The 71,245-nt window shown below is 49.8% G+C and overlaps 1 protein-coding gene across 1 annotated transcript; it reads right to left on the bottom strand.

The window, feature by feature from the left end:
* Positions 1 to 30,832: 30,832 nt before the first annotated feature.
* LOC128949824 (olfactory receptor 14C36-like) lies at positions 30,833 to 49,285 on the bottom strand. The gene is made up of 4 exons (XM_054294685.1): positions 48,718 to 49,285; positions 43,920 to 43,974; positions 32,407 to 32,466; positions 30,833 to 30,893 (listed from the first exon to the last, which is right to left on the bottom strand). Exons 1-4 carry the CDS (start codon positions 49,283 to 49,285, stop codon positions 30,833 to 30,835), a joined length of 744 nt encoding a protein of 247 aa, XP_054150660.1.
* Positions 49,286 to 71,245: the final 21,960 nt, after the last annotated feature.

Here is a 71,245-nt window from a genome sequence, read left to right on the forward strand (position 1 = left end):
GCTTACTCAAAATGCCACTTCACGCCACACACAAAAATCAAAATGGCTACTTCTCGGCCCACTGTATAGAAAACTCAAAATGGGCGCTTCTCGGCCCGCCTCACAACAAACTCAAAATGGCCACTTCTAGGCCCGCCTCACAACAGACTCAAAATGGCCACTTCTCGGCCCGCCTCACAACAAACTCAAAATGGCCGCTTCTCGGCCCACCTCACAGCAAACGCAAAATGGCTGCTTCTCGGCCCACCACACAGAAAACTCAAAAATTCCTAAGGAATGGTCGAAGGACTTTTGGCCTGCCCTCACCTCCGAACCTCATTCCTTAGGGGCCCCGACTCTTAACATACAAACAAAAAAAAAGAAAAAAATTCTCCCTAACGTGAGCCGGTTCTAACCTCCCCCTCAGCCCTAGTGACTGAAAGGGCCCTTCCACAGCCGGTGGCCCACCTCCCCCCAGTGGGTCACCGTCCCTGTGAAGTATTTTTCAGCCACCCCTACAACCCCCTTTAGCTGGGATCCTAGCTCAGGGTGAGCCTACTTCCCCTCTATGACCCCCTTTCCACTGGGGTCCTAGTTCAAGGGGACCCTACTCCCCTTGGATTGGGCACCCTCCCCTTCCCCGGCCTCAGAAAAGGGGCACTCCCCTACACGGTGGCCACTTTATTCAGTGGTCTCCGTATTGGAGTATTTTCTCCCATTCCCAAGGTCCTAGTTCCTCAGAGAGTAGACTCCCCCGGTCTATCCCTGAGGAACAGCCCTCCAGGTGGTTTGAGCTAGTGGTCGGAGCTCTACCCCTCACTGGGCAAGTCCGCCCATCTAACTCCCCTCGGGTACCCCTATGACCTCCCAATGGGATCCTAGTTCAGGGTACCGAGTGTGTCCTCCTCTATGATCCCCCAATGGGATCCTAGTTCGAGGGGTACAACTCGGGCCAATGGCTCAAACCACCCCTAGGAGCCTCCAATCACTGGAGGAACGGGAGCCTGAGCGGGTAAGGGCGGCTATAGGTGGGTACTCCCCGTCTCCCCTACTCCTGGGGGTCCATAGGGGTACACACACTCCACAACAACACTCGCTTCCCTCCGTTACTGGGAGGACTGAACTCGCTTTGGGGGTCTGAACTCACAGCCCCCGTCTCATTCACTCACACGCACTTCGCACCCCCTATTGCCTTCAACCCCACTCATGTCGCCCTGAGGCAACGTGAGCCCCGCTCCCTCTCGGAGGGCTCTCACCTTTTGGGTCGCTGTGTTCCTTGCAGCCTCGGGTATAGGCGCAAACCCTTCTGCAGTCCGACGTAGTCCAGTGTCTGGCAGCAAAAAAGGTGGCTGGACGCGTCTCCCAGGTCCTGGGCTACCCCGGACTGTTTCGAGGCGTGGCCTATCCCGGACGAGTCCCCAAAAAAGATGTTACGGTGTGGGATCTCAGTCTCTCAGAACTGGGGCGCAGGGTGAACCAGACTGCCCCTGGGGGTCTCGGGAGTCCTGGAATGTTGCCAGAAATGTCTGGTGGCTGGACTTTGATCCCACAGGGGAGATGACATCAGTATGAAGACGGGAGGATTTCACTGGGGTGAATGGTGAAGGGATAAGTTAATTGGAGTGTGAGATACAGGGTTTAAGATCCTTGATCCCTGTACAGGGGGGTCTAGAGAGGCAAGATGGAGGCATTGGGGCGTGCCCTTCTCCTTCTTCTTCTTCCTCTAGGCCTCCATCTTCTGTGGTGGAGTTGGCACTCCGGGATTGGACCTTACTAGGGGAACACTGGTTAATATGGGTAGAGGGTATTGGAGAAAAATGATAAATATTGTATACGTAACTCCGGGTATAAAGATAGACAACCGCCCCAGGGGCTCTCAGTGTGTGCCCATGGCTGACTGCTGAGCAGAACTCTGTCAGGCCAAGAGAAAATCTTTTAGATAAGCAATTAATAAACACCGAGACCGAGAACAATTCTGAAGCTTCCTCTCGTCCTTTCGAACCCCGGGGGCCCAAGGCCATCTTTGGGCTTTTCCCAGACCATCCAGACAGCACCAAAATCCAACAACTGGCGTCCGCTGTGCGGGCTATCTCCCACCAAACCTTTCGGGGGGGGGAAAGCCCTGAAGAGCTGAAGAGCCAAGAGAACAGCACTGATAACTCCAGAGGAGAGAAGCCTGAAGAAAGAAAGAAGAAAAAGAAAAAACCGGCCGGGAGAAGCTGCAAAAATCAGCAGTCACTGAGAAATCCCATCTCTCAGCTTCTGCTGAAGACAGCTCGTAGCAGAGCGGCCTGGACTGGGACCAGAAAGGCGCCTCTGATCCATCTCTTGTAATCTGCTGGACGGAGAACAGGAGCCTCCAGACCACTCTGACGACAGATTCGGTAAGAAGGCCAAAATAAAATCATGGGGGCCTCACTCTCCCAAGAACAATGGGAAATCTTATCCACCTTACAAAGTGTAGCAGAATTATATACAGAAGGGATCCCAAAGAAAGAATTAAAACAGCTGTTATTATGGGTAGGCTTAATTATCCACTTGTGGAGACATGTTTGCTGTTCGAAGTGGGGTTTTGGCAAGAAATTAATAGGCATTTATATATTTTAGCAACAAAAAAAGATGAGACAGCTTTAAAGCTACTCTCGCCGGCAAGAATCATGTTACAAGGTATTTCAGTGCAGTCTAAAAGACTGGAAAAGCAGCGAGAAGCTGCGGTACCCTCAGAGAAGGGGGCGGAGCGGCAAAGCTCCGGGAAAAAAATTGCTCTGGCTTTAAAAATCCAGGGGGAAAGGGCTCTCGAAAAAAGAGAGCGGGAAAAAATATTAAAACCCCCGATCAAAAAATGCAACAAACCCCAAGGGCGTCCTGAAACTCCAGAGAGTGTGGAGGAGTCAGGAGCAGAAGGGGGGGAGCAGGAAGATAAGGGATCGGGGGGGGGGCCTGTTCGCGGTGAAAGCGGCGACGCGGCGGCGGCGGCAAGCGCGGGCAGCGCGGGTGAAGATGAGGAGACGTGCACGGAGGGCGAAACTCGCAAAAACCGGGGTATAGACTCACACGCGGGCGCGGGGGCCGAATGCGAACGCTCAGAAGGGCAATCAGAGGACAAGACATTGGAGAAGATGTTCGAGAAATTACTCCATCAACAGGACGAAAATGTCAACAAAGTTCTTGCGGCAATGCAGAAAAGGAACAGACCCCAAGGAGGACAGTGCTACGGATGTGGGGAATCTGGGCACATGAAAAGGAATTGCCCACGGACACATATACCAACGCCAGCCCAGAGAGCGGAAAGACCAATTTGCGCACGGTGCGGAAGAGGAAGACACTCTGTGAAAGAATGTTATTCCCGGACAGATGTGGAAGGAAATCCGTTTCCGCATCCGGGAAACGGGAAATTTAGCGCGGGAAATCCCCGGCGCGCTCCGACACAAGTACTGGCGGTGTCACAAGAATAGACAGGGCAGTCATCAGTGAGCGACAAGCAGATGCCCTCAGCAAAACCCTCAGTTGATTCCACAGTGACCCAGACCTCCTCCCACCAGGGGCACAGTGTGCATTGGCAGCTTCAAAACTAGTATGCTTTCTAGATGAAAGTCATGCGGAGATACCAACAGGTATCCGCGGGGACTCATACAAGAAACAAGATTTTTTTATAATTGGACAAGATAAGTGCAGTATTCTTGGGCTCATTGTCTATCCAACAGTTGTCTCAGCAGACAAAAATACAGAGTTAACAGTTTTGGCAAGAGCGCTTCGTCCACCATTGACTGTACCGGAAAATACTGTGGTTGCAAGAGCCTTTGCATTGCCACCACACGCAGTTGGAGAGGTCATGTCAATCTTCGACGAAGAAGGTCTCCCTATGAAAGAGCATGTTGAAGTACATACAACATGGGTGAAGCACATAGGTCGAGACCGACCCACACTCACGTGCCAATTGACATGTGGGGACAGGACAATATCGATCAGAGGTATGCTCGACACAGGGGCGGATGTAACAGTAATATCGTACATCTTTTGGCCACGCAATTGGAGCTTGGTCGCGCCATTGGGCTCTCTCTCAGGCATCGGGGAGCATCTCTGTGTCTGCAAAGTGAGAATTCCGTCGTTGTCACGGGACCAGGAGATAAGACGGCGATCATTCGTCCTTTTGTCGTTCAAAAGCCGATCACAGTCTGGGGTCAGGACCTTTTGGCACAATGGGGCGCGAAGATCGAAATGGATTTTTAATAGGGGTCACTGCAGCACTCGCCACACTGAAGCTGACATGGAAAACAGATGATCCAGTTTGGGTGGATCAGTGGCCCCTTGAGCGGAAAAAATTGAGTGCTTTGAAAGACCTGGTCCAAGAACAATTGCAGAAGGGACACATCAAGCCAACAGACAGCCCTTGGAATTCTCCGGTGTTTGTCATCAAGAAAAAGCTGTCGGGCAAGTGGAGGTTGTTACACGACCTCAGGAAGATCAACGAAGTCATAGAAGACATGGGGCCACTTCAGTTGGGACTTCCATCTGTCTCGATGATTCCCAGAGATTGGCAGCTTGTGGTCATTGACCTCATGGATTGCTTTTTCAGTATCCCACTCCATCCAGATGATGCTCCGAGATTTGCCTTTTCAGTCCCGAGTATCAACAGGGAAACGCCTCTGCAGCGGTACCATTGGGTCTGTCTTCCACAAGGCCTGAAAAATTCTCCAACGATCTGTCAATGGTACGTGGCGCGAGCTTTGGCACCAGCACGAAAGAAATTTCCGAAGGCGAAGATCATTCATTACATGGATGATTTGCTCATCGCAGCATCAACATGACAGGAGCTGCAAGAAGCTCGTGACTGTGTGATCGCAGAGGTGCAAAAGGCAGTTCTGGAAATCAGCATTTCAAAGATTCAAGAGGTTGCACCTTGGAAATATCTAGGGTGGAAAATCTCAGAGAAAACAATAAAGCCTCAAAAGGTGGAGATCAGCACAAAGGTCAACAATTTGCATGACTTGCAAAAGCTTTTGGGAGAAATCAACTGCATGAGACCAGTCTTGGGAATCACAAATAGTGACATTCCAGCACTGCTTGATCTCTTGAGAGGAGACACAGACATTCGTTCTCCCAGGACACTCACACCAGAAGCAAGAAAAGAGTTGGAGAAAATCTCGGACGCGATACAGAAAAGGCAGGCACATCGATTTGTTCCATCGTTGCCTTTTCAGTTGGCAGTGCTGGGGAAGAAAACGCAGTTCCATGGTTTGATCTTCCAATGGGATGAATCGCAAAAGGACTCTTTGATAATCATAGAGTGGATTTTCCTACCGCACAGGCCCGCGAAAACGATTCTCACAGATCTGGAGATGGCAGCACAAATCATCATAAAGGCGAGAACAAGGCTGCTGACAATGGCAGGAAGAGAATTCTCAGTCATCAGGTTACCTCTGAAACGAGACTACTTCGATTGGGCAATGCAACAATCGAAAGACCTATTAATCACATTGTTAGCGTTCCCAGGAGCTTGCACAATCCACTTTCCCCAACACAGAATACTGCAATCGCAAATATGCTATAGAGCAAAACCACAGATAAGTGAAGAACCTTTGGACGGGATCACCGTGTTCACGGATGGCTCGGGGAAGCCACACAAGTCAGTGATCACGTGGAGAGACTCAACGACAGGGGATTGGGAATCAGACGTGAGGATGGTTCAGGGCTCTCCACAAATTGTGGAGTTGGCAGCCGTTGTCCGAGCATTTCAGTTGTTCAAACAGCCTCTCAATCTGGTGACAGATTGCGCATATGTTGCGGGTGTGGTCAAGAGATTGGAGGGTTCGCTCTTGAAAGAAGTCAGTAATGAGGTTTTATACTCATACCTGACAAGCTTGAAAACACTGCTAGAGAGCAGGGAAAGAGAGTATTTTATCACACACATTAGAGTGCACACAACACTTCCAGGGTTTTTAGCGGAAGGGAATGCTCGGGCGGACAGGTTGACAATGCCCATTTTGCAAACACTGCCGGATATTTTTGAGCAGGCAAGGTTAAGTCATGCGTTCTTTCATCAGAATGCGCAAGCACTGATGGAGTCCTTTCGTCTCACAAAGAGTCAGGCGAGGGAGATCATTAGTGCTTGTCCAGACTGTCAGCTTGTGCAGCCACCTTCTTCTACCAGGGCCATCAATCCGCGGGGGCTGCAAAGTCTTCAGTTGTGGCAAGCTGATGTCACAAAATACCCATCTTTTGGGAAGCTCAAAAATGTTCATGTTTCTGTAGATACATTCTCAGGTGCAGTCTTTGCTTCAGCACATGCTGGGGAAACAGCAGACCATGCTTGCCGACACTTTCTGCAGGCATTTGCAGCATTAGGTGTGCCTAAGGAGATAAAAACAGATAATGGTCCAACATACACAGGCAGGGTGCTTGACAGATTCCTGAAAAGGTGGGGTGTCAGACACACGTTTGGTATTCCGCATTCACCCACAGGTCAGGCAATCATTGAGAGAACACATCACACCCTAAAATCCCTTCTGGACAGACAGAGAAGGGGTGAGCCAGAGTCAACACCTCACATGAAATTAAATAAGGCATTGTATGTGCTGAATTTCCTAAATAGCTCATCCTCGGAACCTGATCCACCGATCGTGAGAAATTTTCTAAACAACACACAGGCAAAGCTAAGGGAAAATCCTTTAGTTTTAATCAGGAACCCAGAGACCGGACAAATAGAGGGTCCTTTCAAACTAATCTCTTGGGGAAAGGGTTTCGCTTGTATCTCCACAGATCGAGGTCTGAAGTGGGTGTCGGTGCGGCATGTGAAGCCATTCCGAACACGAGAGCACGAGAACGCTGATCCAAGAAGCAAAGAGACGAGTACTCAGACAGAAGTCGAGACTCAGACTGCGAAAAACGACCCAGAAGAGAAATAAAAAAGAAACTAAGGACCTTGGGGGGTTTTTCACACAGAAGCGAAGTAATGGGTTTCATGATGCTTATGTGCATCGTTCTTTCATTCATTGCAGTAAGCAGTGGGGGAGATTTACCTGTTAGTCAACCAAGGCAAAATTTATGGGAGGCTTTAGCTCGGGCAGCGAATTTAGATAGTATCTGCCTGACACATTCAAGACCAGGTAAACCGTTTTCAGCATGCATGGTTGGATTGCCAGTGGACCAATGGCCAGTTCCAGGGCACTCTGCAATTAACATTTCGCAGGTCATTAAAAATCCTATAAAAGAGTGGTGTGCTTGGACACACCTGCTTCCTGTGGCTTCTACAGAACCTCAGGAATTGGAGATTTTTGGGTCCATGACAATGAGACTCTGCATGCAGTTTGAGGCTCCAAAAGACACAAAGGCGAAAACTATTGATTTAACTCCCACTCATGAATTTTATAAGAATGCCTCAGCTTGGTGTAAATATACAAAGAGAACTACCAAAGGATCGATCCAAGTTCCGGTGCAATTGCCGCGGGGTCTGTTCTTAATTTGCGGGGACAGAATTTGGCACGGCATTCCTGCTAATGCCACGGGAGGTCCATGTAGCATTGGGGAAATTTCAATGCTATCGCCTGATTTGAACATGTTAAGAGAGGAAAGGCACAGAGAAAAAAGATCAATACAGCAATATGCGGCAGATTGCAATGATGAAATGTTTTCTTGGGACAAGAAAACGAGTATTGCTACAGCAATCTTCTCACCTCAGACAGCATCGGGGGTGGCCTTGACTCAGATCGACCGCATGGGTTGTTGGTTGAGCAAACATGCGCGGTCTGTGTCTGTCACATTGGATGACATGTTAAAAGACGTCAGTAGTGTGAGACAGGCGACTCTTCAAAATAGAGCAGCAATCGATTATCTATTGCTCGCTCATGGACATGGGTGTGAAGAGTTCGAGGGGATGTGCTGCATGAATCTCTCAGATCATTCAAAGTCAATTCATGAAAATATCAAAAATATAAAGGACAGCATAAATAAGCTTGGCGAGATCACAGGATCATGGATCGATCAACTGGCAGAATTCTTTGACATCTCTCCCATTTGGAGAGGAATCTTAAAAATAGGGTTTTATGTTTTAATAGTTCTCCTAGTCCTCATACTTGTTGTCCCATGCATATTTGCATGTTTAAAACATGCAATGAATCGGATGGCGAAAAAGATCTTTTTGGTGCAAACAGAAGGGGGAGATGTGGGATCTCAGTCTCTCAGAACTGGGGCGCAGGGTGAACCAGACTGCCCCTGGGGGGCTCGGGAGTCCTGGAATGTTGCCAGAAATGTCTGGTGGCTGGACTTTGATCCCACATGGGAGATGACATCAGTATGAGGACGGGAGGATTTCACTGGGGTGAATGGTGAAGGGACAAGTTAATTGGAGTGTGAGATACAGGGTTTAAGATCCCTGTACAGGGGGGTCTAGAGAGGCAAGATGGAGGCATTGGGGCGTGCCCTTCTCCTTCTTCTTCTTCCTCTAGGCCTCCATCTTCTGTGGTGGAGTTGGCACTCCGGGATTGGACCTTACTAGGGGAACACTGGTTAATATGGGTAGAGGGTATTGGAGAAAAATGATAAATATTGTATACGTAACTCCGGGTATAAAGATAGATGACCGCCCCAGGGGCTCTCAGTGTGTGCCCATGGCTGACTGCTGAGCAGAACTCTGTCAGGCCAAGAGAAAATCTTTTAGATAAGCAATTAATAAACACCGAGACCGAGAACAATTCTGAAGCTTCCTCTCGTCCTTTCGAACCCCGGGGGCCCAAGGCCATCTTTGGGCTTTTCCCAGACCATCCAGACAGCACCAAAATCCAACATTACGGATATGAACGAGGCCAAACTTTCTCCAGAGAAAGAGGTTCTCGTTTATTAAAATAGCTACAAGGAACGGAGTGCCCAGGATAAGCCCAGGCACCCACACAGCGAGCCAAAAACGAAAACAGTGCGCTCACCCCAAGTGCACTGGGTTCTCCCAAACAACAAGTACCCCAAAAGAAGAAGAACCCCAACCCAAACAAACTCCCCACATTTATAGTCCCCCTCGAGTCCAGGATTGGTGCACTTTGGATCCTCATGATGATTGGTCCATTTCCAGGCTTCTCATTGGTCTTTACCGCCGTTCATTCTGGACCAATCGTTTCTGCAGGGCTTCAAATGATTGGTCAGATGGTTCATCCAATCTCTCTTCGACCTTGCCTTGCCCCATCAGACCCCTGTTTCACCAAACCCTGGACCCTTCTAGCATATTCTTATAAGCCCCCCCCCCTTTAACATAATACAAATAATATAACATAATTAATACAATATAATTGAACTATATCCTATTTTAACTTAACTTTTACCTATAACATCATGAAACCAAGACACCATTGTGACGCTGCAGGGCTGCATGGAATCAAAGCTTCAGGGTGACACAGAGGGGCCTCCTGTCATCAATGATCCATTGTGACACTGTGGAGCCAAAGGAGATCATTGTAACACTACAAACCTCCAAGGTCCAAAGGTCCATTGTGACATTGCAGGCCTCATGGAACAGAGGAGCCACATGACATTGTGGGGCCTGGGGAACCACGGAGACCATTGTGACACTGCAAGGCCTCATAGAATAAGTGGGAACATTGTGACACTGCAAGGCCTCATCGAACCAAGGTGTCATTATGACACTATAGGGCAGCATAAAACTAAGGGAACATGGAACAGGTCTGGCTGGTTTCGTCTCCTGGGCCCCCTTACTGGTCCAGCTGACCATGGCATATTGAGGGTTTCTTCTCATCTGCTGCTGAAACACTGGGTCTCTGTGCTTCCCTTGCTATGGAAAAGAACTATCCTTCTCCTCCAGGTGCCATGGCCAGAATTGGGATTTGATCTCCAACATTGCCTTTTGTGAGAGACTGGAAGAGATTGTTGGCACAAAACATGGCATGTATGGGGGATGAAAGGGCAGGTCCAGCCTTGCTCTGCCCTGGAACCCCAATCCCCCCAGAGCCTCTATCCCAGCCCAGCAGTCTGCCAGTCCCTGGCACAGCACAGGCAATGCTCCACAGCCACCTCTGCAGCCCCAGCCCAGCTCCTGAGGGACCAAATGAGCCCAAATCCCATGTGAGGAAAGGGCCCAGGGAGAGTGGGGGGTATTGAAGGCTGACCACAAGGCAAGCATACATCTTGACCCTACCTCCTCTTGGAATTTCCACCTGAGCACTGCTGGAATCCAGGAGTTGGTAGTTGTGTGTGTGCCTCTCTGTATCTTTTTTGCCTTTATCGCTTTCTGTGTCTTCTTCTGTTTCTGTGCTCCGACAAATTTTGATTAACATTAAATTGAACAGGCTTAGACTTTGTGAAGTTTAATGGGCCAAGTCAATGCTTTGAGAAGTGTTTATTGTTGATTGAATGTCTGTCATAGTTTGAAAAGAGAAGAATTTTAAAAAGTAATACAAAACTTCTTGTGTTACTGACAATCTGTTAAACTACTGAGACACTGAACACGCCTCTGTGAAACACGAATGTTAAAGATGAAAAAAGCCAGGAACCTCCTCTTTCTTTTCCAGTCAGCAGAGAAGCAGCAGGCCCTGGCTTTGGCCCCCATCTCAACCAAACCAAACCAAACCAAACCAAACCAAGCAACCCTCCCGTGGGCTGAGCCCCTTCCCCCCTCCCCAGGCTGCCCCTTCCCATTGGCCCCATTCTAACCAAACCAAACCCCAACAACTCCCAAACAGGAAAACAAAAGAGGCTACAAATCCCCAACCAGAACAAAGCTAGCCACATCTATTAAAATCTTACCATCAAGTCCCCTTCCCCCAACAGAACTAAAACCAGAAACCCCTGCAACCGAAACCCATAAAAAATAAGCCTACAACTAAAATTAAACACAAAAACCACTAAAATGAACCATAAAACCAATCCTAAAACAACCCAATCACAACTCCCACCACAAGTTACTGGCAAGTCAGGTGTTGATCCTTTCAGTACTTCAATCCGCCCTCAAGTAAAAGAAAAAAACAAAATATAAGCATATAAAGCAAAATATAAAGCCATCAAAGTCATTAAAGAAGAAATTAAATCCCAAATAAAAAAAAAGAAAAAATATCTTAATATTAAAACTAAAATCCTCTTAAAAACTATAAAGAAAAAACTGTTTTTTATTAAAAAACATAAAACTATTAAAAATATTAAAATTAATGTTAAACAAAAACCTTCATACTAAAATAAACAAATGTTAAAATAACTGTAATTTCATAAAACTTTAAACAGGAAAAAAGAAGTAATCCAGTATCCCCAAGAGAAGATCTGTATTTCAAGAGATCAAAATTATTTTAACAGAGAATTATAAAAATTTTTACCTTTAAAGAACTCATCTTAAAAACAATACCCCATAAGTTGACATGGTTCACCCACAAGCTGTAAAAATGCTTGTAGCAATAAATACAACTTCACAATAGCAAAGTTCCCCAGACAACTGTTATCCATGACAAAATTAATACCCACAAAAAAACTATTTTTAATGTTGTAAAAAAATCTCCATACCTTAAAAAGAAAAACTTCTCTCCCAAAGTAAATTAAAAAAAGACTATTCTAAAAATAGTAAAGTAACTAGAAATTTTTAGTTTCTTTACATTGTCAGTAAAAAGTTGTAAAGAAAAAAATATGTTCTAAAGAGTTTATTTTATTTCTTACTACCTTTTTTCTTTTATTTACTTTTAAAAAAATTTTTAATACTCTACTAAAATCTTACGCCTATTTTACTGTTTTCGCAATACTATCTCACAACAAAATAAATACGTAAATAATCAACTGTCATTAAAACCCAGTACACTCATCAATACATTAATTGAGAAATATTAAGATTAGAAAAATCTTAAAAAAATAAACCAAAACCACGACAATGTCATAATAAACCTTTTCCAAAATTTCTCTGATTTTCTAAAGATGCCAGTAAAGGCGGTTTTGTTGTTTTGAGCGCCTGAGAATCTCTTGTTGGTATTTTTCCAGGGAGTGCAACTCAGAGTACACAAACAATTGTAATTCCTTTTAAATGTCTCCTTGAGAGAGTTGTTTGTTGAATGGGGGTCAGGGCTTGTCTGTCCCACTTGGCACAGCCCAGGCAGGGCTTTCCCAGCCACATTCCACACTCCATTTCCCAGCTGGAGCCGCTGCTGCCTCTGAGTTGTGCTGCCCCAGCCCCAGGGACGCTCTCCTTGTCTGCCCATTCCCCCACGGGATCTGGGCAGGGATGGCCTCAGTGGGGGCTGCTGACATCCTCAGCAACTTGGAGGCTGCTGCTGAATTTTCCTGCTCCAGAGACTTGTTCAGCCTTCAGCTCTTCAGTGCAGGAATTCAGTGTCCCAGGGCTCATTGACATTCAGAACACCTTAACAAGCCAATCCTCTGGGGATAATTTAATTTCAATTTTCAAATCTTTTGTGGTTAAGTAGATCTCAGTAGTGTATTCAAAGTGAATACATGATATTTAAAAAGACAGCGAGAAGAGGTTTTTTTAGTTCCTATTTAATTTTCCTGTTAATTTATTGATATGTGCAATCTCCAATTGACACTGAATCCAAGTACATCCTCATGCAGTTTGAATGGATATGAAATTCAAGACCCTTCATGGCTGACAATCAATCAGACTCTGTCCCTACCCCCACCCCACCATTTCCCCCATCCAAGCCCTGGCACTCAGAGCAGCCTTGTGCAAATCTGAGCTCCCTCCAGCCGAGGCTGCACCTGCAGCTTTCAGCTCCTTGGCTCCAACTCCCACCTGCTTTCCTTGGAGAAGGAGCTGCCCAAGACACAGAGGGATGTTCATTTATTGCCAGCCAGCAAAGCCAAGAGAAGGCACAGCTCCATCAAATGCAAAAGTCATTCCTCTGCTGGGTATTAAATCCACTTTCCACAGCAGACAGTCTCAGAGCAATGGAAAACACCTTCTGTGCCCAGCACAGGTCCCAAGGTCCCCCAAACCCTCCCTGCCCCGATTCTGCCCAGGTTTGCTCTTTGCACACGCGAGTCACACACTGAAGTCAGGAGCTCCCTCCATGCCCAGTGGGAGGAGAAGAGAGAAAGGGGATGAAAAGCTCTCCTGTGCAGAGCCAAGGTCCAAGTGCAGCCCCTGCAGTGGGAACCACAACTCATCAGGTTTGTGTCCTTTGGGCTCAGGGACTGGTGACACTCAGAGGCACAGAAAGGTTTCTTGCCAAGAAACACAAGATGAACATTTGAGCAGTTTCATAACGATCACAGCTCTTCCCTCAGCTCTCTGGAATGTCCCAGCAGCATCTGACAAGTCCATCATCCCCCAGGGATTCCTGTACACTAACAGTTTTAGACAAAGACATAAGAAAAGGTTATTCTGTGATAGATATAAAGACAATTAAAATTATGATTAATTATATATTTATTTTAACTTCAGAATGATTGGGCAACTTCCTGCAGCTCAAAGCCTGAAACAGGTCAGTTGGGTGGCCCTTGAATGACCACAGATCACCTGGAGGAGGAAGTCTGAGAGCAGTAGGAAGTACAAAGATCCACCTGCTCTAAATGAAGAGATGTCCTTTGACATGGCCATTTCAACAAGAGAGCTGCAAACATTGAAGGAATAGGGAGAGAAATAATAAATAGAATATTGGTGACACCAGTAGACGGCAAGATCAGGATTTCTTCTCCTGCCATCAGTACACTTCCAGGAAATTCCTGTCCCTTGTGGGAAAATTTTGCCATTTCTTAAAAGTACTCAAATGACCCAGATAATAACGATTGGCTTGGATATTGGGAAACTTACAGGTATCAAAACTGCCCCTTTCCAGGCAGACATCAATTGTGTGCCCATGAACAGGCAGTGCCACTTGGGCCCTAATGTGCCCAGCTGGGATTGGAACTCTCAGAGAGCACCTGAGGGAGAGCAGACCACCTTGCAAGCCGCAGGTTCCTGACAGACCCGCAGGGCCCCTGTCCCATCAACATCGGCTCTGCTCCAGTCTGAAACAGGGCCCAGCATGGTTCTGGGATCATCAGAGAGCTGAGGTGTGTGCTGGAATTCAATGCCTTCCCTATCCCACAGCAGCTCTGCATTTCCCTCCTGCAGCCTTGGTCTCCAGCCAGGCCAGGCTAGCGCAGGCCATGCTCAGCAATTTCTTGTGTGACTGGCCTTGCTGTGAGCCACAGCAGCAGCTGTGTGGCCCCTTTGTGGCCCTGTTCTGGCCCAGCCATGGTGGCCCAGCCCCTGTGCAAGCCCAGCCCAGGCCAGGAGCATTGCGGCTGGGAACGGCCTCTGTGCTGTGGTGCCCACAGCAGCCTTGGTGCTCTGTGCCCCATGGCCTCCCTGCTGGGCAGCCTCTGCCATCTCCTGCAGAGCCCGTGGCACCTGTGGGGCTGCACAGACAGCCCTGCCCTGGGCTCTTCCGGCCTCTGGGCCAGCAGAGAGGCCAGTCAAGGCTGGCCATGGCTGGGAACAGGCCCTGAGCCCCGCAGGAGGATGGAGCTGGGCGACAGCCAAACTCAGGCCAGGCCAAAGCTGGGCTCAGCAGCCAGGGCTGCCAAGGGCAGCACAAGAGCCCCGGCCTTGGGGCCCTCAAGAGCTGCTCCTGCTCTAGGCCCAGGGCCCATGCCAAAGCTGGGGCAGTTGCAAAGCTGTGCCCATTTCTGTTCCTTGCTGCTCTGATGGGGATGGATCCTCAGCCACTTGGAGGTTGCTGATGAATTTTACTCCTCCAGAGACCTCTTTTTTTCTAGAGCTCCTCAGTCGAAGAATTCAGTGAAAAAACCTACTAAACATTTTTTCAAAACACCCAAACAAGAAAAGCCCATGGGAAAAATTGAAGTGTTCAAATGTTAATTAGACAGATTTCAGAAGTGTTTTTAAAGAGAATATGATATATTGAAAACAAAGCAGAGAGAACTGTTTTGTCCTGTTTTGTTTTCCTGTTTATGGATTGCTAAGAGCAATGTCCAATTGATATTGACCCCTTGCACTTCCTAATGCAGTTGAATAGATATGAAAATCAAGACCCTTCATGGCTAACAATCAATCATATTTTGTCCCTACCCCCTCCCCATCATTTCCCTCATCCTACCCCTGGCACTCAGAGCATCTGAGGAATGGAGTCACATCCAGGGGTGTCCCCAGGGCTCAGGACTGGGGCCAGGTCAGTGAAATCTCTTTATTGCTGATCTGGATGATGCCATCGAGGGCACCCTCAGTCAGTTCCCAGGTGAGCCCAAGCTGGGTGGCAGTGTGGCTGTGCTGGAGGGCAGGAAGCTCTGAAGAGGGATCTGGACAGGCTGGAGCCATGGGCCCAGGACAATGAGATGAGGTTGACCAAGGCAAGGGCCAGGTCCTGCCCTGGGCTCACGACCACCCCAAATCCCTGGCCATGCCCTGACGCTGATCCCCACAGCCTGCCCTGTTTCCTTCATCCCTGCATTGCCAGGGACTTTCTGGGACAAGGGAGCTCTGCTCTTGGTATGGAGGGAGGTGCAAGTGGAGTGGGAACCACAAGTCATTAGGTTTGTGTCTTTTGGGTTCATGAACTTATGAGACTCAGAGGCACACAAAGTTTCTCTTCATGGCCAACAGGCCATAGTTGAACAGGGCACAATTTAATAACAATCACGCTCTTCCCTGAGCCATGTGCAATGTCCCATCAGCGTCTGATGAATCCACCATCCACAGGTGATTTCCATACTAAAATTAATTTCAGACAAATGTGATTCTTTGATAGATATAAACACAATTAAGTCCTTGTATCAGGATGCTCATCCTGGAGTGTGGGTAAAACAGCTCAAACAATTCCTGATTTGCAAAGCTGTCAGTGGTGGATGGAGAAGGGAGTTGAGGCTGCTTTTGGTGTTGAAGAAATGCTGAAACCAGCCTGACTCATTTCATCTCCTCATGCCCCGGCTGATCTCCCCACTTCCCCCTTCCACCCATTGGCTTTTGTCTCCCCCCAGGCCCCCTGGTGCAGAGCCTGGCTCTGTGTTCTCCATACCCTCCTCGCTGGCACTGCCAGGCTGGGATGAGGAGCCCCTCAGCCTTCCCTGCTCCAGGTTGGACAAGCCCAGCTCCCTCAGCCTCTGCTCACAGCCCAAGGGCTCCAGCCCCACCTTGGAGGCCCTTCCCAGACCCTGCTCAAGCTGCCAGACATCTTTCCTACCCTGGGGAACCAAACCAGGCCACAGTGACCTGGATAATCCACGTCCTTGATGTCCTGGTCACACAGCCCTGGCCCCTTGTCCCCATGTCAGGCTCTGGGGCGGATCCTGTGGAACATGCTTTGGTGGAGGCTGTGGCTCCAAGTGGGCTGGGAGCATCCTGGGGGACAGGGACCCTGCTGGGCATGAAGAGCATTGGTCTTGTTGGGAGAAAATGTGAGGGGGAACTGGGGCAGAGTCACCAACCCAGTGACCTGACACAGCCCTGCTGGGATGTCAGAGCCTGCTCTATGAGGTCACAGCCCATTCTCTAATGTCACAGAGCCGGTCTCGGATGTCACAGCCAAATCTGTGATGTCATAGTTTGCTGTGTGATGTCTGACATCTGCCCTGTGATGTCACAGTTGGCTCTGTGATGTCACAGAGGCAGTCTATTATGTCATGGCTCGCAATGACTGCACATAACCCACTCTGTGATGTCACAGCCCACTCTGTGACCTCATGCTACCAGATGAGAAATTGTGTACACCAGGTGAGCTCACACATGGAGCTTTTTCTCCAAAACCCCAGGCCTATGGAAACCACACAATGCCCATTGTTTGAGAATGGGAACTGGAAGTTCTGCAGCCTCAGAGTCCTGCCAGCTCAGCCAGGCCCACTGGAACATTGGGGTCCACGACCACCAGGGACCACCAGAGAGACCCCCCAGGACAGACCAATGGCCCCTGGCCTGGATCAGGAATGGTGTGGCCAGCAGGAACAGGGCACTGCTTCTTTCCCTGTGCTCGGCACTGCTTGGGCAGCACCTCAAGTGCTGTGTCCAGTTCTGGGCCCCGCAATTTAGGAAGGATGTGGTGGGGCTGGAGCGTGTCCAGAGAAAGGCAACAAGGCTGGCGTGGGGTGTGGAGTACAAGTGCTGTGAGAAGTGGCTGAGGAAGCTGAGGCTGATCATCCTGGAGAAGAGGAGGCTCTGGGGAGACAAGGAAGTGTCAGGGCACAGGTTGGACTTGATGATCTCCAAGGTCTTCTCCAACCTTGCTGATTCTGGGATTCTCTGAAACCACCCTTGGAGCAGTTGCACGATGTGCCCTGGGTGTCCTCTTCAGAAGCTCCAGCAGCCCAGGTCCCTCAGCTTCCCCTGCCAGCCCCAAAGCCCATCCTGTCAGTCCTGCAGAGCCTCTGCAGCCCCTCCTCACTGCCCAGAACAGGGAACCCCAGAGCCAGGCACAGATGTGGCCCCCTGGCCTAGGGTGCCTCTGGCAAGGGAGCAGCACCAGGCACTGCAGGAGCCTGCAGACAATTCCTGCAGCACTTGTAGGATGATCCTGCTGCCCAAGGGACGTTCCCATGGGGCCAAGTCAGGAACTGCAATGGGGAGTGGGGCCAGAGAGGAAAAGGCAAACAGGGATGGGCTCTTTGCAGGGGAGAGAACAGGGGTGGGCAATAGGAAGAAATTTTTACAAAGGTAGAATAAAGAAAGCAAAGGTGAAGCCAAGAAAATGCTCAGGGCAGTTTGGGGGTGGCTGCCAGGCAACCCTGGCTCTGAGCAACAGCATCTGCAGTGGGACAGGAAACTCCCAGCCCATGGGAACAAACTTTCTGGCTGACTGCAGAGGCCAGGACAAAACTGAGTGGTTTCCCTGGTGTCCCCCAGCCCTTGCTGGCCCCAGCAGCTGATGGCATTTGTGCTCCCTCAGGTTCATGTCCCCACAGCAACACCATGGGGGTGCTCCCCCTGATCTGTGCAATGCAAACAGGGGCTGCTGAGCCAGTGCTGCCGTGCCTGTGCCTGCAAGGATGGGGCACCTGTGTGAGATGGGGAAGAGGCCAGGGCTGCAGAGGGGGGATGTTGTTGGCAGCTCCATGAGGATGCTCTGGGACGCTGCCCTGGGCTGTCCAGCGCACTGTGGATGAATCAGCCCCTGCTCTGCTGCTCCTTCCCATCTCCCCCAGGGCCCTTGCAGAGCCCCAGCCATGCTGTTTGCCCCCAGCCTGCCCACGGCCAGCCTGGGGCTGCTCATGGGGCTTTTCTGTGCTGAGCATTGGCCTGGGTGTGTTCTTGAGAGAGCCTGGACAAGAAGCCTGGAGCCCCCAGGGCCTGGCCTGAGGCGTCAGCGCTGCCCCAGCAATGCCCATGGCCTGTCCCTGCTGCAGCCCCGGCACTGCCACCCCCAAGGCTGTGCCCGCCCCTGAGAGCACTCAGGCCCTACAGCAACACCAGGACCACCAGGGCAGCAGGGCAGGGCCACAGCAGCAGCACTGGCAACACCAAGTGCTGCTGCTGCTGGGCACAGCTGCTGGACCAGCGCTAATCTGCCCCCAGCTCTGCACACAGACATTGCTGCTGCAGCTCCAGACAAGGCAACAAAAGGGCATCTCTGCAGAAAACTTTGCTGGGAGATCCTTCAGTTCCTTTAAAGCCACCAAGAGCGCAGCCCCTAATTGATACAGTTTGTGGCCACAGGGAAGGTAGAGAGAAACAAAATGAGAAATGGCACAAACATTGCCATTTATTTGTGGACAATATGAATACCTAAAACAAAGGAAAAAATACCACCGCAACCAAACCAAAAAGAAGCATCAAAGATGAATTTTATTACAAGTGATTTGCAGAAATTAGCCAGCAGTTTAATGTTTCCGAAACCATCCTGTCATCAATCTCCCCACTGCAGCCTTGAGCTCCTTGTTCCTCAGGCTGTAGATGAGGGGGTTCAGGGCTGGGGCATCACTGAATACAGAACTGACACTGTTATATCCAGGGATGGGGAGGACATGGAGGGGGGCTTCAGGTAAGCAAATGTGCCAGTGCTGAGGAACAGGGAGACCACAGCCAGGTGAGGGAGGCAGGTGGAAAAAGCTTTGGGCTTTCCCTGCTCAGAGGGGATCCTCAGCACAGCCCTGAAGATCTGCACATAGGAGAAAACAACAAACACAAAACAACCAAAAAACAGAAAAGCACTACCCATGAGCAGAGAAAGTTCCCTGAGGTAGGAATTTGAGCAGGAGAGCTTGAGGATTCGGGGGATTTCACAGAAGAACTGGCCCAGGGCATTGCCTTGGCACAGGGGCAGGGAAAATGTATTGGCTGTGTGCAGCAGTGAATACAGAAAGGCACTGGCCCAGGCAGCTGCTTCCATGTGGGCACAAGCTCTGCTGCTCATGAGGGTCCCGTAGTACAGGGGTTTGCAGATGGACACGTAGCGGTCGTAGCACATGATGGTCAGGAGGGAAAACTCTGTTGAAATGAAGAACATAATGAAAAATATCTGTATAGCACATCCAGTGTAGGAGATGTTCCTGATGTCCCAGAGGGAATTGTGCATGGCTTTGGGGACAGTGGTGCAGATGGAGCCCAGGTCGCTGAGGGCCAGGTTGAGCAGGAAGAAGAACATGGGCGTATGCAGGTGGTGGCCACAGGCTACGGCGCTGATGATGAGGCCGTTACCCAGGAGGGCAGCCAGTGAGATGCCCAGCAAGAGGCAGAAGTGCAGGAGCTTCAGCTGCCGCGTGTCTGCCAATGCCAGCAGGAGGAAGTGCCTGATGGAGCTGCCGTTGGGCATTTTTTCACTTTGCCCGTTGTGAAGGTCCGCCCGAAATGAACGTCTGACGAATGATTTTTGGGTGCAAAAATAACCAACAAAGGCACAGGGGTTTTGCAGTAACAAATCAACAAAATGCAATTTTATTGATGATAACCACAGCTAAATATGCGTTTGGTTAGGGGATCCGGGGAAGAGAAGGGTAGGACAAGGAAAAAAAAAGGGAGGAAAGAAGGTCAGGGAATGGGGTATAGCTACCAAAACGTGATGTCTTCGGGGTCCCGCCGCCGAAACTCGCTGGTGCACGCTTTGGGGAGATCTCGGAGAAGCAGTCGAACCGAACCCCAAGATATACTGTTCTTGGTTTGGGGAAGGGTGGCTGAAATTAGGTTTCCATGGAGGGGAGAAGAATAGGAACAGGAGGAGGGGGTTAGACAGTTCCATTGTTTTCATGGCTGAATGCTCACAAGTACGTTTACTCTGGGCAGGTTTTCCCCCCTCCCTGAGTTGGGAGGGGATACAGTCCCAGTCTCTGGAAGGAGGTTGCCATGGGGGTGCCATGGGGGTGCCAATAGGGTGCCAGAGGGGTTTTTTGTTCCTTGATGAGGGGATTCGCGTCTCTGTTGGTCCGTCACGGTGGTTGAAGACAGGCAAGAGGGGTCTTCTCATGGAGCGGGGGGGAGCCACCCCAGAGCTCAGTCCAGCCAGGTTAGGAGTTTGGAAGAAAGTCCAGTTCAATTGTCCAGAAAAGGGCAGCATGCCCCCTTCGAGTACAGCATGGCATGTTCTGCAAACACCACCTGTGAACACACTAGATAAGCATGAGACTTTCTTTCCCAACTGGCTCAATAGTTTTTAACCCTTCAGTGGTCTTTTTCTCATGACAATTGTGAGGCAAAAAATGAAGGATTTTCGGATGGACTTCTACACTCGTGTAGTCCTATTCAAGCAGAGGACAATGACAAGTCAGAGCAGACTTTGCTGAGCATTGTCCAAGCCCTCTCTCCCATTTCTGCCCCTTCTGCTCTGTGTCACCCAATTTTCCTTTCATTAGAGCCCTTCCTTCAGCCCCGTGCCTGGAGCTCTGCTGTGATCTGGCCCCCTTGCTGTGACGAGCAGGGGCTGTGCCTGTGGACACCGAGGGATCAGCTCTGCTCTTCAGCAGTGAGGTCATGGGAACGGTGACAGGGTCCAGTCCTTGGCTTGGATTTCATCAGCCAAAACTGCTCCTGAGGCAGAGGAGCTTGGCAGCATCTCCTCTTCCAGGGCTAAGGAATGGTGATGGCCAAAGGCAGTTTGAGAGGGTTTCCTGCTGTGCCCAGGGAGATCAGAGAACTGTGCAATGCAAGAGCAGTGGCTGTAACTCAGTGAAGGGTGAGGGGAGCTGCTCTCTCAATCCATCTTTTCCCAGCTGCCCTTTCTGCGATCCAGGGCAGTCCCTGTGTTCCCCTAGAAATCAGCCTGACACAGCTGAGAGCAGTGGGACCCACAGCAGAGCAAACTGGCTCAGCCTGTCTCAGTCTCAGCTCCCTCTAGCCAAGGACACTCCTGTGCCCCAGTGTCCCCTGGAGGCAGTTGACAGCTTGGATGGTATCCCCAGGACACACCAAGGGTCCTGTCCATGGCACTGCTTGAGGAGAGTAGGTTCATTGCCAGTCTCCCAGGCTGCCCTGCCCAGAGCTCCCCGGGCACAGGGAGCTGGGACACCCCATTGCTGTGCTCAGCCTGCACAGGAGGAGCCCAAGGGCTGGGCCTGGCCCTGCAGCTGGAACTGCCATTCCAGAGAGTCCCTCAGCAATGCCAGCAGCACCTGGGCAAGGCAAGGAGAGAGAGAGAGCCGGGCCTGAGGAAAAGCCCTTCCCTGCCCAGCCCTGCCCAGCCCCTGCCAGGCAGCAGCAGGGCAGGACAGTGGCCCTCAGGACCTGGTCAGCAGGGAATGGGCACATGGCCACAGAGATGCCTTTCATCGCTGGGGCTGCTCTGCCGGCCCAGGAGGGACTGAGGGCCCCGAGACCCCCGGCTGAGGGCTGTACTGGCTGCGAGGGGACACAAGAGCTGTGCTGCTCATGGCAGTGTCGGCCCTGCAGGGCAGGCCAGGCAGGTGCCACATCTGCCCTGCAGCAGGGCTCCCCTCAGCACTGCCTCCCTCCCTCCCTGCCCACGGCTCTGCTGCTGGAGCTGTCCCAGCCCCAGCTGCTCCTGTGGCCCCGGGCTCCTTCCCTGCCAGAGCTGCCAGAGCCCAGCCCAGCCCCTGAGCTGGCCCTGCCCTGCAGCTGCTCGGCCCTGCAGGGAATAAAGAACAGCTTCCCCAGCCTGGGCATCATGGAAAGGTGATGCTGCATGGGTCTGGAGGCTGGGCAGGTGCAGGCACTTGCTGAGGTTCACAGGAAAACTCAATGTGATGGTTTAAGAGCCTCAGCCCCTGCTCTGCCCTGCACAGCTGAGTTTCCATTGCCACCAAGCTGAACCAGGGGAAAGTGGGAGCACAGATTCAGGAAAGCAGAGACCCAAGCAGGAAACCTTAGCCCTGAATGAGCTCATGAAAAGTCCCCTCAGAAATGAGCTGGGCATGAGCTGGTGCTCTGAGCAGCCCAGACGCACACAGCACCCTCTCCTAAGCAGCAGGAGCTGCCCTTGCAGGAGTCACTTCTTGCACCCACTGCTCCCCTTCAGCATCCATGGGGAGGTGCCAGGCAGGCTGAGAGGTGCCCCTGGCAGGTGGCACATGCCCTGGGCTGGCCAAGAGCCCTGAGGGCTGCAGGAGCTGCTCTCCAGGATAGCCCTGGGCAGCCCTGGCTGCAGCCCCAGCTTCACCCCCTGCAGCCGTCCCTGGCAGCAGGAGCCGTCCTGCCCTGTCCCTCTGACAGTGCCCAGGGCAGCCCCGCTCTGCAGCACATCCTCCCTCAAAGCAGAAAGAGCAGCAGAGCCATCCTTACAGTCATGTCAGTCCTGCCATCTCCAGCTTTAGGCTGCCATCTCTCCCTGCAGCCAGAGACTGACTGTGTCAAAAGCTGTGAAGATTTCTACATGAATGAGTGCAGAATTGTCCTTGCAGCTGCATTGATCTTCCTTCTGCTTCACTGCTCTCAGACACCTGCAGGCAGTGCCCTCAGCCCTGCTGGGCTGGGAGAAGTGCTGCTCATCAGGAGAAATGTCTTTTTGAGTTCTTCTTGGTTTCCAAGAGCTCCTTCTGTGCCAGGAGCCCAGCCCAGCTCAGGAGCACAGACACAGCACAAGGACTTTAATGAACCTCTGGGGCTTTGGTGCTGTTTACATCAGACTCATTCCCAGAAAGCATTCAAAAAACTTCTCAAGAACTAAAAATTAAATTTAAACTCCAAACTTTCTGGTAACCACCAGAGGCCAAGGCCAGCCAGAGTTGGCAGGTTTTTTTTCTGGGAGATACCCTTGCCTACAGAAATTTTTTCAGGGGAGTACCAAATTTGTCCATGGGCATCTGGAAAGAGACAGTTCTTTTCCATAGGAAGGAAAGCAAGGAGTCCCAGCGGTTCATGTGCAGATGAGAGGCAGCCCTTGACATTCCAAGATCAGCCAGACCTGTCAGGTGGCCCTTGGGAGGCCAAATCAGCCAGACCTGTTCCATGTTCCCTTGGTTCCATGGGCCCCATGGTGTCACCATGGTCTCAATAGGAAGGAAAGAGCCCAAACGTTCCAGGGGCAGATGAGGGGCAGTCACCAGAGGCCAAGGACAGCCAGACCTCTCTGTCCTGGCAGCTTTTGTCTGAAATCAACCCTTGGATATATGGATTTATCCATGTGGAATCCCAATTTTGGCCATTTCTGCATTGATAAGAAGGATGTCTTTTCCATAGGAAGGAAAGCACAGAGCCCAAGTGTTTCCGGGGCAGAAGTAGAGAGAGAAGGCTCTTGAGAGGCCAAGCCAGTCAGACCTGTTTGTCCTGACAGCTTTTTTCACAGAGGAATCCTTGGACATACAGAATTTGGGAGGTGGAATCTCAATTTTGACCATGGACACCTGGTCAAGATGGGTCGTTTTTTCCATAGGAAAGAAAAACACAAAGTCCAAGTGTTTTGGAAGAAGATGAGAGATGGCCCCCCATGGGCCAAGAGAGCCAGACCTGTCTCTCCTGACACCTTTCATCTGGGAGAAATCCTTGGACATAGGGCATTTTGGAGGTGGAATCTCAGTTTTGGCTGTGGGTGCCTGGACAGGAAGAAAAGTTCTTTTCATTAGAAAGGAAAGCACAGAGCCCCAGTGTTTCAGGGGCAGATGAGTGCCAGCCCTCAGGAAGCTAAGACCAGCCAGACTTGTCAGTGCTGGCAGCTTTTGTCTGGAAGCTATCCTTGGATATAGGGAATGCTGGAGGCAGAGGCCCAATTTTGGCCATGTGTGCCTGGATGTGAAAGGTGCTTTTTTCCCATAGGAAAGAAAAACACATGGTCCCAGTGTTTCAAAGGCAGGTGAGAGGTGGCCCTTGGGTAGTCAAGGCAGCCAGATCTGTCTGTCCCAGCAGATTTCATCTGGGAACAATCTTTGAACAGAAGGAAATTTGGAGGAGGAATCCCAATTTTGTCCACGGGGCTCTGGAGGAGAAGGACAGTTCTCTCCCATAGGAAGGAAAGCCCAGAGCCCCAGGGGTTCCAGGCAGATGAGAAGCAGCCCTCGGCATACCAAGGTGCACCAGACCTGTCAGGTGATCGCCAGGAGGCCCTGCCAGCCAGACCTACTCCATGTTCCCTTGGTTTCATGGGACCCCACAGTGTCACAATGGTCTCCTTGGTTCCATGAGGCCCTGGAGTGGCACAATGTTGCCCTTGCTTCTGTAGTGTCACAGTGGCCCCGAGCTTCCATGAGGCCCTGCAATGTCACAATGGCTTCGTGGTTCCACAAAGCCCTGATGTGTCACCATGGCCCCTCAGCTCCATGTGCCCTCGCTGTGTCACAGTGGCTCCTCTGTGACACTCCCGGCTGCACAGGGTCACCATGGACTGTTGGTGCCGTGGGGCCCCCGAGTTTCACAATGGTCCCTTGATTCCATGAGGCACCACAGTGTCACAATGGCCCCTTGGTTCCATGAGGTTCCCCAGTGTCACCATGGTGTCCTTAGACCCACATTATCACAACTGACCCATGGTTCCATGAGGTTCCGTAGTGTCACTGTGGTCGCTGTCAGAAGCTGGATGAGATCGATGTCCTGAGACACCGTGGGATGCTCGGAATGCCCGTGTGGGGCCAGGGCCGGGTCAGGCCTTGGTTTGTGGTGGGACAGAGCCCTGCCCCCAGCCCTGGCCTGGCAGAGCTGTCAATCACACGGCAGAGGTGGTGCTATCCCAGCTCTGATTGGCTCAGCTGTCAATTAATCACACAACAAGGGCAGCTGGTGCCTATCCTGACTCTGATTAGAGCGGCAGCTGGCAGTCCCACCCCAGGGGCGCGCCCATGAAGGCCCAGGGGATTATAAGCCAGAGCACAAGGCCAGTCTGTGGTCTTGATTCTGTTTTCTCCTGGGGTTTTTGTGTTGGCATTACTGGAAGCTGAGCAGTTGGTACCTATGTGTGTGTGTTTCTGTAGATCTTCTGTCTTTCTGATGTTCTCTGTTTCTTCTCCTTCTAATCCTACTTACCTGAAACATTTTTGGGTAACTAAACATCTTAACAGTTAAAGGTTTTTAGGTTAAATGGGCTAAGTTAGTGAAGTTAATGCTATGATAAGAGGTTTATGTTGAAGTGGATGTTGAATTAAAACCTTTGCCAAAGTTCCTTGACTGTCCACATTTTGCCAGTAACATTTTCTGTCATTTTGACCTCTTAGCTCAGTTGGTCAGAGCATGGTGCTGGTATCACTGAGGCTGTGGGTTCAATCCCTGTGTGGGCCATTCACTTAAGAGATGCACTTGATGATCCTTGTGGGTCTCTTCCTACCAAGAATAATCTTTGCATCTGCCCATGTTGACAATATCTGGTAGGTGTTTCTCCTGTGCACCAAACTCAAGGGAAGGAACCTTTGCTTACCCCCAGGATTTCAGTGTTCTGGGTGTTCCAGCCCTGCAGGCTCACAATGGCCTCTTGTTTCCATGAGGCCACACAGTGTAACGCTGGCCCCTTGGTTGCACAACTTCCCACAGTGTCTGACTGGCCCCTTGGTTCCATGAGGATCTGCAGTGTCACACAGGTTGATGACATTTGTCCTTGCTGCCCCTCACATCCCACTGCCCCACAAACAGCCCTGAGCCAGCCATGAGGGACAGGCCCTGCTGTCCCAGGCTGGGCTCAGGGCTTGCCCTTTCTGCTTCCCCCGACCAGCCCAGGCCTTGCTCAGCATTGCAGTTCCCTGCTCAGAGCCTTTGGCTCCCTGCAATCCTGGCCTCAAGATTCTGCTCTGAGCAGTCCCTGGGGAGCCTTTGGCACTCCCTGCCCTCAGTGGGGCCCAGTGATGCTCCAAGGGACTTGGAGTTTTGCTTTTGACTTCTTAAGAAGCTTCTTCAGCCTCTTCTCAGTGCCTGAGGGTCCTGGACTCAGCCCCAAATCCACCATGGATTTGATTAAAATAAAGAAAGCACTTCAGGGCTCTTTCTCTGGCTTCAATGGTTTTCAGGTCTTCAGGGCTTGTACAGCTCACTGGAGTCAGTTTGGAATTCTTTTCAAGAGAAAGATTTCAAAGTGCATCTCATGACTTTTCTTCTTTAATCAAGTGAGTATTTTTCTATTTTCCAGTTCAGAGAAGAGCTGATATAATATTCCCCAGGTGATCTTGATGCTGAATGTCTCTTCATGAGGTCTGGGCACAGAGAAGAATGAGCCCCTTGAGGCTGACCCTGTTTGGACAAGCTGCTCCTCGCCCCCAGCCTCACCATGCCTGATATGGCCCACCAGGCACTGACATCCCTGTGCCCTGCAGCAGAACCTTGTCCCCTGAGCTCTGCAGCTCCATGTCCCAGCCCATTGCACCATGTTTCACCTGCTCTCCTCAGAACTCTGCCTGCACACAGGCCCAGGAGAGATTTTCCTGTTGGGAAGGATGGAATGGAAAAGCCTGAGCAGGTTTCCTGAACAACAAACCCCACTCAGGAAACACCTGCTCAGTCCAGGCTGCCTGGAATGGTGTCATCTTTCTCCAAGGGACAGTGTGAGCAGAAATGATCTCTGGAAGCAGAATTCTCTGAGTCTTGCAGCTGAATTCTCTGTCCCTGTCCTTTACCTGGATCTCTGTTGCAGATGGAAGCTGCTGGTGCCATCCTCACCTTTAACCTCTCTCTTGAATGCAAACAGATGTTCCCAGCTTTGTTGAGCAGGATTTGTTCAATGTTTCTACAAAACATTTGTGTTCCCCATGGAACAAAGGGGCCATTTTGGCATTGAGGGTGTGACGTGGATGCAAGGAGTCAATTGTGACACTGGGGTGCCATTGAACCAAGGGGCTATAGTAACACAGCAGGGCCCCATGGATCCAGTGGTCCATTGTGACACTATGGATCCAAGGAGACCATGGAGACATGCCTAGAACCTCATGGAACCAAGGAGTCAGTGGTGACCCAGCGGGGCTGCATGGAGCCAATGGTCCATGGTGACACTGCCCATCCAAGGAGTTCATTGTGACACTTAAGAAACTCATGGAGCGAGGGAGGCCATTGTGACACTGAAGAAATTCATGGCACCAAATATCCATGGTGACACAGCAGGGCATCATGGGAACCAAGAAACCACTGTTGGCAGTAGGGAAACTCATGGAACCAGGGGCCCTTGTGGCACTGCAGAACCAACAGAGCTGCTGGACCTTGTCCCCTGGCCCTGCAGAGCTCCTTGGGAGGCACAGCAGGAGCGGCACCCTGGGAGCCTCAGGAATGCCCCTCTGGCATGCATGGCACACACTCCCAGGGGCTGGAATTGCAGTTCTCAGCCAGGAAAAGATGTTCCTGCCCTGGAAAGCAAAGCTTTTAAGAAGGAACCAAAAGCCAAGTGGAGCAAGCTCTTAGAGTGACATTTCACTGCCAGCCTTCATAACTTCACCCATGGTTGTTGTAGCTCCTGGATGGGGAATGAAATCAGGACAGGGTTTTTGGTGGGAGCTGCCCTGGGCCAAGGCAGACCCTGAGAGAGAAACAGGACAGGCAGAGAAAGGCAGGAGAGAAAGGAGGACAGAAACACAATCAGCTGAGAAGGTGACACTCTGAAAAACAGAACTGGAACTGATGGAAAAGGAATGGGACAGAAACTAATAGTTCTAAAAAATTTATTTACTGTCAAAATACATACCACACACCCAGCCTCCCACAATCCTGATCCCACACCCTCAAATTTGGATCCCACTTCTCCCAGTCTGTATCCAATCCTATCTCACCCTGGAGGCTGTGGTATTGAGTAATTTTAGCATGGGACTGAGTTTTTTTGAGGTGGGAAAAAGGCAATTTTTAATGGGATTGAGCCCCTTGAGGGTAAGATTGAGGTTTTCAGTGGAACTGAGTCATTTTGAGGTGACAGATCAATCCATCTTGACTTTTGGAGTGCAAAGATAGGGAGAACACTTCCTGAAATCCCCCAAGAACCCACAAATCTTCCAGAATATGCCCCAAAACCATAAATTCCTGCTCAAGTAACTGTTAACTGATGGAACTTTCGATGTCTTTGATAAATTTCTTTCTTTTTAGTCCTATTTCAGATGTTTTTAAGTGATAAAGAAAAATCAAGAGGAAATTGGGGCCCAAACCAAAAGGATAACCAGCCAGGTGTCCTCCCAGCACAGATCACTGAATGTGACTTACCAGGGCTCTGCCCAACATGGATCCTCCCATGGGGGATAAAGCTGGAGCGATGCACGAAGCTCTTCCAGCACTTGGGGCATTTGCAGGGCTTCCCTTACCAGTGCCTCTGTTGGTGTTTGGTCAAGTGAGAGCTCTGGGTGAAGCTCTTCCCACACTGGGGACACTCGTAGGGCCTCTCCCCAGTGTGGATGCGCCAGTGGGTGATGAGGGTGGAGTTGTGCTTGAAGGCCCTCCCACAGTCAGGGCAGCGGAAGGGCCTCTCATCTATGTGAATCCGCTGGTGGCGGAGGAAACTGGAGCTGGTGTGAAATGTCTTCTGGCACTGGGGACACCTGCAGGGCCTCTTCCCAGTGTGGATGCACTGGTGGATGATCAACTGGCACCTCTGACTGAAGTTCATCTCACATTCCCCATATCTGTATGGCGTTTCCCCAGTGTGGATCATCTGGTGGTGGATCAAGTGGAACTTCTGCCTGAAACTCTTCTCACTTTCCCCAAACTCACATGGCCCATTTCCCAGTGTGGATGCATTGGTGCCTAACAAGGGCAGAGCTGCAGCTGAAGCCCTTCCCACATTCCCCACACTCATAGGGCCATTCCCTGGTGTGGATCATCTGGTGGCTGATCAGGGTGTTGGTCTGCTGAATCTCTTCCTGCACTCCAGACACTTTTAGGGCTTCTCCGTATCATGAAGCTGCTCATGGATCACCAGCTCTGAGATCTGGCTGAAGCTCTGTCCACCTTCCTAGTTCAGGGAGGGTCTTTCCTCCTCAGAGCACCCTGGGCTGGTTTTGCAGGATCTCCCAGGCTTTTCCTCCCTGTTGGATTCCAGTGCCCTGGAGCTGCTCAAAGCGGCCTCTTCCATGAGGTTCTGCCATGGGGATTTGTCCTCCCTGGTCTCCATCCTCAGCTCCTTGTCTGGGGGAGGAAGGACAAGGAGAGGATGGGATTTGCCTCCGTGCCACAGGGAAGGGGAAGGAGATCCCCCCAGTCCATCCCCTGCAGGACAGTCTTGGCACCGAGGTTGTCCTGCAGCTGGGGGCCGTGCTGGGATGGGAGATGGAGCAGGAGAGAAGGGGAAAGGGGCACTGACTTCCTCCTCACCTGCCTGAGTTTTCCAGGGCATTGTCTCAGTTTGAAAGACAGATGTCCGCTAAGGAAGGCAGGAGACTCCCTTGAAATAGAAAATGTAAACCCCCTCCCTCTGAATTATTATAATTTTGAAATTAAGGTGCTTTTAGACAAAGACATGGCAATTGGAATAACAGTTCTTAACTAGGAAAATTAAAAATGCAAATGCAATAATACAAAAAAAAAAAACACTGACAGGGCCAGAATATGAACTGACACTCTGTTGGTCAGGGTGTTGGCAGCAGTCCCATTGAATGGTGGCTGCAGTGCTCCTGCAGTGACTGATGTGGTTCTGTTGGAGCATCGATCCTGTAGAAGGGTGTAGTTTTCCTCTGAAGGTCCAGTGGCGGTGTAGATGGGCCTGGTCTTCCTGGTCTTGGAATCCAGTGGATAAGAAAGCTGCTCCTCTGGGAATCCAGTAAGAAAAGGCTCCCTGAGGTGTTCGAAATCTCAGATTATGTCCAGTTAGGAATGCTTGGCTCCTCCCAGTGGGAGGAACTTCTAACAGTGGGATAAAGTAATTTTATCAGTCATGCAGTGACACTCAGTGGCCCACTCACAGAAGATATCTCCCCAGATGGAAGATTGGTTGTGGAAGAGGTGAAGAAAACCGCCCAATTAACAGAGGATAATTGCTCCACAAATAGGAATAGAACACACACACTCATTTCCAGTCTAAGACAGTGGCTCAAGGGTTGGTGTCATAGACAGAATTTTGAATTCATTGATCATGGGGAAACTTTTACAGCTCCTGGCCTGCTGGAACCTGATGGGCTCCATCTCTCCGTTAAGGACAGAAGGTTTTTAGCTAGTGAACTGGCAGAACTTTTTGGGAGAGTTTTAAACTACGTTTGAAGGGGGAAGGGGATGCAGCTGGGCTGTGTGGAAGCAGACCCAAGGGTGGTAAGCCTCAGTTAGGGGTGAAATCATCCGCCCAGCTGAGGTGCACGTATACCAGTGCATGCAGCATGGGTAACAAACAAGAAGAGCTGGGAAGCCATGGTCCAACAGCAGAGCTGTGATGTAATCGCCATCAGGGAAACGTGGTGGGATGACTCACAGGTCTGGAGTGCTGCACTGGATGGCTACAAGCTCTTCAGGAGAGACAGGAAAGGGAGAAGAGGTGGAAGGGTGGCCCTTTATATTAGGGAGGCTTTGGACACCATAGGTATTGAAACTAATGATAATGAAGTTGAATTCCTATGGGTGAGAATTAAGGGGAAGGCCAACAAGGCTGACACCCTACTGGGAATCTGTTATTGTCCACCCAACCAGGAAGAAGTGGTGGACAACTCATTCTATAAGCAGCTACAGAATGTTTCAGGTTCATCAGCTCTTGTTCTTGTAGGTGATTTCAACCTGCTGGACATTTGCTGGGAGCTCAATACAACTGAAAAAAGGCAGTCCAGGAAATTTTTAGAGTTTGTGGAGGATAACTTTTTGCCATAGCTGCTGAGTGAGCCCAGCAGGGGAGGGACAGTGTTAGATCTGTTGTTTGTAAAAAGAGATGGTCTGGTGGGAGATGTGGTGGTTGGAGGCTGCCTGGGGAACAGTGATAATGAAATTAGAGAATTCTCAATATTTGGTGAAGTCAAGAGGAACATTAAGAAGATTTTTACATTGGACTTCTATAGGGCAGACTTTGGCCTGTTTAGGAGACTTATTCAGAGAGTTCCTTGGGAAGCAGTCCTTAAAAACAAAGGAGTTCAGGAAAAGTGGACATACTACAAAACAGAGATCTTGAGAGCACAGGAACCGACTGTCCCTGTGTGCCAAAAGGTGAATCAACAAGGCAAACATCCAGTCTGGATGAGCAAGGAGGTTTTGGAGGAACTCGGGAATAGAAAAAGGATGTATCATCTTTGGAAGGAGGGTCAGATCTCTCAGGAAGTATTTAAGAGGGCTGCTAGAGTATGTAGGAAAAAATAAGGGTGGCTAAAGCTCAATTTGAACTTAGAATGGTGACTTTTATAAGGTGTTATGAACAAAAATTCTGCTAATTTTTTTGTGAGAAAAAGGTTACCACTGTTGCTGCTGGGGTGCTGCTTGTGTGTTATGGTAATTACGGGTCGTTGTCGTTAACAGTTGTTTTTGTATCAGTAAAACCCTAGCTGGGGCCGAGTTAATGGCCCTTCTCTGAGACAGTGAAGGGTGGGGACCTCCCCAAACAGTGAGGAGAAGAGACTTGGGGAGGGATATGCAAAATAACTCCAGGATCAGCATGCCATGAGAAGCTACTGCTTCTAGCTTGCTAAAAAAGACCCCAAAACAACGAGCCAACTAAGAGTTGGGAGATTGGAGTGATGTCTGGACGTCAGGAACGGAGTGCTGAGCCTGCAGAGATGCGGAACACCTTCGTAGTCCCTCTCACCCTGAGCACGGGAGTCGTCCTGACGAACGAGGGCGGGCCAAGAGAGGCTGAAGGAGTAACATCCGAAGGAGTCACCACACCCTAAAGGCTCCCATGAGGACCGGACCCCCAGCTCTGCCCCTAGTGGAAAAAGCTGCGCATGTCCTCCTCCTCCTCGTTGCCCTGGGAGACACGACAGGAGACTGCAGCCCTGCTGAGCTGTCCAGTCCTGAGCTGATCACTTTTAATGAAGCCATTAAAAGAAGAAAAAGTCTCCTGCCCTGTTTATTTCAGCTGGGGCACTCGTCCGGAATAGCCACGCCGGAAGAAGGACACCAGGACTGGCCATCTTGGACCTCCAGGACAGCTGGCTACCAGGACCAGAGGGATCGGCTCAGGACTAGCCACGCAGAGGAGCACCGGAGCACTGGACTGGTGAGAAATCCGGTGGCAGGAGTGGGAGACGTGCGCATGTGTGTGTGACTGAGACAAGGGCTGGCAGCCGGACCCTCAAACTGAGAGCGGCCCCTCAGTACCGTGTTTCCCAACTTACGCGAGAAAGCCGGCCGGGAACAGGGGGAAGTGCGTGGAATTAGTGTGAGTGAGTCGTCTCCTAAGGGGGAAAGAGGGCCCCCCCCCTCTGAGCGTGCGGAGGGAATAGTTGTATGAGTGGCACACACCCAAAGTAAGTCCTGACAGAGGGAAGTCAGGCAGATTGTAAGTCCCGAGAAGGATTTGGGTAAGATTGTAAGTCCCAAGAAGGATTCAGGTAAGCTCACAAGCCCTGCAGGCAAAGTAAGTCCTGACAAAGGAGTCAGGCACAAATCCCAGCGATGGAGGCTGCGGTTTGTTTTCAAGTCCTGATATGGTGAAGCCTAAAAATTGGCAGGTTAGGCAAACTAAAAATCAGGCAGTTCTTTTTCCTGACAGAGGGAGTCAGGCACGACCCAGATTCTTAGGCCGAGGTTTCGTGTGTTCAGGTCCTGATAGATGTAAGACCTGACGTTAGGAAAGTTGGGCAATCAAGAGATCGGGCAGTTGTTTCAGTATAAAGTCCTGAGCATCAGGCAGAAATTTGAAGTTCGGTGGAGGAGGCTGAAGCTCCTCAAACAAGAGTTTTCTTGAAATTACCTGTCAGTAGAGGCACCTTTGGGATTTTTTTACTGTTGAGACCTGAAAAACGGGAGGATGTAATAGTAAAAAGACCGGCAAGAGACTGAGGTATATACCTCCCAATAGTCCCTTAGGAGAACTGTTAGTAAAATGGGATTCTATAGAGGCCACAGAGGGATTAGATAAAGTGAAAATGATCAATTATTGTATGGAAGTGTGGCCAGAATTAGAGGTGCAAGGAGGATGGCCTTGGTGTGGGACAAAGGATGAGTGGATGTGCCAACAATTAAATAATTATCTGACAGCTCGAGGAGATACTGATCCTGAGCAATTACTGTATGTATCTTGCTGGTTAAAGAACGCTATTGGGGATGAAGGGGTGCGAATTTGTAAGGTACAGAAGAAGAAAGAGGGGAATGAAGAAGGGGATGATAGGAATAGTAAAAGATGGGACCTCCTGGATTATTTGCCTCCTTCTGCCCCTCCACCTTATAATCCTCTTCTTCAAGCACCTCAAATGGCAGGTCCAGTTCTTCCCCCGGCTGCCATCTCATTACCACCTGCTCAAATTCCTCCTTCTACCTCTTCAGCTTCCCCTATGATAAACCCAGTATCTTCCCCAGTAACCACTCCCTCACGACCCCCTTCAGCTCCTCCAGTTCCTTCTGCATCACCACAAGTGCTTACTCCACCTGCTGCATTCTCCACCCCTTCTCCACCTCCACTTAATATCCACTCAGGCTCTTCTCCCCCTCCTATTGTTGTCCCTTTACCTCCTCCTAGTTGGGACACAAATGCCTCCTCGCCCAGTAAACAGCTATCACCAAATACACCTGTTGATGGGCCGGAAGTTCAGGGTAACCCAGATATCCCTCAAAGTAGTTTGGCACCTGAAGATGGGCCATACTGTAGCACCAGATCCAAGACCTCCAAGGCAGAGAAACTCTTTCCCCTTGGAGAGGTTCCTATGGGAGGAGTAGCGGGAGGTGTTGGCTTTGTGAATGCTCCCCTAACTGCTTCTGAGGTGAGAGGATTCAAGAAAGAGTTGGGGCATATAGTTGAGGACCCAGTGGGCATAGCCAACCAAGTGGATCAATTCTTAGGTCCAAATATCTACACTTGGGGGGAGATGAATTCCATCCTGAGTATATTATTTTCCCCAGAAGAGGTCCAGATGATTAGGGCGGCTGGCATAAGAATTTGGGAGAGATATAACCGTCCAGGATCCCAGGTGCCAACAGGTGAACAAAAATTGCCACTAATGGATCTCAGCTGGAACCCTAATCAGGAGGAGGGGAGGAAGGCCATGATGAAATATAGATCTTTGATAATTTGGGGGATCAAAGAGTCAGTTCCCAAAGGAACTAATACCCAATTGGCATTTGAGCGTGCACAAGAGAAGGATGAAGCTCCTGCTGCTTGGCTTAACCACCTAAAGCGGAACTTCCAGTTGTATTCTAGAATAGACCCAGATACCCCAGAAGGTCAAATGCTACTACAAGTCCAATTTGTTACCAAATCTTGGCCAGATGTACGGAGAAAACTGGAGAAGATTGAAGATTGGCAAGAGAAGGATATCAATGAGTTATTGAGAGAAGCATTGAAGGTGCAAATAAGGAGGGACAAAGAAAAAGCAAAGGCCAAGGCTAAGATCATGGTTGCTGTAGCTAGAGAAAGTGCAGGGTGGGCGGGTCCACCACCAGGAGGAGGCAAGGATAGGTCAGTACTGTCAGGTACAAGAAGGATGGAGAGGCCTCAAGTCCCTTTGAGAGAACGACATTGCTATTACTGTGGAGAGGCAGGACACATCAGGAGGTTTTGTAGAAAGCTCAGTCTCGATGTGGCAATAGCCAGGGAACAAGATAATTAAGGGAAGATCCTTAGAGGTGACGATTAGAGGTTCAGGGGCTTTACACTTTAGGGGACCCAATGCAACATCTAGAAGAGCCCTTGGTAAACTTTGAAGTGGGACCCCTAAATGAAGAATTTGAATTTTTGGTTGATACAGGAGCAGATAAGTCCTGTCTCAACAAAGTAACATCTGAAGTTAGACAAAAACAGCTAGGTAGAAAGGATATCCAATAGCACCAAAACTGGCCAGTAACACTAAAGTTGTAATAAGTGATGTGAAAGTAAAAGGTACCTTTTTGTTGTCTTGTTGTGTGTGTGAGAGTGAGTCACAAGCAAAGTCAGCCTCAACTTCCTGGGCAGGTGGGAAGGGGGCAGTGGAAGTGTGTGTGTGACCTGCAAAATCAGGATACTGTTCCCCGGGCAGGTGGGGGCTGTGGCCAAAGTGTGTGTGTGACCTGCAAACCTGGCTTGTGTCCCCCGGGCTGGTGTGGGGCTGTGGCCAAAGTGTGTGTGTGACCTGCAAACGAGACTAGTGCTCCCCAGATGTGTGAGGGAGCTGTAGCTGTAAGAGCGTGTGTGACACGCAGACAGCCTCACAGGTGAATGTGCACCAGAGGCAACCAGAGTCAGGGCCCTTCCAAGAGGCCCAGAGATACTGAGACCTGTGGGCCAACCCCAAGGTGAGGGGGGGCTACAGGGACCCGTGATTTTCTAGCAATAGTGATCCAGTTTGTGTCCTGAGGGTGTGAAGGAATGTGTGAAAGGGAATGAGAAATAAAAGAGAGTAAATATAGACAAATTAGAATAGAGGTAATGTAGATTGTGCATTACAAGTTTTACCACATCTCCTTAGAGGGAAGGGTATTGTGTAGAAGAATAGTGTGAGAAAAAGTGTAAGGGGTTGAAAGAAAAGTAGTATTTAAGCTGTAAGTGAAAGTAAGAAACAGAAGCAAGAGATAAATAGATAAGATCTTGAAAAATAGAACAGAAAACCAGTGAATTAAATACACAGAAAAATAGGAGAATAAAAGTACTTTGGGAGTTAAGTTAGCTGACAGAAATACAACTCCTTGCAAAATACAGAGTAGGTAGAAGTTGATGAGAGAAACATACAAGGTATGGAAAAAGAGAAATTACCAATAACATTAAACAGAGAAACTGAGTTTTGTTAGAATCATAAAATAGCAGACCATTAATGCCTGTGTTTGAAAGCCCATTTCAGGTACTCTTCATTACTAATTCGACTGTGCAGACCAAAAAGGAAAAGGTTGGACTCACATCACTCTCACCCCCTGGCATTGGACCAGATCCAACATCAGGTTTTTTTCCCTCTGGCATTCTGGCATTGGACCGGACTCCACCCCATTCTCCCTCTGGCATTGGGCCAGAGTCCCAGTTTTTCCCTCTGGCATTGGGCCAGTGTCCACACCACTCTCACCTCCGGGCACTGGATAAAGATTCATCTGCTTCACAAGGTAATTCACCTGAGTATACTGTGATTTAAAGTTGACTCTCAGAAGGAAGAATCAAAAAGACTGAACTGTATGGGAGAATAATTGGTATGGGAGCTCTAACATTGCTTAAAATGTTCCAAGACGGTTCTGTGTAAACTATGTTGGTAAAAAGTTTAAGACTGTAAATAAGTAATTCTGGTTAAGTTCCCCAATTTAATTCTAAAGACTCCAGGTTAATCCTCTACAGAGCACTCCCCTGGGGGAAACCAAAATTGGTAGGGAACAGACCAAGAGAGGTTTAACCAGAGAAGTGGGTAGAAGAGACTCTAAAGAGCTTGGAAGCTTCTTCTCAGTAAAATTCCCCAAGCGGCAAGGCCGGGTGGGCAAGCTCTGCAAGATGACCCATACCGGACTCTTGGGAAGGGTAGTAATGATGGCTCTGATTGCTGGTGGTGCTCTGAGGAGCCCAGGAGAGCCATGCAGTGAGTGCTACCAACCCCTCTATGAGGAGGAAGAAGTGAGCTCCTTGTCTAGAGTCCACATCAGTTCTAACCCTGATTGTGTTAACCTCTCCCAATTGGTCCTTTATCAGAAAAATAAGAGAGTATATTGGATAGCCCATGTAATGGGTTAAAACTTTAGGTTTGTTCATCAAAGCTGACAAAGTTATTCCAGTAAGACTGTTGCACCACCTCCATTTGTTTGCTTAAGTAAATTTCCAGACTTAAAAGGATAAGGAAGGTGAAACCAAAGACAATGGATTTCAAAAACATTTGTTTATCTGTTTAGTAAACTGTTAATATGGGTGGCGGGCTTGCTATGATTGATAGCACAGTATCAGCTTATCCGCTCAGTAAACCTAAGATTCCAGGAACTCAGCAGATTGAGCCTAAAATTCCAGGAATCAGATAAACCTAGCAAATAAGGAAAGTACCGGCCTTCATCTTCAGACCTCCGGGAGGTCGACTATGACCACCTAGACACAAAAGAAGAATAAACAGAGTACTACACATCAACCCGGAAGCAGGACTGTATAAGAACTCCACGAAATATCAGAAGAGTGCGACAGTGGTGGAGCGGGGACTCCCCTGTCGCCCAGCGCACCCGGGGCGCTGACTTTGCCTATTATCGCTTGCTCTATCAATTAATAAATTTCATTTTATTTGGACTTACTAGTTGGTGATTAATTCCCCACCGCAACTAACTTATAACAGCCCACAATATTGCCACTTTTAGGCAGCCACTCCCGGGAGAGTGCCCTATAGGAGAAGCCTGGTTGTACTTTAAATGTGATGCTGCTGAAACAAGCTCAGTAGATCTAGTAAAAAGAAAGGAAATGGTGAAAATGGTAAGAAAGATTGTTTGTAACAAGTATTTAGCAGTGGAGTATTCAGCCACCCAGTGGATCCCTAGAGATCCAAACAAATTAGAGTCTGTTGAAAAAAAAAGAAAGAGAAGTGTAATCACCATGAAGTTTATGAATGTTATGAGTGTACTGAAAAAGAGATAAACCCCTTTTGGAAAATGAAAGAACTGTGTAAATGTTGGGAATGCCCAACAGAAGCTGAAAACACATTTCAGGGGAGCTCTAAACCCCTAGGCTTGATCTCTGACACCACAGCACACACCAAATTGTCAGGAGACTGGTCTGGCAGTTGCACCACTAGAATGATAAAACCAATTTTCTTCTTATTACCTGAAGAAACTGAATCAAGTTTAGGAGTTCCTATATACAATGATTTGGGAGAAACTAAACAGAATGAGCAAAGTGAAATAGAAATAGAGAGAATTCAAAATTGTAAAAGACAAGTTCAGACCCCAATATCTATGTTAAACAAAGTCATCGGGCTCCAGGCAGTATTAAAAATAAAGAATGCAATTATTAGGAACATTTCAAATGGAAAAGATCAGCATGTGTAAATAATCAAGAACAAACTCCTACACTTGATTCCAGCTGGTGGGAGAACCTGGAGATTTTCAAAAAGGATGTATGGGAAAAGGTAGTTTTTCTCACTGTGTGTATACTTGGAGGATTGCTCTTTTTACTATGCTTATTTATCTGTTTCATTAAAACAGTATTTGCTGTGCAGACCAACCTAAAGAAACCAAGGAAAGTAACAAACTTAAGTAATCGTGATTACCAAAGTGCACAAGAAATTTATAGTCAATTCAAAAAATTAAATATGAAACCCATGAATCAAAAATTGTAAGTTGATTCGAGCTTAAAATTTAAGCTTGATCAAAGAAAAAGAAGGAGGACTGTTAGGAACAAAAAATTCTGCCAATTTTTTCTGTGAGAAAAAGATTACCACTGTTGCTGTTGGGCTGCTGCTTGTGTTATGGTAATTACGGGTCGTTGTTGTTAATAGTTGTTTTTGTATCAGTAAAAGCCCTAGCTGGGGCGAGTTAATGGCCCTTCTCTGAGACATTGAAGGGTGGGATACCTCCTGAACAGCGAGGAGAAGAGACTTTGGAGGGGAGGGATATGCAAAATAACTCCAAGGACCAGCATGCTGTGTGGGACCCCTGCTCCGAATGTACTGAGAAAACCCCAAAAACAATGAGCCACCTAAGAGTTGAGAGACTGGAGTGATGTCTGGATTTCAGGAACGGAGTGCTGGGCCTGCAGAGATGCTGAAAACCTTCGTTGTTCCTCACCCTGTGTTCGAGAGCCCTCGGGCTGGGTCTGGGAGGAGGCGAGACTCAGACCAATTCAACATCGGATGGGATCACCACACCCTAAAGGCTCCCACGAGGATCTGATCCCCAGCTCTGCCCCTAGTGGACAAAGCTGTGCATATCCTCCTCCTTTGAATCACCCTGGGAGACGCGACGGGAGACTGCAGCCCTGCTGAGCTGCCCAATCCTGAGCTGATCACTTATAATAAAGGCATTAAAAAGGAGAAGAAGTGTCCTTGCCCTGTTTATTTCAGAGATTTTTTTACAAGAGGAAAAAACAGGGGTTTTGGGGTTTTAATTTTGTCATGGATTACAGTTGTCTGGGGAAATTTGTTATTGTGAGGCAGGTTTTATTGCTACAAGCTTTTTTACAGCTCGCTGATGGACCATGTTGACTTATGGGGTATTGTTTTAAAGATTAATTCTTTAAAGGTAAAAGATTTTATTATTTACTTTTAAAATCATTTTTATCTCTGGGGATAGAGATCTTCTCTTGGGGATAGTGGATTGCTTTTTTTCTGTTTAAAATTTTGAGGAAATTACAGTTATTTTAACATTTGTTTATTTTAGCATGGAGGTTTTTGTTTGATATTAATTTGTGTATTTTGATTTTTTTATAGTTTTCTGTGTTATAATGAAAAAGAGTTTTTTCATTATAGTTTATAGGAGGATTTTAGTGTTAAGATTAATGTATTTTTTCTTCTTTTTTTATTTGCGATTTCATTTCTTCTTTACTGAATTTGATGGGTTTATGCTGTTTTTGTCTATGCTTGTATTTCATTTTTTTCTTTTACTTGAGGGAAGATTGAAGTATTGAAAGGGTTAACACCTGACCTGCCAGTAACTTGTGGTGGAAGTTGTGGCTGGATTGTGTTAGGACTGGTTTTATGGTTGGTTTTGGGGGTTTTTAGTGTTTAAGTTTTTAGTTGTGGGGTTATTTTGTATGCGTTGTAGGGGTTTGTGGTTAAAGTTTTTTTTGGGGGAGGGGACTTGAATGTAAGATTTTAACAGCTGTGGCTAGCGTTGTTCTGGTTGGGGTTGTGTAGCCTCTTTTTTTTTCCTGTTTGGTAGTTGTTGGGGTTTGGTTTGGTTAGAATGGGGCCGATGGGGAGGAGGGGCGGCCTGGGCAGGGGAGAAGGAGCTCAGCCCATGGCAGGGTTGCTTGGTTTAGTTTGGTTTGGTTTGGTTTGGTTTGGTTTGGTTTGGTTGAGATGGGGGCCAGGGCCAGGCCCGCTGCTTCTTTGTTGACTGGAAAAGAAAGAGGAGGTTCCTGGGTTTTTTCATCTTTAACATTTGTGTTTCACAGAGGCGTGTTCAGTATCTTAGTGGTTTAACAGATTGTCAGTTACACAAAACGTTTTGTATTACTTTTAAAAATTCTTCTCATGTCAAACTACAACAGACATTCAATCAACAAAAAATACGTCTCAAAACATTGACTTGGTCCATTCAACTTCACAAATTTCAAGTGTGTTCAATTTAATGTTAATCAAAATTTGAAGGAGCACAGAAACAGAAGAAGACACAGAGAGAGAGCAAGGCAAAAAAGATACAGAGAAGCACATACACAGCTACCAATTCCTGCACTCCAGCAATGTTCACATGAAAATTCCAAGTGGAGATAGGGTCAAGATGTGTGCTTGCCTTGTGATCATCCTTCAATACCCCTTGGTCTTCCTGGGCCCTTTCCCCAGGTGGGATTTGGGCTCATTTGGTCCCTCAGGAGCTGGGCTGGGGGCTGCAGAGGTGGCTGTGGAGCATTGCCTGTGCTGTGCCAGGGACTGGCAGCCACTGCTGGGCTGGGATAGAGGCTCTGAGGGGATTGGGGTTCCAGGGCAGGGCAGGGCAGGGGTTGCAGGGCAGGGCAAGGCTGGACCTGCGCCTTCCTCCCCCACACATGAAATGTCTTGAGCCAACAATCTCCTCCAGTATTTCACAACAGGCAATGTTGGAGGTGAAATCCCAATTCTGGCCATGGGCACCTGGCTGAGAAATATAGTTCTTTGCCATAGGAGGGAAAGCACAGAGCTCCAGTGTTTGGAAGGCAGGTGAGAGCTTCACTGGGCCAGAGGGCCAGCCAGACTTATCAGAAATGACAGATTTTGTCTGGGGGCCAACTTTGATTTTAGGGAATTTGGAGATGGAATCCTAGTCTCGGCAATGGGAACTTTGAGAAGAACAATTCTTTCCCATAGGAAGGAAAGCACAGAGCCTTCCTGAGTGTTTTGGGGACAGATGGGAGGTGACGCTTGTGAAAACAATGTCAGTCAGACTTGTCCTGGCAAAATTCCTGTGGGAACAATCCCTGGATATAAGGAAATTTGGCAGTGAAATCCCAATTCTGGCCATGGGTGCCTGGAGGAAAAGGTCAGTTCTTTTCCATAGGAAGGAAAGGATGGAGCCCCATTGTTTCAGCAGCAGAGGAGAAGAGACCCTCAACATGCCAAGGTCAGCTGGACCAGGCAGCTGGCTCATGGGTGGCCAAACCAGATGGATCTATTCTGTCTTCCCTTGCTTTTATGGGGCCCTGAAATGTAACTATGGTGCCTTGGTTCCATGGGGCCCAACAGGGCCACAGTGGCTCCTTGATTACAAGAAGATCTGCTGTGTCACAATGGACGCTTGGTTCGTTGGGATCCAGCAATGTCACAATGGTCCCAGTGATTCCATGAGGCCTTGCAGTGTCACAATGATCTCCGTGGTTCCACAGGCCCCACAATGTCACATGACTCCTCTGTTCCATGAGCCCTGAATGTCACAATGGACCTTTGGACCCTGGAGGTTTGCAGTGTCAAAATGATCTCCATTGGCTCCACAGCATCACAATGGATCATTGATGACAGGAGGGCCCCTCTGTGTCACCCTTGAGCTTTGGTTCCATGCAGCCCTACAGTGTCACAATGAACCCTTGGTTCAGTGGGGTTCCACAGTGTCACCATGGCCCCTCAGTTCCATGAAACCTTGCAGTGTCACAGTGGTCTCCTTTGGTTGCTTAGTGTCACAATGGACCACTGATGACAGGAGGCCCTGCAATGTCACAATGGACCTTTGGTTCCCTGCAGCCCTGCAGTGTCACAAAGGCCTCTTGGTTTCACCAGGCCCCACAGTATCACAATGGTCCTCTTGGTTCTGTGGGGACCCCCAGGGTTACAGTGGTCTCACTGGTTCCGTGAGGCATCACAGTGTCACAATGCTTTGCTTATTCCATGAGGCTTCATAGTGTGACAATGGTCTCCATGATTCCATGAGTACCCTCAGTGTCATAATGGCCCCTTGGTTCCATGAAGCCGTGAAGTCTCTTAATGGTGTCTCCATGGTTCCATGAGGCCTTGCAACATCACGCTGGACCTTTGGATCCATGGAGTCTCACAGTGTCACAATGGCCCCTTGGTTCCATGACACCACAAAGTGTCACAATGGTCTCCATAGTTCCATGAGGTCCTACGGTGTCACAATGGACCCTTGGTTTGATGGGGTCTTTCAGTATCACAATGATCCCTACATTCCATGGAGCCACACAGTGTAAGTACAGCCCCCTTGGTTCCATTAGCCCAGCAATATTAGAGTGCTCTCCATGATTCCATGACGCCCCACAGTGTCACAATGGTCCCATGGTCTCACAGGGCCCCACAGTGTCGCAATGGTCCCTTGGTCCCACAGGGCCCCACAGTGTCACAATGGCCCCTTGGTGTCCATGAGGCCCCACAGTGTCACAATGGTCCATTGATCTCACAAGGCCCTACAGTGTCACAGTGATCCCTTGGTGTCACAGGGCCCCACAGTGTCACAATGGTCCCTTGGTTCCATGGGCCCTGTGCTGCTGCATTCCCCCCTCCCCTTCTCAGGCCACCCTGCCAGCTGAGAAATGCTCCTTGGGGCTCAGACTTGGCCAACAGCCCCTGGGCTCAGCTCCTCTGCAGCTCATCACAAACACTGTCTGCTCCAGGCACTGCTGCTGCCCAACCAGCTCCTGGTTTCTGTAGGAGCAGCCCTGGGAGCTGTTTTTGTTCCCTCAGTGGCACAACATCCCTGTTCTCACACTGCCAAAGAAAGCTGTTGATGCCAAGTGCAGCCAGGATGAACCATTGCTGGGACTGAAGCCCCTCTCTTGGGGCCCTGCAAACAGTCATGATGTCACACAGTCCCTGTGATGTCACACAGCCCCTATGATGTCACACAGCCCTCTGTGATGTCACAGGCTACCTGTGATTTCATACAACCTCCTGTGATGTCTCCAACCACTCTGTTATGTCACACAGCCTCTATATGAAGTAATTCAGCTGCTGCGTGATGTCACAGAGCAGCTTTGTGATGTCACAGTCACCCTGTGATGTCACAGCCTTCTCTGTGACATCACACAGCTGCTCTGTGATATCATACTGATGTCACAACCCACATTGTAATGTTACAGAGCCGCCTTCTATGATGTCACAGCTAGTTCTGTGATGTCACACCCCCCTCAGTGCTGTCACACAGCCCACTCTGTGCTGTCACACAGTCCCTTGCTGCTCTGTGGCAGACATCCCAGCTGCTCTGTGGCTCTATGACACAGCAACAGAGGTGCTGCTGTGACACATCCCCCTCTGGGACATCCCACAGCCCCTGCCAGTGCTGAGCCCCTGTGAGCTCTGTCTGTGCCCTGCTGGTGTCCCTGAGGGGCCCTGGCAGTGCCCCAGCCCTGCTGGGCCGTGCACAGGAGCTGCTCCTGGCCAGAGCTGTCTCTCTGCAGCGCTGCCCTTGCCAGGAGCTGCCTCTGGGCCAGGAGCTCGGCCCAGCTCAGCAGCACAGACACAGCACAGGGACTTTAATGACCCTCTGGGGCTTTGGTGCTCTTTGCATCAGGCTCAGTCGCTCAGAGTGTGTTCAAACAACTTCTCAAAAACTCAAAATCAGAGTCAAAGTCCAAAGATTCCTTAACTTTTACTGGGTCCCACTGATGGGACTTATGCTTCCAGTGGTCACAACTCACGTGAAAGTGTCCCCTGGTTCCAGGTAGAGCAGAACACTGGAGGCAGTGATGACAGCTGGGAACAAGCAAGGCAAACATGTCTCTGTGGCTGAGCACACCTGGATGTGTTTGAGGAATGTAGAGGGTCAAGGCCTGAGCCCCAGCCTCTGGCCAGGCAGATCCAGATCCTGTCCCTCCCTCCTTGCTCAGGGCTCTTCCTGGGATGGGCACTGGCATGTGGGGATGTGCAATGATAAGGGCAGGAGCATGGGGCAGCCCTTGCTAGGCTGCTGAGCAGGGTCAAGGAGGCAATGAGGCCCCAGGTCTGCAAGGGTCACTTGTTGTCATGGTTTGGGCCTGGCACAGAGCCAGTGCCCCCATGAGAATACCCTCTCCCTGGTGTCTGCTGTGAGATGTGACCAGGAATAAGCAAAGCAGGCTCCAGCTTTAACATAAAGAAAACTTTATTACCTAAACTACAAGAAAAGAAGGAAAAACCTATAAGGGAAAAAAAATTGAAAACCTTACAAAAAAGCACTTTCCTCCTCCCCATCACCAAAAATTTCCCAATCCGATACATTCCCCCAAATCACCAACTGCCCAGTCTGGCACCACCCTTTAGAATATTCAAACTTCAGTCCATGAAGAGGAGAGGAGTCCTTCTTGCACCACAGGCTTCCCCTGGAAACATGCTGAAACATCATGTGCTTCCATGTCACTCAGCACCGCCCGGAAAGTCCTTTTGCCGCTTGTGACATTTTCCTTCCATGCCCAGTGCTCTCACCACTGTGCATGGACCAGAGCTGCTTTTAGGGTTGTCTTTTAAGGATGCCTTGTCTCACTCCAAAAAGGCACAGTCTCTGCTTTGGGACATCTGTCCCCCCCATTTTTTTCCAACCCCCTGGGGCCGAGGGGTCCCCACAATGAACCCTCCTGGTTCTGAGGCACTGCCTCCCCCTAAGTGCAGTCTCTGTGTCACAGGAATAAAACTCAGTCTATGGCTACACAAGAAAAGTCCAGCCAAAAGGCCACTCCAATCATCTCTCCCCACTCAGCCAGTCTTCTCCACATCCCTCGGGCCTAGTTCTTGGTTATCTCATTTCCTATCTTTCTTCTTATTCAGCTCTGAGAAGGATCAGCATTTTTGCGAGGTCCCAATCATGAAAGAAAGGGTTAAAAATTCAGTCTCTGCCTGTCCCAGAGCTCCGGCACTCCCACACTCGCTGCTGCTCCAGTCGTCACCTCCTCACTGCATTCCCCCTCCTTTTCCTCCTGGGCCGGCCGCTATCAAATTCAGATGCCGGCTCTCCTCTCTCTCTCTCCTGGGGGGCAGATGGCTGCCCAATGGCTGTCTCTTGGGGCTCGTCCACCCTTCCATCCTCAAGGGCCTCCTCACCCCCCATCTCTGTCCAGGCCCAGGCCTACCACATGGCTGCCCCTCCCCCGCCCAGCAGCAGCAGCTGGACGGGGGAAGGGATATCCAACCTCTTCCCTTGAAGTCCCAAGAGAGCCTCCCAGGGCCGAAGCTCTGGTTTTTAACCCCTGTGTGTTCTCGGAGGTGTGTCTAAACCCCACTGGCCACATCAGGTGCAAATATCAAAATCCGAGCACCCATTGGTTTGACCACAGCATCCCAGAATTCCCACTTCTTCCTAGTCAAACCTCCACACTTGTCCCCTAGTGGCTCAGGCTCAGGGCCAGCAGCCATGGCCAAAGTGCTGCCCAAGTTGGCTCTGGCAGGGCTGTCTTGCAGCTGCTGCCCATCCCTGTGCCCTGTGCAGCCCAGGCTGTCCCACGGTGTCCCTGCCCTGTGCCTCTGTCCCTGCAGGCTGTCGGCATCCCCCGGCTGCCCCACGTGGCTGGGCCCTTCCTTTGCTGACAGCTCTGCCTCCTGCCTGCCTGTGCCTGCCCACACAAAGCCTTGGGCTTGATACCAAAAGGGTTAATTGAAATTTTACTATGCCTGTGGACTTTTAGCACAAGAAGAAATCATGCAGGGGCTGCTTTCCCAGCAGGAATGGTTGGAAGAAACGATGGAGACATCTGGGTCAAGGTGCAGTGATAGAAAAAGCAAGGACTGAATCTGGGAACTTGGGGTGGGTTTTATGGAAATGGGTAAATTTTAATATTCATGTAGTGACTGTATATAAGCGATACACTGGTAGAATCACATATCCACATAAGGAGTTATCCCCTGCTGGACCTCAGGCCTGAATAAATGATGCTCTCTTAAACACCAAATTAGTATTAAGGAGTCCTATTCTGATAGTTTGGACATTTGGTGACTGCAGAGGCTCACAGAACCAAGGATCAGGCTGTGACACTCGGAACCTCATGGAACAAAGGGTCCATTGGGATGCAGTGGAACCCCATGGAACCAAAAGTCCATTGTATCAGAGCAAGGCCTTGTGGAACCCAAGAGACCATTGCTGACAGTATGGAAATTCATGGAGCCATGGAGTCATTGTGAGAGTTTGGGGCTGCATGGAACCAATGGTCCATTGGGACACTGCAGAACCTTCTGGAATCAAGGTGTTCATGTTGTGCTATGGAACCTTATGGAACAAAGGATCCATGGTGACACTGTGGAACTCAGATCATTGTTGATAGTGTGAAAAATCATGGAACCAAGGATCCATTGTGACACAGCAGGGCCTCATGAAACCAAGGGTCCATTGTGGCTCTGTAGGGTTTCACAGAACCAAGGAGACCATTTGGACACTGTGGGGCCTCATAGAACCACCTGGCACTGTGACACACCAGGGCCACATGGAGCCAAGGGGCCATTGAGACACTGAGGAACCTCATGGAACCAAAATCTATTGTGATGCAGTGGAACATCATGGAACCAAAGGTCCGTTGTTAAACTGTGAGGCCCTGTGGAACCAATGGGACCATGGTGACACCGTGGTACTCCATGGAACCAAGGGGCCATTCTAATTCTGCTTTTCCTCATGGAACCAAGGGGCCACTACAGCACTGCATAGCCTCGTTGAACTAAGGCAGCCTTGTGACACTGCAGGCCCCCTTGGAACCAAGGAGTCCATTGTGACACTATGAGGCAGTCTTGGGCCAATGGGCAATTGTGGCACTATGTGGCACCATGGAACCAAGAAGAAAATTGCAACACTACAGGGCCCCATGGAACAAAAGATTCATGTGACAATGTGGGACTCAAGAAACCAAAGGTTCATTGTGACATTGCAGGGCCTCATGGAATACAGGAGAACATTGTGACACTTCAAAGCCTCATTAAACCAAGGAGACCATTTTGACACTGCAATATACTCTATTGAAAACACTGCAGAGAGAATTAACTTGTCCTGGTTACTTTTCCTGTTCATAGATTGATATCAGCAATGTCCAATTGATATTGATCCCCAGACCCTTCTAATGCAGTCAAAACAGATATGAAAGTCAAGACCCTTAATGGCTGACAATAACACTTTGTCCCCACACTCTCCTCACCATTTCTCTCATCCAAGCTGTGGCACACCTATGGATCAGGAATGGTGTGGCCAGCAGGAGCAGGAAAAAGATTCTTCCCATTTGCTCAGCACTGGTTGGGCAGCACCTCAAGTGGTGTGTCAAGGACTTGGAGCCCTGGAGTGGGCAATAGGAGGAAATTTGTACAAGGAAAGAGTAAAAAAAGCAAAGGTGAAGCAAAGGAAATGCTCAGGGCAGTTTGGGGGTGGCTGCCAGGCAGCCCTGGCTCTGACCAACAGCATCTGCAGTGGGACAGGAAACTCCCAGCTGATGGGAACAAACTTTCTGGCTGACTGCAGAGGCCAGGACAAACCTGAGTGGTTTCCTTGGTGTCCCCCAGCCCTTGCTGGCCCCAGGGGCTGATGGCATTTGTGCTCCCTTAGGTTCATGTCCCCACAGCATGAGAAGGGGGTGCTCCCGCCTGCTGTGTGCGATGCAAACAGGGGCTGCTGAGCCAGTGCTGCCGTGCCTGTGCCTGCAAGGATGGGGCACCTGTGTGAGCTGGGGAAGAGGCAAGGGCTGTAGAGGGGGGATGTTGTTGGCAGCAGCATGAGGATGCTCTGGGATGCTGCCCTGGGCTGTCCAGCGCACTGGGGATGGATCAGCCCCTGCTCTGCTGCTCCTTCCCATCTGCCCCAGGGCCCTTGCAGAGCCCCAGCCATGCTGTTTACTCCCAGCCTGCCCACGGCCAGCCTGGGGCTGCTCACGGGGCTTTTCTGTGCTGAGCATTGGCCTAGATGTGTTCTTGAGAGAGCCTGGGCAAGGAGCCTGGAGCCCCCAGGGCCTGGCCTGAGGCGTCAGCGCTGCCCCAGCAATGCCCATGGCCTGTCCCTGCTGCAGCCCTGGCACTGCCACCCCCAGGACTGTGCCCAGCCCCGAGAGCACGCAGGACCTGCAGCAACACCAGGGCCACCAGGGCAGCGGGGCAGGGGCACGGCAGCAGCACTGGCAACACCAAGTGCTGCTGCTGCTGGGCACAGCTGCTGGACCAGCACTGATCTGCCCCCAGCTCTGCACACAGACATTGCTGCTGCAGTTCCAAAGAAGGCAACAAAAGGGCATCTCTGCAGAAAACTCTGCTGGGAGATCCTTGATTTCCTTTAAAGCCACCAAGATTACAGCCACTCTTTGAAACAATCTGTGGCCAAAGGGAAGATGGAGAGAACAAAATGAGAACTGGCACAAACAATGACATTTCTTTGTGGACAACATGAAAAAACTAAAGCAAAGAAAAAGAATTTCCAAAATGAAACCAACCAGGAGTGTCAAAGGTTTCTTTTATTACAAATGATTGATTTTAACTGGCCAGCAATTTAATGTTTCTGATACCAACCAAACATCATTCTCCTCACTACAGCCTTGAGCTCCTGGTTCCTCAGGCTGTAGAAGACGGGGTTCAGGGCTGGAGGCACCACCGAGTACAGAACTGACAGGGCCAGATCCAGGGATGGGGACAAGATTGAGGGGGGCTTCAGGTAGGCGAGCAATGCAGTGCTTACAAACAGGGAGACGACCGCCATGTGAGGGAAGCAGGTGGAAAAGGCTTTGTGCCGTCCCTTCTCGGAGGTGATCCTCAGCACAGCCCTGAAGATCTGCACATAGGAGAAAACAACAAACACAAAACAACCAAACACTAAAAAGGCACTAACACCAAGAAGCCCCACTTCCCTGAGGTGGGATGTGGAGCAGGAGAGCTTGAGGATTTGTGGGATTTCACAGAAGAACTGGCCCAGGGCATTGCCATGGCACAGGGGCAGGGAAAATGTATTGGCTGTGTGCAGCACTGAATAGAGAAGGCCACTGGCCCAGGCAGCTGCTGCCATCTGGGCACAAGCTCTGCTGACCAGGAGGGTCCCGTAGTGCAGGGGTTTGCAGATGGACACGTAGCGGTCGTAGAACATGATAGTCAGGAGGGGAAGTTCTGCTCCCATAAAGAAGATAAGCAGAAATACTTGGGTAGCACATCCAGTGTAGGAGATGGTCCTGGTGTCCCAGAGGGAGTTGTGCATGGCTTTGGGGACAGTGGTGCAGATCATGCCCAGGTCGCTGAGGGCCAGGTTGAGCAGGAAGAAGAACATGGGTGTGTGCAGGTGGTGGCCGCAGGCTACGGCGCTGATGATGAGGCTGTTGCCCAGGAGGGCAGCCAGTGAGATGCCCAGCAAGAGGCAGAAGTGCAGGAGCTGCAGCTGCCGCGTGTCTTCCAGTGCCAGCAGGAGGAAGTGCCTGACGGAGGTGCTGTTGGACATTTGTGCTGCCTTGGCATGGGGATCTGTAAAAAAAGTAATCATGGAATAGTTGGGCTTGGAGAGGACTTGAAATATCCTAGCACAGCCTGGGGCAATTTCCTCCCACTGCCTGCCCAGGGCTCTGCTGCCTGGAGCTATCCCTGCATGCAGCTGCTTCCCTGTGCCCAGGGCTGGGCCCTGCCAGTGCTGCCAGAGCCCAGCCCAGCCCTGGGGGCTCAGCTCTGCCGTGCAGACCCCTCCCAGCTCAGGCACTGCCGAGGAGCAGCTCTGGCTCTGCAGGCTCTGATGGCAACATCAGAGCACCCCTGAAGAGGCTGGAAAAGTGACATTGATGCTGCCTCTAAGGGGCCTTGTGCTGATTTCTGTCTCTGCTGTGTTTATTCATATCTGAGAGAAATTTGGTTTTTTTCCACCTGAACTGAGAGATGAATATCTATGTGCAGTTTTCCATCCAGGCAACCCAGAGCAGTAGATTAAAAAAGCAGGGTTTTCCCTTTTATGCAGCCCCTGCCTTGCTGTGCTCAATGTATAATCTCCTTGGAAATGATCTACAGTTAAATGTCATGCTGGCAGCAGTCCTGAACAATGCAGCATCCTCCCCACAAAAGGATAACACTTCCAAGCCTTACCATCTGTCTCCTCCCACCCAGATACTGTCCCCCAGTGCTGGGAGCAGCTGCCAGGGCTGGCTGAGAGCTGTCCCTGGCAGGCAGCAGAGTCCCTGCCCCAGCACAGTGCCCTAGGCTGCAGGACCCTGCTCTGCAGGACAGCCATGGGCACCCCTGGCTGCTCTGCACAAGAGACAATCAGAGAATGTACTCACAGGGTCTGTAGGCATTGGGATGTTCCAGCTTTAGGAGATGGCTCCAGGAGCTGCAGCTGCATTGTCCTGCAGCCAGAGGTTCCTGTGCCAAGGGCTGGCAGTGATTCTGCCCCAGACACTTCTCAGCACCTTCTCAGCCCTGACTGATTGAAGCTCTCTGTGCCTCTGTGCTGTGCCCAGGGTGGCTCCAGGCAGTGCCCCAGCCCTGCTGGGCTGGCAGAAGAGCTGCTCATCAAGAGAAATGTGCTTTTGAAGCTCTTCTTGGTTACCAGGAGCTGCCTCTGTGCCAGGAGCCCAGCCCAGCTCAGCAGCACAGACACAGCACAAGGACTTTAATGAGCCTCTGGGGCTTTGTGCTCAGGTCCTAAACATCGGTCCCTGAGAGGGTGCTGAAGAAACCTCTCCAGAACTCCAAGGCAGAATCCAACTCCAAACTTTCTTGGACTTTTAATGGGTCCCACTGAGGGACACAACTGAGAAAGTGTCCCCAGGCCCCATGCAGAGCAGAAAACTGGAGGCAGTGATGACGGGAGGGGACAAAGAGAAGCCAAGTCTTGGTGCCCTGGGGCACAGCAGGGTCTGTGCCACCAAGGGCTGTGAGGAGACACCTTGTCCTGAGGCCCTGGGGCCTCCTGGCACAACCCCAGCCAGGCTGGGCACTGTCAGCCCCTTGTCCTGCCCTCAGCATCCCCCCCTATCCCACATCCCAGTGGCCTCAAGGATCTGCTGGAAGGAGTCCCTGGGGAGCCTTGGTCAGAAATGGCCCTGGGGTCTTCTTAATGCTCCCAGGGACTGCAGGTTTTTCAAAGGACTTTGAGTTTTGCTTTTGTCTTGGAGTCTCTGAGAGGTTTGTGCAATCATGGCCTCCAATTATCTGCTGTAATTAGTCCCTGGAGAGGCTTTGTCAGTAACAACACTCAGTGGGGCTCATTAATGCTTCAAGGTACTTCAGTTATTTTAAGGTACTTGGTATTTCCCTTTTGATACAGATTCTGTGAGAGATTTGTGCAATCATGGCCCCAATTATCTGCTTTAATGAGTCCCTGGAGAAGTTTGTACTGACACTCAGTGGGGCTCATTAACACTTTGAGATACTCAAGGGTTTTTAGGTGCTTTATGGATTTAAGAATACTTTTAGGTACTTTTAAGGATTTTCCTTCCCACACTTAGTCTCTGAGAGGATTTTGTGCCATCCTGGCCTCCAAGTCTCTCCTCCAAGGAGTCCATGAGGAGCCTGTGTTCGATATCTTCCCCCTTTTTGTTTTACAGCAAAGATGAAACTGAAAGAATTTTTTAAGTCTTTCAAAAAGCATCCAAACAAACATGGGAAAATTAACATTACAACAACAATAACTAAGAGAGTTAAATGTCCTGTTTTAGCTAGACATCATCCAACCCTTTAGTCCCTTGCATTGGAAGAGTTCATTGAACCAGGCTTTGTTTTCCACTTGAAGCTTCTTGAACCCTTCCTTCAGTACCTGAATGCTCTTGTGGATTGACTCGCTGTGGCTGGAGAGGTTCATGTAACACATGCCCTCAGAGTCTACACAGCCGTGCCCATGTGCCCAGAGTAAAAACTCTATCGCTGTTCTGCAAGGTTGCCTGTCTGATGGTCTCTATGTCTGAGAGCAGGCCACTCAATGTGAGGGAGGTAGCATTGGTTTGCTTACTTAACAGGCACCCAAGATGGTCTAATTGTCCTAAAGCTTTAGCTGCAGCCACACAAGGTAGTCCAAATTGGGCGTGCTACCATCCGATACCTGGATTAAAGCTTTCAAAGCCATCTCTTTGATATTATCCAATACTTCTCTGCTACTCGATCATCTGGTAGGCTGTGTTGTCCTTCTCCAGCTAGATGGTTGATTGTCAATTCCACCCTTGCCTCATTATTAGCATAGTCTGCTATTAATTGATTTAGTAAACACTTCCATCCTCCTTCCAATAGGGTATATTCTGCAGGTGACAACAACATGGTCATAATACATTTTTGAAATCATAGTGGGTTAAGACATGTGCTGTAAACATGGCCCTCATTAGGCCATTAAAACAAGGTAAGTCCCTCCTATGGTCTTTAGCTGCCCTACACAGATCCTTGATTTCCTCATAAACCAATGGATGATACCTGGGATTCTGCCCCCTTCTTTCAATACCTACCAGGACAACGAGGTGTTTTGAGGCTATTTGCCATTTTCCTTCCTTAACTGCTTCCTTCCAGATCCTTTCCTAGGGGTCTACTGGCGTTGAGGGGCGAGGTGGCTCTGGGGAATCAAAACTGTCTTCTGGGGAGGAAGAATAACTTGGAGCAGAAACATTCAGATTAGAAACAGTACGACAGTTGGGCTTAGTATCTTTGACCATTGGGGTTATATTGTTGCCAGAGGGTGAGGCAAAGGGCACTGCATTTTGTCAGGTTTTGAGGAGAACGGGCCTTGATTTAGGATGGTGGAGTTCCAGGGTGGAGTTCTGGAGGCAAGGCCCAGGGTGAAGGTGGAATGATTGACAGTGGGGCATGACCCGCACTTGTGGGGGTGGAGTCTGGAGGTTCATTCAGGGAAGAAGAGAAGGTTGAAGCAGCAGGAGGTGGAGGAGCCAAGATGGAGGGAGGATGGTCAGGCCATATTCAGGCTCCTTCCATCTTGAGTCTCCAGGGTGGAATGCTCCAAGAGGGCATGGCAATGGCCATCTCGGAGGATTGTGGAAGGTCCAAAAAAGGCAAGTTTGAGGGGAGGTCCTGAGTTAGGAGTGACCAATGGATTCAGTTTTCAACACACTGCTTGCTGGTGAAGGGTCTCAAGGATGGTGTGGAAGATAGGGAGCATGAGGGGCATGATGGTGTCTCTTTTGATCTAAATGTTTTACAATTTAACTCCCACTGAGTCCCAAAATTCGGTAGTATGGATTTCATAAGAAGGGGCATCTGGAAAATTTTTAATGATCCACCTTACAATTTTAATTCATTCTTTGAAAATATTTTGTCATGATCAGTGAGAATAAACTTAAAGCATCCATATATGCTCCTTTCTACTTTGGACATTTGGTGTCCACCTTAGGGGGAACAGCCACCAAACACCCCAAATCAATTATGGAACTTGGGTGCGTATTGTAAAAACACAGTGGCAAAATGGGCAATAAATATCTTCCATTTCCCCAAACCCACCTGCAATCCTACGCAGGTGAAACCGTCTTCGTTCCTGCCGATCCTGGCCAAGGTCCCTCGAAGCAACGATGGATCCGCCGGGCCCGGCACAATCCAAAATCCCGGGGAGCGCTTGCCTATCCATCAGCTCACCCCAGCTGATGTAATTGACAGGGAGCCCTGAATGTCATGGTTCCTGTTTGGGCACCAAATGTCACAGTGAGGATGGCTGCGACAAACCTCTCTGGTTCCCTGACTTCAGGGCGAGGGAGGCAAAAATAAAAAGGAGCGGGTTTGATGGAATTGCCCAAAAGGAATTGCCCTTTAGTAATAGGGTGAGAAACAATAAACATGGAGAAGTCCAGCACAGTACAACGGGCAGGATCCAAAGACCTGAGACAAAGGGGAAGCAACAACATAGACACTTGGGGTTAGAAAACTAGAACAATAACCATATAGGGGAAACAAGTAACCAATGGGGGAATAGAACTTGGACAACATAGCATAATGACACTAAAGGCTTATGGAGGAACTCTTAAGCTCGCCCTAAGTGAAACAAATGATTCCCAGGGCTTGAAACTCATGCCCAGTTCTTTCGGACTAAAATCAGTCTGACTCTGAGTTACAGCCAGGCTAACTCTCAAACCGCTGCTCTGCTCTGGTCCCTTGGAACCATGTGACCCAACAGAGCCACAATGATGTCCTTGGTTCCACAAGGCTCCACAGTGTCACAATGGTGCCTTGGATCCATGGTGCTCTGCAGTGTCACAATTGCCCCTTCATTTCACAAGGCTCCCAAATGTCACATTGGTCTCCATAGGAAGGAAATCATGGAGCCCCATGTTTCAGGAGCTTATGAACGGCACCCACCAGAGGTCAAGGCAAGCCCCACCTGTTGTCCTGGCAGGTTTGCTTGGAACAACCCTTGGATACTTGAAATTATGAATGCGGAGTCCTAATTTAAAACATTTGTACCAGGAGAAGAGGAATTTTTTTTTTTCATAAAAAGAAAAGCACTGAGGCCTTTACAGTGTTTGGAAAATAGGTGAGTGCTACCCCTCAGGAGTCAAAGACCAGCAAAACTTGTCTGTCCTGGCAAATTTAGTCTGGGAGCAATCCTTTAATACAAAAAAAATTGGAGGTAGAATCCAAATTTTGGCCATGGATGCCTGGAAAAGATGGACAGTTCTTTTCCATGAAAAGAAGAGCCCAGAGCCCCAGTGTTTCAGGGGCAGATGGGAGAGGCCTTCCATATTCCAAGGTCAGCCAAACCTGTCAGGTGACCCCTGGGAGGCCAAGGCAGCCACACCTATTTCATGTTCCCTTGCTTCCACAGGGAACATGAAGTTTGTGTGCAGTGTCACAAAGGCTCCTTGCTTCCATGAGGCCTTCCCGTGCCACAATGGTTCTCTTGCTTCCATGATGCCCTCAGGTGTCATAATGGCCCCTTGATGACACAAACCCTTAAGGATCTTATTGGTCTCCATGGTTCCACAAGGCCCCACTGTGTCCTAATGGTCTGTTGGTTCTACGAAGCCTCGCTGTGTCCAATGGCCCCTTGGTTCCATTGGGGCCCAGTAGTGCAACAATGATCCTCTTGGTTCCACAAATTCCCATATTGTCACAATGGCCCCTTCCTTTCATGAGGGCCTGCAGGGTCACAATGGTCTCCATGATTCCATGGGGCCTTGCAATGCCACAACACTCTCCATGAATCCATGGTGCCTCGCAGGATTACAATGGCTCTTTGGCTCCACAAGGGCCTTAAATGCAGCAATAGCCTGTTGGCTCCACAAAGCCCCGCTGCTTCACACTGGGCCCTTGGGACCATGCAGCCCAACAGAGCCACAAAGATGTCCTTGGTTCCATGAGGCCCCACAGTGTCACACTGGTCCCTTGGATCCATGGTACCCTGCAGTTTCACTATGATGACCTGCATTTCACAAGGCTCCAAAGTGTCCAAATGGTCTCCATGGTTCTTCAAGACTCCACAGTGTCACAATGATCCTCTTGGTTCCACGAGTTCTTACAGCGTAACCATGCCCATTGGTTCCACAATGCCCCGCAGTGTCACAGTGGTCTCCATAGGAAGGAAACAAGTGAGGCCCAGTAGTTCAAGATCAGATGAGAGGCAGTCACCAGAGGCCAAGTCTAGCCAGGCTTGACTGTACGGGCAGATTTGTTCTGGGAGTAACCCTTGGATATAGAGAATTTTAGACATGGAATCCCAATTTTGGCCATGGGTGCCTAGACAAGAAAGACAGTTCTTTCCCACAGGAATAAAAGCACAGAGCCCCAGTGCTTCACAGTCAGATGGGAAGTGGCCCTTGACATGCCAAATTCAGTGGGACCTGTCAGAAAGACCCCAGGAGGCTAAACCAGGCAGACCTGTTCCATGTTCCTTTGATTTCATGAAGCCCATATACTGTCACAATGGTCTCATTATTCCATGAGGTCTCGCAATGTCACAATGGCTTCTTGGTTTCATGAGCCCCAACAGAGTCACACGGGTCCATTGTCTCCATGTGGCCCCACTGTGTCACAATGGCTCCTTTTATACATGGGTCCTACAGTTTCATCATTGACCCTTACTTCCATGGGGCCCCTGAGTTGCACAACAGTACCCTTGATTCTTTGAGGTTCTGTAGTGTCACCGTGGTGTCCTTAGACCTGCATTGTCACAACTGACCCACGGCTCCATGAGGTTCCGTAGTGTCACCATGGTCACTGTCAGAGGCTGGATGAGATCGATGTCCCAAGACATCTTGGGATGCTTGGAATGCCTGAGTGGGGCCAGGGCCAGGTCAGGCCTTGGTTTGTGGTGGAACAAAGCCCTGCCCCCCTGGCCTGGTAGAGCTGTCAATCACACAGCAGGGGCAGTGCTAATCTAGCTCTGATTGGTTAGGCAGTCAATCAATCACACACTAGCAGCTGCTGCTACCCTGACTCTGATTGGAAAAGCAACTGGCAGTCCCAACCCAGGAGTGGGGCCATGAAGGCCCAGGGGGGTAAAAGCTGGAGCACGAGGCCAGCCCATGGTCTGGATGCTGCCTTCTCCTGGGGTTCCTCTGTTAGCGATGCTGGAACTTGAGTAGTTGGTACCTATGTGCGTGTCTTTCTATAGATCTTCTGTATTTCTGTTGTTCTCTATTTCTTCTTCTTCTAATACTACTTACCTGAAAAATTTCTGGGTAACTTAACATTTTAAGGGATAAAGGCTTTTAGAGTAAATTTGCTAAGTTATTGATGTTCATGCTATGATAACGGTTTCATATTGAAGTCGATGTTCTATTAAACCCTTTGCCAAAGTTCCTTGACTTTGTCCATATTTTGCTAGCAAAATTTTGTGTCATTTTGACCTCTTAGCTCAGTTGTTTAGAGCATGGTGCTGGTATCACTGAGGCTGCGGGTTCACTCCCTATGTGGGCCATTCACTTAAGAGCTGGACTTGAATATCCTTGTGGGTCCCTTCCTACCAAGAATATTTTTGGCATTTGGCCATGTTGAGAATATCTGGTTGGTGTTTCTCCTGTGCACCAAACTCAAGTCAGGGAACCTCTGGTTACCCCCGGCATTTCAGTGTTCTGGGGTGTTCCAGCCCTGCTGACTCACAATGGCCTCTTGTTCCCATGAGGCCCCAGTGTGTCACACTGGCCACTTGGTTCCATGGGCCCCAACAGTGCCACAATGATCCCCTTGGTTCCACAACTTCCCACAGTGTCCCACTGGCCCCTTGGTTTCCATGAGGATATGCAGTGTTACATAGGTTTATGGCATTTGTCCTACCTGCCCCTCACATCCCCCTGCCCCACAAACAGCCCCGAGCCACCCGTGAGGGACAGGTCCTGTGTCCCAGGCTGGACTCAGGGCTTGCCCTTTCTGCTTCCCCCAACCAGCCCAGGCCTTGCTCAGCATTGCAGTTCCCTGCTCAGAGCCTTTGGCTCCCTACAATCCTGGCCTCAAGGATCTGCTCTCAGCAGTCCCTGGGGATCCTTTGGCACTCCCTGCCCTCAGTGGGGCCCAGTGATGCTCCAAGGGACTTGGAGCTTTGCCTCTGACTTCTTGAGCAGATTCTTCAGCCTTCTCTCAGTGCCTGAGGGTCCTGGACTCAGCCCTAAATCTACTATGGGACTCAATAAAATACAGAAAGCCCTCGGGGTCTCTGTCTTCCTTCAGGTCTTCAGGGCTTGTGCAGCTGATTGGAGTCGGTTTGGAGTTCCATTAATAATGAAGATTTCAAAGTGCACCTCACGACTTCCTTTCTTTAATCAAGTGAGTATTTTTTATTTTCAGTTTAAAGAAGAGCTGATAGAAGCATTCCCCAGGTTATCTTAATGCTGAATGTCACCTTAGGAAGTCTGGGCATGGAAAAGAATGAGCCCCTTGAGGCTGACCCTGTTTGGACAAGCTGCTCCTCACTCCCAGCCTCACCATGTCTGACATTGTCCACCTGGGACTGACATCCCTGTGCCCTGCAGCAGAACCTTGTCCCCTGAGCTCTGCAGCTCCATGTCCCAGCCCATTGCACCATGCCCCACCTGCTCTCCTCAGGGCTCGGCCTGCATACAAGCCCAGGAGAAGTTTTCCTGTTGGGAAGGATGGAATGGAAAAGCCTGAGCAGGTTTCCTGAAAAACAAACCCCACTCAGGAAACACCTGCTCAGTCCAGGCTGCCTGGAATATTGTCACCTTTCTCCAAGGGCCAGTGTGAGCAGAAATGATCTCTGGAAGCAGAATTCTCTGAGTCTTGCAGCTGAATTCTCTGTCCCTGTCCTTTCCTCGGATCTTTGTTACAGATGGAAGCTGCTGGTACCATCTTCACCTTTAACCTCTCTCTTGAATGCAAACAGATGTTCCCAGGTGTGTTGAGCAGGATTTGCTCAATGTTTCTAAAAAACTTTTGTCTTTCTTATGGAACGAAGGGGCCATTTTGGCACTGAGGCAGTGACATGGGCCATGGTGACACAGCAGGGCCACATGGATACAGTGGTCCATTGTGACACTGTGGGTCCAAGGGGACCATGGAGACACCTCCAGAACCTCATGGAACCAAGGAGTCCATGGTGACCCAGCGGGGCTGCATGGAGCCAGTGGTCCATTGTGACACTGTGGGTCCAAGGGGACCATGGAGACACCTCCAGAACCTCATGGAACCAAGGAGTCCATGGTGACCCAGCGGGGCTGCATGGAGCCAGTGGTCCATTGTGACACTGTGGGTCCAAGGAGACCATGGAGACACCTCCAGAACCTCATGGAACCAAGGAGTGCATGGTGACCCAGCGGGGCTGCAAGGAGCCAATGGTCCATGATGACACTGCCCATCCAAGGAGTCCATTGTGACACTGTGGAAGCTCATGGAGCGAGGGAGGCCATTGTGACACTGAAGAACTTCATGGCACCAAATATCCATGGTGACACAGCAGGGCATCATGGGAACCAAGGAACCGCTGTTGGCAGTAGGGAAACTCATGGAACCAGGGGCCCTTGTGGCACTGCAGAACCAACAGAGCTGCTGGACCTTGTTCCCTGGCCCTGCACAGTTCCTTGGGAGGCACGGCAGGAGCAGCACCCTGGGAGCCTCAGGAATGCCCCTCTGGCATGCATGGCACACACTCCCAGGGGCTGGAATTCCAGTTCCCAGCCAGGAAAAGATGTTCGTGCCCTGGGAGGCAAAGACCTTAAGAAGGAGCCAAAAGCCAAGTGGAGCAAGCTCTTACAGTGACATTTCACTGCCAGCCTTCATAACTTCACCCATGGTTGTTGTAGCTCCTGGATGGGGAATGAAATCAGGACAGGGTCTCTGGTGGGAGCTGCCCTGGGTCAAGAGAGACACTGAGAGAGAAACAGAGCAGGCAAAGAGAGGCAGGAGAGAAAGGAGAACGCAAACACAATCAGCTGAGAAGGTGACACTCTGAAAAACAGAACTGGAACTGATGGAAAATGAATGGGACAGAAACCAATAGTTCTGAAAGTTTTATTTGCTATTAAAATACATCCCACACACCCAGCCCCCCACAATCCCCATCTCATACCCTCAAATTTAGACCCCACTACTCCCTGTCTGTATCCAATCCTATCTCACCCTGGAGGCTGTGGAATTGAGTAATTTTAGCATGGGACTGAGATTTTTTGAGGTGGGAAAAAGGCAATTTGTAATGGGATTGAGTCCCTTGAGTGTAAGATTGAGGTTTTTTCAGTGGGACTGAGTCATTTTGAGGTGACAGATCAATCCATCTTGACTTTTGGAGTGCAAAGATAGGGAGAACACTTCCTGAAATCCCCCAAGAACCCACAAATCTTCCAGAATATGTCCCAAAACCAGAAATTCCTGCTCAAGTAACTGTTAACTGATGGAACATTAGACATCTTTGATAAATTTCTATCTTTTTAGTCCTATTTCATATGTTTTTAAATGATAAAGAAAAATTGAGAGGAAATTGGGGCCAAACCAAAAGGATAACCAGCCAGGTGTCCTCCCAGCACGGATCACTGAATGTGGGTCACCAGGGCTCTGCCCAACGTGGATCCTCCGATGGGGGATGGAGCTGGAGCCGTGCACGAAGATCTTCCAGCTGTTGGGGCGTTTGCAGGGCTTCCCTTACCGGTGCTTCCATTGGTGTTTGCTCAAGTGAGAGCTGTGGGTGAAACTCTTCCCACACTGGGGACACTTGTAGGGCCTCTCCCAGGTGTGGATGTGCTGGTGGGTCACGTTTAGGTGGGTGAGTTGTGCTTGAAGGCCTTCCCACAGTCAGGGCAGTGGAAGGGACTCTCCTCTGTGTGAATCCGCTGGTGGCGGAGCAAATAGGACCTGGTCTGAAACCTGTTCTGACACTCGGGACACTCGTAGGGCCTCTCCCCAGTGTGGATGCGTTGATGCCTGACAAGGTGGGAGCTGCAGCTGAAGCCCTTCCCACACTCCCCACACTCAAAAGCCAATTCCCCAGTGTGGATCATCTGGTGCTGGATCAGGGTGCTGCTCTGCCTGAAGCTCTTCCCACACTCCAAGTACTTGTGGGGCTTCTCCCCATCATGAAGCTGCTCATGAGCCACCAGCTCTGTGTGGGATCTCAGTCTCTCAGAACTGGGGTGCAGGGTGAGCAAGACCCCCCCTGGGGGGCTCGGGAGTCCTGGAATGCTGCCAGAGATGTCTGGTGGCTGGACTTTGATCCCACATGGGAGATGACATCAGTATGAGGACGGGAGGATTTCACTGGGGTGAATGGTGAAGGGACAAGTTAATTGGAGTGTGAGATACAGGGTTTAAGATCCCTGTACAGGGGGGTCTAGAGAGGCAAGATGGAGGGATTGGGGCGTGCCCTTCTCCTTCTTCTTCTTCCTCTAAGCCTCCATCTTCTGTGGTGATGTTGGCACTCCGGGATTGGACCTTACTAGGGGAACACTGGTTAATAAGGGTAGAGGGTATTGGAGAAAAATGATAAATATTGTATACGTAACTCCGGGTATAAAGATAGGTGACCGCCCCAGGGGCTTTCAGTGTGTGCCCATGGCTGACTGCTGAGCAGAACTCTGTCAGGCCAAGAGAAAATCTTTTAGATAAGCAATTAATAAACACCAAGACCAAGAACAAATCTGAAGCTTCCTCTCGTCCTTTCGAACCCGGGGGCCCAAGGCCATCTTTGGGCTTTTCCCCAGACCATCTGAACAGCCCAGAAATCCCACAATTGGCGTCCGCTGTGCGGGCTATCTCCCACCAAACCTTTCGGGGGGGGGAAAGCCCTGAAGAGCTGAAGAGCCAAGAGAACAGCACTGATAACTCCAGAGGAGGGAAGCCTGAAGAAAGAAAGAAGAAAAAGAAAAAACCGGCCGGGAGAAGCTGCAAAAATCAGCAGTCACTGAGAAATCCCATCTCTCAGCTTCTGCTGAAGACAGCTCGTAGCAGAGCGGCCTGGACTGGGACCAGAAAGGCGCCTCTGATCCATCCCTCGTAATCTGCTGGATGGAGAACAAGGGCCTCCAGACCACGCTGACGACGGATTCGGTAAGAAGGCCAAAATAATACTATGGGGGCCTCACTCTCCCAAGAACAACGGGAAATCTTATCCACCTTACAAAGTGTAGCAGAATTATATACAGAAGGGATCCCAAAGAAAGAATTAAAACAGCTGTTACTATGGGCAAGGCTCAATTACCCACTTGCGGAGACATATTTGCTGTTCGAAGTCGGGTTTTGGCAAGAGATTAATAGGCATTTATATATTTTAGCAACAAAAAAAGATGAGACAGCGTTAAAGCTACTCTCGCCGGCAAGAATCATGTTACAAGGTATTTCAGTCCAGTCTAAAAAACTGGAAATGCAGCGAGAAGCTGCGGTACCCTCAGAGAAGAGGGCGGAGCGGCAGAGCTCCAGGAAAGAAATTGCTCTGGCTTTGAAAGGCCAGGGGGAAAGGGCTCTCGAAAAAAGAGAGCGGGAAAAAATATTAAAACCCCCGATCAAAAAATGCAACAAACCCCAAGGGCGTCCTGAAACTCCAGAGAGTGTGGAGGAGTCAGGAGCAGAAGGGGGGGAGCAGGAAGATAAAGGATCGGGGGGGGGGCCTGTTCGCGGTGAAAGCGGCGACGCGGCGGCGGCGGCAAACGCGAGCAGCGCGGGTGAGGATGAGGACACGCGCGCGGAGGGCGAAACTCGCAAAAACCGGGGTGTAGACTCACACGCGAACGCGGAAGGCGGGCTGAGGGAAAATTTGCAGCCTCAGAGGGCCGCCGCGGCGGGACGCAGGAGGCGCGCGGGTGTGACGTCAGAGCCGGTGCGACGGTCAGCTCGAATCGCGGGTAGAGCCGGGGTGCCGGCGGCAGAGGCGAACACAACGTCAGAGGAGGAGGGGTCGGATTCCGGGACAGACCGAGGGGCGGGAACCTCGGAGGTGAAACAGGGGGGAGACGATGATGACGTCACCTTGGGGGACACCGGAAGTAGCTCAGAGAGTACGCACGCGCAGAGAGTAAGACGCGGGCGGGCCCGAGCCCGGTCCCCTGTGACGTCGCGGGTGAGGAGGGGCCGTGCTAGGGATTCCACGTCCCAGGGCTCCACTCCGTCTCCAGATCTGGTGCCTTTGGTCCCGAGCCTCGGAGTTTCAGTTCCTTCCCTTCATGGGAGACGCCGAGCAGGAAGAGGAAGTAGGGTAGTCGAGCTTGCTTCGTCATCCGAGCCAGGGAGGCCGGTGACAGCGCCACCTAGTGGCAGGAGGGCAGAAGTGCACGACATGCCGGGTCGGCTCGGCGGAGCCACAGCGCCATCTCGTGGCGAGACTGCAACAATGCAGCAATTTTTTCCAACAATATATAAAAAGAAAAGCACCTCGAAGAAAACAATGTTAACACGACAAAGGGATTATCCATCCACTTCGGGATTTCATGAAGATGATGAAAGCTCAGATGAAGAACAGCTACAAGGGGAAGATGTCATAAGGATCACAGCATCGGAAGGTGTCCCAACATGGATGCTATCAGCAGCAGAAGCAGCGAAAAGCTTCTTGCATTCATTCGATGCAGTAAAGAAGAAATATCAACAGGATCCTCGAGTTTCCTTTTCGGATTTAGGAGCAAGGCCAAAAACCTCAAGGCGAAAAATGAGACACTATGAATCACCGATGACATCTACAACACCATTATTCATGCAAATCCCAATGGAATCTGATGAAGAGGGGTTTCAAGAGCCGGTGAAGACAATGGATTGGAGGCAAATCAGAGAAGCATTGGAAAAGGAAAAGCATTTATTCCCGGGATCAGGGGATTTGACAATGCCAGTGACATATGATGCCCAGGGACAGAATCCAAGGTGGGAAAGGATGGGTCATGAGACACTCAAAGACTTAGGGAAGGCAGCTCAGACTTTTGGGCTGAACTCACAATACTTCAAACAGCTATTAAGAGGGACATTCTCTATGTATGATCTCACACCATATGACATTCGAAGTATTGTGGCAATGATCCTCACTGACACACAGAGTCTTGTCTGGGAAAAAAGGTGGAGAAAATATCTTGCTGAGTTGCGGAACAGATACCAAGGTGGGCCGAATGCGAACCTCACAGAAGGGCAATTAGCAGGGGATCCTCCAGATGACAATCCAGGGGAACAAGCAGCGCGGCTTCCACGGAGAGTGTTAAGCGACATCAAAGAAGCAGCGCGATTGGCAATCATGCAAATTACGCCGACAGGAGCTCCGGATGTCCCGTTCTCTTGCATCAGGCAAGGTCCTACAGAGCCATTCATGTCATTCATCGACCGACTCACGCAAGCCGTGGATCGACAGGTGACAACAGAAGAAGTGAAGAGGCCTCTCTTGGAGAATTTAGCTTTCGGCAATGCCAACCCGGATTGTCAACGGGTGATTAGCACCATGCCAGGACGGCCATCCTTGGCAGAGATGGTGGAGGCATGCAGCAAGGTGGGGACGCCTCAGCACGTCGCAGCGATTGTAAAGGATGAATTAAAAGAGGAATGGGAGAAACAGCTAAAGGGACGCTCAGAAGGGCAATCAGAGGACAAGACATTGGAGAAGATGTTCGAGAAACTACTTCATCAACAGGACGAAAATATCAACAAAGTTCTTGCGGCAATGCAGAAAAGAAACAGACCCCAAGGAGGACAGTGTTACGGATGTGGGGAATCTGGGCACATGAAAAGGAATTGCCCACGGACACATATACCAACGCCAGTCCAGAGAGCGGAAAGACCAATTTGCGCACGGTGCGGAAGAGGAAGACACTCCGTGAAAGAATGTTATTCCCGGACAGATGTGGAAGGAAATCCGTTGCCGCATCCGGGAAACGGGAAATTGAGCGCGGGAAATCCCCGGCGCGCTCCGACACAAATACTGGCGGTGTCACAAGAACAGACAGGGCAGTCATCAGTGAGCGACAAGCAGATGCCCTCAGCAAAACCCTCAGTCGATTCCACAGTGACCCAGACCTCCTACCACCAGGGGCACAGTGTGCATTGGCAGCTTCAAAACTAGTATGCTTTCTAGATGAAAGTCATGCGGAGATACCAACAGGTATCCGCGGGGACTCATACAAGAAACAAGATTTTTTGATAGTTGAACAAGATAAGTGCAGTATTCTTGGGCTCATTGTCTATCCAACAGTTGTCTCAGCAGACAAAAATACAGAGTTAACAGTTTTGGCAAGAGCGCTTCGTCCACCATTGACTGTACCAGAAAATACTGTGGTTGCGAGAGCCTTCGCATTGCCACCACATGCAGTTGGAGAGGTCATGTCAATCTTCGACGAAGAAGGTCTCCCTATGAAAGAGCATGTTGAAGTACATACAACATGGGTGAAGCACATAGGTCGAGACCGACCCACGCTCACGTGCCAATTGACATGTGGGGACAGGACAATATCGATCAGAGGTATGCTCGACACAGGGGCGGATGTAACAGTAATATCGTACATCTTTTGGCCACGCAATTGGAGCTTGGTCGCGCCATTGGGCTCTCTCTCAGGCATCGGGGGAGCATCTCTGTGTCTGCAAAGTGAGAATTCCGTCGTTGTCACGGGACCAGGAGATAAGACGGCGATCATTCGTCCTTTTGTCGTTCAAAAGCCGATCACAGTCTGGGGTCGGGACCTTTTGGCACAATGGGGCGCGAAGATCGAAATGGATTTTTAATAGGGGTCACTGCAGCACTCGCCACACTGAAGCTGACATGGAAAACAGATGATCCAGTTTGGGTGGATCAGTGGCCCCTTGAGCGGAAAAAATTGAGTGCTTTGAAAGACCTGGTCCAAGAACAATTGCAGAAGGGACACATCAAGCCAACAGACAGCCCTTGGAATTCTCCGGTGTTTGTCATCAAGAAAAAGCTGTCGGGCAAATGGAGGTTGTTACACGACCTCAGGAAGATCAACGAAGTCATAGAAGACATGGGGCCACTTCAGTTGGGACTTCCATCTGTCTCAATGATTCCCAGAGATTGGCAGCTTGTGGTCATTGACCTCAAGGATTGCTTTTTCAGTATCCCACTCCATCCAGATGATGCTCCGAGATTTGCCTTTTCAGTCCCGAGTATCAACAGGGAAACGCCTCTGCAGCGGTACCATTGGGTCTGCCTTCCACAAGGCCTGAAAAATTCTCCGACGATCTGTCAATGGTACGTGGCGCGAGCTTTGGCACCAGCACGAAAGAAATTTCCGAAGGCGAAGATCATTCATTACATGGATGATTTGCTCATCGCAGCATCAACACGACAGGAGCTGCAAGAAGCTCGTGACTGTGTGATCGCAGAGGTGCAAAAGGCAGGTCTGGAAATCAGCATTTCAAAGATTCAAGAGGTTGCACCTTGGAAATATCTAGGGTGGAAAATCTCAGAGAAAACAATAAAGCCTCAAAAGGTGGAGATCAGCACAAAGGTCAACAATTTGCATGATTTGCAACAGCTTTTGGGAGAAATCAACTGGATGAGACCAGTTTTGGGAATCACAAATAGTGACATTCCAGCACTGCTTGATCTCTTGAGAGGAGACACAGACATTCGTTCTCCCAGGACACTCACACCAGAAGCAAGAAAAGAGTTGGAGAAAATCTCGGATGCGATACAGAAAAGGCAGGCACATCGATTTGTTCCATCGTTGCCTTTTCAGTTGGCAGTGCTGGGGAAGAAAACGCAGTTCCATGGTTTGATCTTCCAATGGGATGAATCACAAAAGGACTCTTTGATAATCATAGAGTGGATTTTCCTACCGCACAGGCCCGCGAAAACGATTCTCACAGATCTGGAGATGGCAGCACAAATCATCATAAAGGCGAGAACAAGGCTGCTGACAATGGCAGGAAGAGAATTCTCAGTCATCAGGTTACCTCTGAAACGAGACTACTTCGATTGGGCAATGCAACAATCGAAAGACCTGTTAATCGCATTGTTAGCGTTCCCAGGAGCTTGCACAATCCACTTTCCCCAACACAGAATACTGCAATCGCAAATATGCTATAGAGCAAAACCACAGATAAGTGAAGAACCTTTGGACGGGATCACCGTGTTCACGGATGGCTCGGGGAAGACACACAAGTCAGTGATCACGTGGAGAGACTCAACGACAGGGGATTGGGAATCAGACGTGAGGATGGTTCAGGGCTCTCCACAGATTGTGGAGTTGGCAGCCGTTGTCCGAGCATTTCAGTTGTTCAAACAGCCTCTCAATCTGGTGACAGATTCCGCATATGTTGCGGGTGTGGTCAAGAGATTGGAGGGTTCGCTCTTGAAAGAAGTCAGTAATGAGGTTTTATACTCATACCTGACAAGCTTGAAAACACTGCTAGAGAGCAGGGAAAGGGAGTATTTTATCACACACATTAGAGCGCACACAACACTTCCAGGGTTTTTAGCGGAAGGGAATGCTCGGGCGGACAGGTTGACAATGCCCATTTTGCAAACGCTGCCGGACATTTTTGAGCAGGCAAGGTTAAGTCATGCGTTCTTTCATCAGAATGCGCAAGCACTGATGGAGTCCTTTCGTCTCACAAAGAGTCAGGCGAGGGAGATCATTAGTGCTTGTCCAGACTGTCAGCTTGTGCAGCCACCTTCTTCTACCGGGGCCATCAATCCGCGGGGGCTGCAAAGTCTTCAGTTGTGGCAAGCTGATGTCACAAAATACCCATCTTTTGGGAAGCTCAAAAATGTTCACGTTTCTGTAGATACATTCTCAGGTGCAGTCTTTGCTTCAGCACATGCTGGGGAAACAGCAGACCATGCTTGCCGACACTTTCTGCAGGCATTTGCAGCATTAGGTGTGCCTCAGGAGATAAAAACAGATAATGGTCCAACATACACAGGCAGGGTGCTTGACAGATTCCTGAAAAGATGGGGTGTCAGACACACGTTTGGTATTCCGCATTCACCCACAGGTCAGGCAATCATTGAGAGAACACATCACACCCTAAAATCCCTTCTGGACAGACAGAGAAGGGGTGAGCCAGAGGCAACACCTCACATGAAATTAAATAAGGCATTGTATGTGCTGAATTTCCTAAATAGCTCATCCTCGGAACCTGATCCACCGATCGTGAGACATTTTCTAAACAACACACAGGCAAAGCTAAGGGAAAATCCTTTAGTTTTGATCAGGAACCCAGAGACCGGACAAATAGAGGGTCCTTTCAGACTAATCACTTGGGGAAAGGGTTTCGCTTGTATCTCCACAGATCGAGGTCTGAAGTGGGTGTCGGCACGGCACGTGAAGCCATTCCGAACGCGAGAACACGAGAATGCTGATCCGAGAAACAAAGAGACGAGTACTCAGACAGAAGTCGAGACTCAGGCTGCGAAAAACGACCCAGAAGAGAAATGAAAAGAAACCAAGGACTCTGGGGGGTTTTCACACAAAAGCGAAGTAATGGGTTTCATGATGCTTATGTGCATCGTTCTTTCATTCATTGCAGTAAGCAGTGGGGGAGATTTACCTGTTAGTCAACCAAGGCAAAATGTATGGGAGGCTTTAGCTCGGGCAGCGAATTTAGACAGCATCTGCCTGACACATTCAAGACCAGGTAAACCGTTTTCAGCATGCATGGTTGGATTGCCAGTGGACCAATGGCCAGTTCCAGGGCACTCTGCAATTAACATTTCGCAGGTCATTAAAAATCCTATAAAAGAGTGGTGTGCTTGGACACACCTGCTTCCTGTGGCTTTTACAGAACCTCAGGAATTGGAGATTTTTGGGTCCATGACAATGAGACTCTGCATGCAGTTTGAAGCTCCGAAAGTCACAAAGGTGAAAACTATTGATTTAACTCCCACTCATGAATTTTATAAGAATGCCTCAGCTTGGTGTAAATATACAAAGAGAACTACCAAAGGATCGATCCAAGTTCCGGTGCAATTGCCGCGGGGTCTGTTCTTAATTTGCGGGGACAGAATTTGGCACGGCATTCCTGCTAATGCCACGGGAGGTCCATGCAGCATTGGGGAAATTTCAATGCTATCGCCTGATTTGAACATGTTAAGAGAGGGAAGGCACAGAGAAAAAAGATCAATACAGCAATATGCGGCAGATTGCAATGATGAAATGTTTTCTTGGGACAAGAAAACGAGTATTGCTACAGCAATCTTCTCACCTCAGACAGCATCGGGGGTGGCCTTGACTCAGATCGACCGCATGGGTTGTTGGTTGAGCAAACATGCGCGGTCTGTGTCTGTCACATTGGATGACATGTTAAAAGACGTCAGTAGTGTGAGACAGGCGACTCTTCAAAATAGAGCAGCAATCGATTATCTATTGCTCGCTCATGGACATGGGTGTGAAGAGTTCGAAGGGATGTGCTGCATGAATCTCTCAGATCATTCAAAGTCAATTCATGAAAATATCAAAAATATAAAGGACAGCATAAATAAGCTTGGTGAGATCACAGGATCATGGATCGATCAATTGGCAGAATTCTTTGACATCTCTCCCATTTGGAGAGGAATCTTAAAAATAGGGTTTTATGTTTTAATAGTTCTCCTAGTCCTCATACTTGTTGTCCCATGCATATTTGCATGTTTAAAACATGCAATGAATCGGATGGCGAAAAAGATCTTTTTGGTGCAAACAGAAGGGGGAGATGTGGGATCTCAGTCTCTCAGAACTGGGGTGCAGGGTGAGCAAGACCACCCCTGGGGGGCTCGGGAGTCCTGGAATGCTGCCAGAGATGTCTGGTGGCTGGACTTTGATCCCACATGGGAGATGACATCAGTATGAGGACGGGAGGATTTCACTGGGGTGAATGGTGAAGGGACAAGTTAATTGGAGTGTGAGATACAGGGTTTAAGATCCCTGTACAGGGGGGTCTAGAGAGGCAAGATGGAGGGATTGGGGCGTGCCCTTCTCCTTCTTCTTCTTCCTCTAAGCCTCCATCTTCTGTGGTGATGTTGGCACTCCGGGATTGGACCTTACTAGGGGAACACTGGTTAATAAGGGTAGAGGGTATTGGAGAAAAATGATAAATATTGTATACGTAACTCCGGGTATAAAGATAGGTGACCGCCCCAGGGGCTTTCAGTGTGTGCCCATGGCTGACTGCTGAGCAGAACTCTGTCAGGCCAAGAGAAAATCTTTTAGATAAGCAATTAATAAACACCAAGACCAAGAACAAATCTGAAGCTTCCTCTCGTCCTTTCGAACCCGGGGGCCCAAGGCCATCTTTGGGCTTTTCCCCAGACCATCTGAACAGCCCAGAAATCCCACAGCTCTGACCTCTGGCTGAAGCTTTGTCCATCTTCCTGGCTCAGGGTGGGTCTTTACTCCTCAGAGCACCCTGGGCTGGTTTTGGAGCCCCTGCTTCTCTGAGATCTCCAGGGATTTTCCTCCATGTTGGATTCCTGCACTGTGGAGCCGCTCAAAACAGCCTCTTCCATGAGGTTCTGCCTTGGGGATTTTTCCTCCCTGGTCTCCTGTCGTGGTTTGACCGGAAATGGGACATCTGGGATATGTTATATTTGCTGTGGTCACCAATGGGTGTTCGGATTTTAAGATGAGCACCTGGTTTGACCAGTGGGGTATTGGATCCGCCTCTTGAGACCACAAACCCAAGGAGTTAAAAGCAGGGCTCTTTTCCTTCAGAGCCCTCTTGGGATTTCCGGCGGGAAGGAGTTGAGTCTCTCTTCCCCGGCCCAGTTGCTGGCTGGGCTGGGGGAGGGGAGAGCCACGTGGTCCATCTACGGTAGGCCGGACTCGGTGGAAGGGTGGAGGGAGCATCGAGCAACCTGTTTATCCCCCCCCCCCCCCCTTTTTGGAGACGGAGAGAATGCAGCCTGTGCTTGAACTGTTACCTTGAAACTTGATATCATGTGCCGGCAGCACGGCTGGGAGAAGAAGGGGGGGGGGGAGGGGACGAGCAGCCCAGCCGCCTGGGAGAGCTTTTAACCCTTGTGGATAATGAGAACTTCACGGAACATTACCTTTCCTAGGAAAGGGATAAGAGTGGAAGATGAAGGAAGAAATAGGCCAGTAAGGGGGTCTGGCAAAGAGAAAGAGAGATATTGAAGGAATGGAGGAAGATGGAGTGGCAATTTTGCTGGACTCTTTTGTTGTAAATCCATGGACTGTTTCCTGGTGATACAGAGGCTGCATTGCAGGAGGAAGCGGAGGCTCGGAGCCAAGAGAGTTTGGTGTTGAGATCCCTCGGCCCCAGGGCGTATAGAAGAAATGGGGGGGACAAAGGTCCCAGAGATGAGACTGTGCTCTGCTTGGAACGAGACGAGGCATCCTTAAAAAGGTCCACCCTGAAAGCAGGCCTCTGCCCCATCCCATGCCTGGTGGTGAGAGCACCTTGGCATGGAAAGGAGATGTCACGAGATAGCAGGATTCCAGGCGGTGCTAATTGTGACAAGAAGTCCGTGGTACAAGGAAGGACTCCGTCTACTCTTCATGAGCTGAAGATTTGATTTTCTAAAGGGTGGTGCCAGACCGAGTGTGGATAATTTTGGGAAATGTAAATGTACTGGGGATCTGGTAGGAGGAGGAGGGGGAAGTGGTTCTGTGTAGTTTTCATTTTCCTTGTGTTTTTTTTCTTTTCTTTTGTAGTTTAGTTTTTGTAGTTTAGTTAATAAAGTTTTTTTTCCCTTTTTCCTTAAGCAGGAGCCTGCTTTGCTTATTTCCGGGTACCACCTCACAGCAGATGCCAGGGAGGGGGGAATTTTCATGGGGGCACTGGCATTGTG

This window comes from Melozone crissalis, unplaced genomic scaffold (assembly GCF_028551555.1).
Source record: "Melozone crissalis strain CALT ecotype California unplaced genomic scaffold, PUWL_Pcris_2 ptg000309l_1, whole genome shotgun sequence".
In the NCBI taxonomy this organism is placed as follows: Eukaryota; Metazoa; Chordata; class Aves; order Passeriformes; family Passerellidae; genus Melozone; species Melozone crissalis.

Coding starts and splice junctions, on each gene's coding strand:
- LOC128949824 (XM_054294685.1), bottom strand. CDS start 49,285: ATGTTCTACGACCGCTACGTGTCCATCTGCAAACCCCTGCACTACGGG. Junction 43,975..48,717: donor AGTGAGGAGAATGATGTTTG/GTTGGTATCAGA, acceptor GCTTGTTCCCAG/CTGTCATCACTGCCTCCAGT. Junction 30,894..32,406: donor TTCCCGGCCGGCTTTCTCGC/GTAAGTTGGGAA, acceptor GCCTTTTTTCAG/TTGTATTGAGCTCCCAGCAA.